At 43.8% G+C, this 72,089-nt stretch overlaps 2 protein-coding genes across 2 annotated transcripts; one reads left to right on the plus strand and one right to left on the minus strand.

The window, feature by feature from the left end:
* The first annotated feature begins 11,916 nt into the window (after positions 1–11,916).
* LOC116982443 (sulfotransferase 2B1-like) lies at positions 11,917–26,390 on the plus strand. Its single transcript, XM_033035665.1, has 6 exons — positions 11,917–12,087; positions 15,075–15,283; positions 19,862–19,988; positions 21,099–21,193; positions 24,309–24,489; positions 24,579–26,390. Exons 1-6 carry the CDS (start codon positions 11,949–11,951, stop codon positions 24,689–24,691), a joined length of 864 nt encoding a protein of 287 aa, XP_032891556.1. The 5' UTR covers positions 11,917–11,948; the 3' UTR covers positions 24,692–26,390.
* Positions 26,391–29,931: 3,541 nt separating this feature from the next.
* LOC116982969 (melatonin receptor type 1A-like) lies at positions 29,932–42,633 on the minus strand. The gene is made up of 4 exons (XM_033036502.1): positions 42,628–42,633; positions 40,774–41,602; positions 32,342–32,495; positions 29,932–29,944 (listed from the first exon to the last, which is right to left on the minus strand). Exons 1-4 carry the CDS (start codon positions 42,631–42,633, stop codon positions 29,932–29,934), a joined length of 1,002 nt encoding a protein of 333 aa, XP_032892393.1.
* Between the last annotated feature and the right edge of the window lie 29,456 nt (positions 42,634–72,089).

Below are 72,089 nucleotides of genomic sequence, written 5' to 3' on the forward strand. Positions count from 1 at the left end.
GGGTCCTTGGAATATGTGAATTTTGTGGAGGTATTCCGCAGACTAATGTTTGAAACATATGGATTTACAAATCAACATCACTGGATTATGAAGCAATGAAAGCTGCTCGATACCGATGCGCTATAGAGTTATACAGTGTGGAAACAGGCCTTTCGGCCTGTTTCCACACTGTATTACTCTATACCGCATCAGTATCGAGTAACAGTTAGACAGCTGTATCTTCAGTGTGCGACAGGCTCGGCAGCAATTCACACCCGTCTCACTTGGAAAGACTGGTGCCTGACTGGTAACAACTACTTGCTTCAAGAAATCCCCCCAAAATCTAATCAAGGTGCATCAGTTCAGTTCAGTTCAGTTTCATTTATTGTCACGTGTACCGAGGTATAATTAAAAGCTTATCCAGTCAGCAGATGTGGATTTGTACAATGTGGACTTGTACATGTTAATAAAACAACTGATAATACTTACATAGAAACATCGAAAATAGGTTTCGGCTCTTTAAACCAGCACCGCCATTCAATATGACCATGACTGATCATCCAAAATCAGTACCCTGTTCCTGCTTTCTCCCCATATCCCTTGATTTTGTTAGCCCTAAGAGCTATATCTAACTCTCTCTTGAAATGAGAGTTCCTTCTAGTGTAGGAAGTAACTGCAGAAGCTGGTTTAAACTGAAGATAGACACAAAATGCTAGAGTAATTCAGGGGGACAGGCAACATCTCTGGAGAGAATGAATGGGTGATGTTTTGCATCGAGACCATTCTTAAGACGTACTACTTCTTGCTTTTAAAACTTTATAACAAACATATTAAATCCATGTCCAACTGCAGTCTGCATCTTGTATGAATACCAAATGGTTCATGTAATTCTGGGTATAATGAAGGGTGGTGAAGAAATTGTCGGTGGGGAGTGCAGATCAGATTGAGATTAATTGCACAGTGTCTCTTGCCCAGAGTAGGTGAATCGAGGACTGGAGGACATAGGTTTATGGTGAAGGGGAAAAGATTTAATAGGAATCTGAGGGGTAACTTTTTCACACAAATGGTGGTGGGTGTATGGAACAAGCTGCCAGAGGAGGTAGTTGAGGCTGGGACTATCCCAACGTTTAAGAAACAGTTAGACAGGTACCTGGATAGGACAGACTTGGAGGAATATGAGCCAAATGCGGTGGAACTAATGTAGCTGGGACATGTTGGCCAGTGTGGGCAAGTTGGGCCGAAGGACCTATTTCCACACTGTATCACTCTATGACTTCTATTAATTAGCAAGTCATAATCTGCATTGAATGGAGATTCAGGTTCAGAAAGTTAGCTTGGCATGGAATATATAGTCTGGTTTAACTTGATAATAGCCCCCCCCCCCCCACCCACGTCAGTCTGAAGAAGGGTCCTGACCCCAAATGTCACCATTTCCTTCGCTCCATAGATACTGCATCACCCGCTGAGTTTCTCCAGCATTTTTGTCTACCTTCGATTTTTCCAGCATCTGCAATTCTTTTATTAAAATTAAACGTCTAATTTAACTTGAAACACTGGTCGGCAAAAGGATGAAATTAGTTGCATTGGATGGAGATGACTGAAAGTAAAGATTCATTGAAGAAGATTACAGTTGAGAAGTGATGAGTGCCATTGACGTACATGTGCAATTTGTGAGCATTAGTAGCAGCCAAATATAATGCAGCTGGGCTATTCCCAACTGATGGTGGCACTGCCTGCAACAGTTCTACCCACCTCTCCACCAACCAAATAAATAACTAAACCCCCTCTCCCACCAAAACACCTCAACATCCTCAGGGACTGAGCGTCTCCTGTAAACATATTGTTCTCACACCCTCAGCCTTGATCAGGGGCAGAGAGAACGGCAAGGGAACGGGCAGCAGGGCGAAAGCCGCGGATGCCAACAGATGCAACAAGCTCATCAGGAAGGCTGGCTCCGTCCTGGGGGTGGAGTTGGATTCACGAGAGGTGGTCTTGGAGGGGAGGGCGCTCCTCAAACTGTGGAGCATCCTGGACAATACAGCTCAACCCCTCCGTGACCCACTGGTCAACATGAGGAGCACCTTCAGCAACAGACTGGTTCCACCAAGATGCGGGACAGGACGCCACAGGTACTTTTTTCCCCTGTGGCTATCAAACTGTACAACTCCTCCCACTTCTGTCGGGGGGGTAGACTGACTCCCCTCCCCTTCCCCCACCTTTGCATACCCCACATCCTGGACATTTCCACTCAATAAATTAATTTCATGTTTGTGCAATATTACATATAATAATAATAATGGATGGGATTTATATAGCGCCTTTCTAGAATACTCAAGGCGCTTTACATCGCATTATTCATACATTCCTCAGTCACACTCGGTGGTGGTGAGCTACTTCTGTAGCCACAGCTGCCCTGGGGCAGACTGACGGAAGCGTGGCTGCTAATCTGCGCCTACGGCCCCTCCGACCACCACCAATCACTCACACACATTCACACACAGGCAAAGGTGGGTGAAGTGTCTTGCCCAAGGACACAACGACAGTATGCACTCCAAGCGGGATTTGAACCGGCTACCTTCCGGTCGCCAGCCGAACACTTAGCCCATTGTGCCATCTGTCGTCCCTATGCACTATGCACTGGTCGCTTGAATTTCATTATTATTATAATGCACACGGCACTTTCAACTGTACCTTTCGACTGGTGGCAGACCAATTTTCCTCTGAGATAAATAAAGTAGTATCGTATCAAATTGAATAGAGGGCAATACAAAGTGCCCAGCAGTGAGGAGGGTGGGCACTCCTTCCTGACACGTATGTGTGGGGTGGGGCAGCTTCAGCATGCCTCATCTACCAGCTGCAAGTCAGGCTCAACTTTCCTCTGCAGAATCTCAAACATCTCTCCTGCAGGTGAGTGTGTCATGGTTTCATCCAAACTTAGCAGAATGCTTTTGCAAATTTATACTAACAGGATAGTACACCTTGCCAGGATGTGGCATCGGGGAAGAGGCCGAGTTCGGCAGTAACCACACCAACATTAGCGGTAGGGTGAACTCACATGAGATATTTTATTTACAGTGGTAAACAAGCCCAGAACTACATAGGGGGTGCTGTCCCTCACCATCAGGGTTCATGTGCAGTGGAGCTGGTGATCTTGGGCTTGTCCCAGCAGCTTAGTCCTGGTCTTTGAATGATGAGCCTCAGGATCAAATTCAGCCTTCTTCCTGCAGTTTCCCCTTGCCTAGAGAGTCTTGCCTGCCCGAGCCGGCTGCCTGCCCCTTTTCCGGGGTTACGTCCATGCCTGGGTGGTGTTCGAGAGGGACAACGCTCTGTCCACTGGCACCCAGGGGGATTTCCGTGACTGCTGGGTGGTTGAATGCATCCTTGACAAGGAGTGTAAGATAGTTGTATAGTAGTTTATCATTTGTCGTGTATTATGGTGGTGGGTTCTGTCTTGTGTTTTACTGTACTGTATATATCATTTTAATGTTCGAATAAATATTTTTGATTTTAAAAAAATGAATTAAAAAGTCTTGCCTTGCTGGCGGTCTCAGGTTTCTCCCTGGCGGCTCAGCTTTGGGCTTGAAGAGGCAACACTGGCAGTCTTTGTATTATCCTGGCATCTCAGTCTTTGCCTCTGTGCGTGTTGGCACAGTCCCTTGTTGTCTGTGGACAGGAAGAGGTTCTGGCATATCGCCCAACACCTCAGCTCGGTTCGCAATAACCAACCTGATCTCCCGGTGGCTCAGCACTTCAACTCCCCATCCCATTCCGTATCCGACCTTTCTGTCCTGGGCCTCCTCCATGGCCAGAGTGAGTCCCACCGTAAATTAGAGGAGCAGCACCCCACATCAGTCTGAAGAAGGGTCTCGACCCGAAACGCCACCTATTCCTTCGCTCCATAGATGCCGCCTCACCCGTTGAGTTTCTCCAGCATTTTTGTCTACCTTCGGGCTTGTCCCAGCTATTCACTCTTAGCTCAACAGTTTCTCTCACAATACGGAGATCTCATCGACGACAAGCTCGGCAAGCTTCCCATCAAGTGCACAATCATGACTGACCCAGAGGTCATGCCAGTTGTCCGTCCTGCCCACCGGATTCCCCATGCCATGCGGGATCGCATACAAAAAGAACAACAGGATGGAGACTCTAGGTGTGATTGCTCCTGTTGCTGATCCATCGGACTGGGTCTCAACCAGGGTCGTATCAACCAAACAGAACAAGGAAGAAATACGGATTTGTATCAATCCTAAAGATTAAAACACTGCCATTAAACGCCAACACTATCCCACTTCTGACACCATGTTGTGTAATGAGACCCATACACAGGAGTAACAACTCAAAGAGTCTTTATTGTAACACAAGCGGAGGAAACATTACATGCGCTCGTCTCCGTAGTCAGTATCAAGTCCGACCATGAAATGCTGAAGTTCTGTTATCAATAGGGATGAAGATCCAGACTGGACTACATAAGGAATGTGCAGCATGCATAATATGTGTGGTGAAAGATATAGTTAAGGCAGGCTAATGTGGTTAATATACAGGCAGCCACTTTTTTTCTTTTTTTTCCCTTTGTTCCTCCTATTCCCTCCTTTCCTCTCCCTTATCCCCTCCGGCCAGAATGCTTGGGTTTTATAGGGAGTAGGCTGACAAGTGGCCAACCAGTATCAGCTATTTGGTCCAAGCTGTTCCCAGTGACACTGGGGGTTGTCCTCTCAGCCAGTGATAGGGATCAGAGCGGCATACAAGGGAGGGGCACTGTCCCAGAACATTCAGATCCAATAAGTACGACAATTAATTAATATTGAGGCTGCAATGGCTTTCTGCAAATAGGATAACAAAACAGAAACAGGAGTGACTGCACTTACTGGAACTTGAGACATAAAATAAACTGCTGGAGGAACTCAGTGAGTCAGGCAGCATCTGAGGATGGAAATGAAGAAGAGACGTTTTGGGTTCAGACCAAAAGTGAGTGTTAATTTAACCCCACAGATGCTGACTGACCCACTAGGTTCCTCCAGCAATCTGTTTTTGCTGCTGGATATCAATGCATCTTGCCAAAAAAAATGTAATGCGATTCATGGTTATATCAAAGGAGAACATTAGAAAACATGTTTGAACTTACAATTAAAAATTGAGCATGAACTGGCACTTTCTATGAGGAAAATTCTCACATTATTTCCAATGTTGGGCAAGAAGGGTGATCTTTGTTGCATAATCTCTCATCATGATGAGAGCTGGCACTTTTGTTTGTCATTAAGGGTCTAGGCAAGGCAACTTTGCCAACTGCTCCAAGTTGGCAAAGTTTTTCCACATGCCACTTATTGTTTTTAGTTTTTAGTGTTAGAGATACAGCGTGGAAACAGGCCGTTCAACCCACTGCTTCGGCACACGACCAGCGACCCCCGCACATTAACACAAGCCTACACACACTGTTTTACACTTATACCAAGTATACAAACCCAAGCCAATTAACCTACGAACCTGTGCGTCTTTGGAATGTGGGAGGAAACCGAAGATCTTGGAGAAAACCCACGCGGTCAGTCAGAACGTATAAACAGCAGACAGCACTGTAGTCGGGATCGAACCTGGGTCTCCGACGCTGCAAGCACTTTAAGGCAGCAACTCTACCGCTTCACCTCCGTGCCGCCCTTTTGTGGTTCATGAAGTGGAGGACTATGTTTTTATATTTGATTCACAGACCTTTACAGCAACTATGCATATTCAATAATACAATGCTACCATGTGAAGTGGGTGGGATGTGGGGTGTAGACAGAGGAGACTGGTTTAAATGATGAACTGCAAAATAAGTCAGCCCGCATCTCTGGAAGCAAAGGGATGGTCTACATTTCAGGTTGAGACTCGGGTCAGTATTGAGAGCGAAGTTAGGCTGTACAAAGAGGCGAGAGGAAGGGTGTGAGAGGGGTTGATAGCAATAAGTGGAACAAGGGCAGTGGGAGATTATGAGCAAATGCAGTCAGATAGGGGATTAGTTTAGTTTATTAGTTTAGGGATGCAGCTCGGATACAGGCTCTTCGGCCCACCAAGTCCGCACTGACCAGCGATCCCTGCAAACTAACTCCACCCTACACACTAGGGACAATTTACACAAACACCAAGCCAATTAACCTACAAAGCTGTACATTTTTGGAGTGTGGAGGAAACCGAAGATCTCGGAGAAAACCCAAGCAGTTCTCGGGGAGAACATACAAACTCCGTACAGACAGCACCCCTTGTCGGGATTGAACTGGGTCTCTGGTGCTGTAAGGCAGTAGCTCTACCGCTGTGCCGCCATGCCACCCATCGGTTGATTGGTAGGTGATAGGTGGAAACAGATCGGAGGATGGAGTCAGGTGGGGGGAATAGGACTAACTGGGTGATGATAAGTGGACGAAATGTAACAGCGAGAGAGGGTGTTTTGTTCTGTCCTTTTCACCCCTTACCCTTCCATATCTTTAGTTTCCCTCTCCCCTGACCCTCAGTCTGAAGAAGGGTCACGACCCGAAACGTCACCCATTCCTTCTCTCCAGAGATGCTGCCTGTCCCGCTGGGTTACTCCAGCATTTTGTGTCGATCTTTGATGATAAATGGACTCAGAAGAGGGAGGAATTATCGAGGAAAGGTAAGGCATCTGTTGAACGTTGTGGAAGTGGCCGCACAGAGTGAAACGTTATTCAGCTAGAAGTGACTATTTGTGTGAGACCTGCTGCTTTAGAAGGTTCCCACAGAGTAACCACAAAGAAAGTCCAGACATGGCAACATTTCCACACATGATGATTTTAAGATTACACAGGCACAGAAAATGCCCCCCCCCCCCACCCACAATCCTGAAGGAAACTACCAAAGTCCATATTTCTACCTGATGTAAATTTGAAAATCTTAGCACAAAGTATGTTTTGCACCTGAACTCCAATCCTTGCATCTTTATACTGAACATCGGTCTTTGATGAAACAAAGGAGGTATTTTATTGTGAGGCATGTGGTCAGTAAAAGGGGATGTTTTGCCTGCGAGCTTCTTAGTGCTAGTTCCTGGTCACAGTTATAGCGTGGGGCGTGCTGCCCACACTCGCTGCCCATGTTCCCTATTTCCAGGATCTCACCTGCGCTGATTCACCATGTCCCATCGCAGTGGGCCCCACGATGTTGCAATGTTCCGATGCCGTCGGACGACCACGACTCGTCCAGTCCACACACACGACCCACCAAAGTCCCGTCCCCCAGTAGTGACATTGGGAAACATAAAATGTTGAAAATTAAAATAAAAACTTAAAAATTATAAAAGAAAACATCTACCATTTGCCTCACCCACTGAGTTTCCCCAGCATTTTTGTCTACCTTTAATAAAATACAAGACTTTATTTTACATTTTCTTTAAATATTCCTTTTTCCCCAATTCCCCACCATGACCCTTGGAATGAATGAGGCTCACGATCCTGTTAAAGACTTTGTGCAGGATCTGAGAGCAGATAGTTCAGCATCAACACTGGTAGGGGGTTAGGTTCTTAATGAGCTTCTATTTCATGGCTAGACTCAATCTGGAGGCAATATGGGGAACCATAGGTGGAATGTAGCCAGGAAGTTCAAGACTTTCATATTCATGTCATAGTTTGGAAAGTTACCTATGCTCACATGGTTGCCACTTCCATAGTTTTGACAGCCCCTTGGTTGTACAGTATAATCGGGGGGGGTTCCCAGGCAACATCTTCCCAACACAACAAGAGTCCCCAACTTTGCCCCCTTTTTTTGGGATGTTTCTGAAAATGTTGGTGTTGATCATTAGTTGCTTTTTGAAGTGTAGTAGTGAGCTACCTTCTTGAACTGCGGCAATCTTTCTGGTGAACGTATTCTCACTTGCTCTTGGGTTGCAAGTTCCAGCATTTTGTAACAATAATGATAAATTGAAAAACATACATTTCCATGCTGGGCAAATGACTTCAACGGGAACATGTCGGTGGTGGTGCCCTTCTTGATGGGAGAGGTTGCTAGCAGGAGGTGCTGTTAAGAGTAGCCCAGGGAGTAATTACACTGCATTTTGTACATAGTACAAACTGCATCTAGTGTGAGCCGGTGGGAAAGCAAGTGAATGTCACGGGTGGGGGATGGTGTTGGTGTTTAGGTGACGGCAACATCACTGCATATCAAATATAAATAGTTACGTTCTCACACCAGAAATGGTCATTGCCTGTTTCCTTTGTGGGGCAATGGTTATTTACAAGTCAGCCCATGTTTCAATACTGTTTATATCTTGTCGCACGTAGACATGGGCTGCTACATTTGCTGGAGCCGTAAATGGAATTGAAAATTGGGAATCATTAGTGAACATCCCCATCCTTGGCCTTCTGATGGGAGAAACATAGAAACATAGAAAATAGGTGCAGGAGTAGGCCATTCAGCCCTTCGAGCCTGCACCGCCATTCAATATGATCATGGCTGATCATCCAACTCAGTATCCTGTACCTGCTTTCTCTCCATACCCCCTGATCCATTTAGCCACAAGGGCCACATCTAACTCCCTCTTAAATATAGCCAATGAACTGGCCTCAACTACCTTCTGTGGCAGAGAATTCCACAGATTCACCACTCTCTGTGTAAAAAATGTTTTTCTCAACTCAGTCCTAAAAGATTTCCCCTTTATCTTTAAACTGTGACCCCTTGTTCTGGACTTCCCCAACATCGGGAACAATCTCTCTGCATCTAGCCTGTCCAACCCCTTAAGAATTTTGTAAGTTTCTATAAGATCCCCCCTCAATCTTCTAAATTCTAGCGAGTACAAGCCGAGTCTATCCAGTCTTTCTTCATATGAAAGTCCTGACATCCCAGGAATCAGTCTGGTGAACCTTCTCTGTACTCCCTCTATGGCAAGAATGTCCTTCCTCAGATTAGGAGACCAAAACTGTACGCAATACTCCAGGTGTGGTATCACCAAGACCCTGTACAACTGCAGTAGAACCTCCCTGCTCCTATACTCAAATCCTTTTGCTATGAATGCTAACATACCATTCGCTTTCTTCACTGCCTGCTGCACCTGCATGCCTACTTTCAATGACTGATGTACCATGACATCCAGGTCTCGTTGCATCTCCCCTTTTCCTAATCGGCCACCATTCAGGTAATAATCTACTTTCTTGTTTTTGCCACCAAAGTGGATAACCTCACATTTATCCACATTATACTGCATCTGCCATGCATTTGCCCACTCCCCCAGCCTATCCAAGTCATCTTGCAGCCTCCTAGCATCCTCCTCACAGCTAACACTGGCCCCCCAGCTTTGTGTCATCCGCAAACTTGCAGATGCTGCATTCAATTCCCTCGTCTAAATCATTAATATATATTGTAAATAGCTGGGGTCCCAGCACTGAGCCTTGCGGTACCCCACTAGTCACTGCCTGCCATTCTGAAAAGGACCCATTAACTCCTACTCTTTTCTTCCTGTCTGCCAGCCAGTTCTCTATCCACATCAATACTGAACCCCCAATACTGTGTGCTTTAAGTTTGTATACTAATCTCTTATGTGGGACCTTGTCGAAAGCCTTCTGAAAGTCCAGATATAACACATCCACTGGTTCTCCCTTATCCACTCTACTAGTTACATCCTCGAAAAATTATATAAGATTCGTCAGACATGATTTACCTTTCATAAATCCATGCTGACTTTGTCCAATGATTTCACCACTTTCCAAATGAGCTTCTATCCCATCTTTAATAACTGGCTCTAGCAGTTTCTCCACTACCGATGTTAGACTAACTGGTCTGTAATTCCCCGTTTTCTCTCTCCCTCCCTTTACAAAAAGTGGTGTTACATTAGCTACCCTCCAATCCTCAGGAACTACTCCAGAATCTAAAGAGTTTTGAAAAATTATCACTAATGCATCCACTATTTCTGGGGCTACTTCCTTAAGTACTCTGGGATGCAGCCTATCTGGCCCTGGGGATTTATCGGCCTTTAATCCATTCAATTTACCTAACACCACTTCCCGGCTAACCTGGATTTCACTCAGTTCCTCCATCTCATTTGACCCCCGGTCCCCTGCTATTTCCGGCAGATTATTTAAGTCTTCCTTAGTGAAGACAGAACCAAAGTAATTATTCAATTGGTCTGCCATGTCCTTGTACATCATGATCAATTCACCTGTTTCTGACTGCAAGGGACCTACGTTTGTTTTAACTAATCTTTTTCTCTTCACATACCTATAAAAACTTTTGCAGTCAGTTTTTATGTTCCCTGCCAGTTTTCTTTCATAATCTATTTTCCCTTTCCTAATTAAGCCATTTGTCCTCCTTTGCTGGACTCTGAATTTCTCCCAGTCCTCTGGTAGGCTGCTTTTTCTGGCTAATTTGTATGCTTCATCTTTTGTTTTGATACTATCCCTGATTTCCCTTGTTATCCACGGATGCACTACCTTCCCTGATTTATTCTTTTGCCAAACTGGGAGATAGGTCATTGATGAAGCAGCTGGGACGTGACCTTGAGGAGCTCTTGCCCTAATGTCCTGGGGATGGGATAATCAACCTTGGCGGTGACTCCAGCCACTGGAATGTTTTGGTCTTGATGCTCAACAGTTTTACCCGTGTTACCTGACCCCACACTCAGTCAAATATTGTCTTGATATCAAGCGCAGTCACTCCCACCTCATCTCTGGAATTCAGAATTAGGCCATTCAGCCCATCGAGTCTTCTCCGCTATTCAATCATGGCTGATCAATTTTTCCCACTCAACCCCATTCTCCTGCCTTCTCCTCATAATCTTTGATGTCATTGGTTGAACCTCCATCACACATGCTGCATGATGCGGTACAGATTGGAATAAGGGATGTCTTTTTAATAATTTCAATAGGAAGAATGATGGCAATGTTCTTTTGTGCAGCATTTTTAGGACACTAAAGATTGAACTTAAAATTTAAATCAATTGTGATTCAGTTTCCCAATTTTGTTAAGTCATTTCTGTATTTCTAGATGAGTAACTCATAAACAAACAATGGCTGCTCGAAGCGTTTCATTACATCAAATGGAGAATCTGGGTTTGAAAAGGCAAGCAAAAGCAGACCTTACCTGGCGAGCACCAAGTTGCACTTCCTCACAAGTCATGGTGACAACAGCCACAGAGTCTCCAAGCACCAATATATTTGTGCAAAAAAATATCCCAAATGAAAATGAAAACATTTTTCAAAACAGTTCGTTTCAGCTTTAAGGTAATATATTTGAAATAGTCTACTGGGATTCAAAGTGCTGGAGTAACTCAGCAGGTCAAGTAGTATCTCTGGAGAACATGGATAGGTGACGTTATAAGGTCATAAATGATGGCAGCAGAATTAGGCCATTCGGCCCATCAAGTCTACTCCGCCATTCAATTATGGCTGATCTACCTCTCCCTCCTAATCCCATTCTCCTGCCTTCTCCCCATAACTCCTGACATTGTACTGATCAAGAATCTATCTATCTCTGCCTTAAAAATATCTATTGACTTGACAAAATTTCTGTTGATGTTGTGGGTCGAGATCCTTCTTCAGACTGGGGTTGCCTAATTGCCTATGATTGAGTATTACTCCAGGTCAAGATGGCATTCCATTGACTACAATGAAATGCAATTGACTGCGCATTGACTGAAATTACCCACGACCACAAACTACTGCGAGCATAGGCTGAAATAGCTGGGGAAATGCGTTTTTTAATATCTGCTGCGGAACTCAATGGGTTAAGGCTGCACTGCTGTTATAGGTTCCATGTCGTACACCAGCTTGCAACTACTGAAGGCTTCACCAAAATATTTGGGGAAAACTGTAGTTAATTTTCAGAGAGGAACTCATTGTGTGGGGGATTTGACCAAAAAATGCAAGAGCCAAAAAAAACCACAACTTCCTCCTGGAGGGAGGGGCCGGTGCAGGGAATGGCAACTGGTTTCCTGTTACTGGGGCATAAAAAACCTGCTCTCTGAGCCGTCGGAAGAAGTTCACTCACTGCAAGCTGCACCAGCCATGGCGAACCTTGATGTAACAGTTCGGTATTCAGGCATTGACTTTCCGGGGCACCTGCACACGCTGAAATCTTTAGAATCCGCCCAGAAGTTCAAGTTTCATGACACCGACGCACTGATCGTTACTTATCCCAAATCAGGTAAGAGCACCTGTGCGTCAGATACCTCTCCTAAACACTATTCATGATTTGTCAAAGGTAGAAACATCGCTGACAAATGTCAAGAGGGAGTTGGGCAAGACATGCAACTTGTGAACAAGGGAATTTCAGATATTGTTACCTACGTTTTCATACTAGTTTCATCTTTTGTAGTTCCTTTCCAGTATTTACTATGTTAGTGTCAATGCATGTTCTTGACAATTTCTCATTGTTTGAGTACAAGTATTTGAAAAGGCTCTGAATGCAGTTTTCTGACAGGAATAGAATGGGTTACGTGTAGACGCTTATAGATTGCGGTTTAACCTGGCTATGAGCTGTGGAACAATTCATTAGGTCATTGACTAAACGCATAATTGACACCACAGCCACGATCTAAAATAATTGGAACTGTAGATCTCATGAGATTGTGTCAAAACATGTTGAGTCTCAGGGGGTGTACAATACCTAGATGACAAATGAGTTCTGAATCATGTCAGACTTATTGGACCAATAAATACAGGAGTCAAAATAGGATAGAAATGAAAGAATCTGAAGAAGGGTCTCGACCCGAAACGTTTGGCAGTGGAGGCCAAATCGAGGGCAGTGGAGGCCAAATCACTAGATGGATTTAAGAGAGAGTTAGATAGAGCTCTAGGGGCTAGTGGAATCAAGGGATACTGGGAGAAGGCAGGCACGGGTTATTGATTGGGGACGATCAGCCATGATCACAATGAATGGCGGTGCTGGTTCGAAGGGCCGAATGGCCTCCTGTGCACCTGTTTTCTATGTTTCTATGTTTCTATGTCACCCATTCCTTCTCTCCAGAGATGCTGGCAGTCCCGCTGAGTTACTCCAACATTTTGTGTCTACCTTCGATTTAAACCAGCATCTGCAGTTCCTTCCTGCACATAGAAAATTTAAAGCGAGACAAGCAGAAGCTCACAATCGAGCTTGCAGTAAGCAGAAGTGTCGACAAATAGTTCCTGATTTAGAGTTCATTTTCCCTATGAACATTTGCACCATGGGTGTGAATGCAATATAACAAAATGAAATGTCTGCAGGAAAATCAAGTTTCCACTGGAAGAAGTGGTTGAGGACCTGCATGGGATAAAGGGAGCAGGTAAAATGACAGGCAGTACAGCCCCTGCTGCTACACTGGAAGATGTTACGGAGGGTGTGATGGAAGTATGGAGTGAGATGGAATTGAGGGAATGCTCCGTTAGGGCCGAAGAGGGGAAGAGGTGCTGGTTCTTATAGGGCTGAATATCCACAATATAAACATTGCACGGGCGATACTTCTGTGCATCATGAATGAATGAAAAAGTTTATTGGCCAGGTATATTCACATACAAGGAATTTGCCTTGGTGCTCCGCCCGCAAGTGTCAACATGACAGTTAGGAATGACACATTAAACATGAAACAATTTGTCCTGACCTCGAATTAAAAATCTAATTACAAAGCAGCAAGTTCTAAGTATTCCACTGTGTCAAATGTAACTTTTAAGCAGGGCTCCCGACATGTCCCAAGCACCTTAAATTGGATAGTACCTCCGCCTCTGCAACATTACATTGTGGGTTATGTATCAAATAATGACTAGGCACAGGAAGGAGAATGAGAATCTTGTAATCTGGTGCCAAGATAACAACCTCTACCTCAATGTTCGCAAGACAAAGGAGATTGTGATTGACTTCAGGAAGCAAAGCTGCACACACGTTAATTGCATTAAATAGAGATACTCTATAGACAATAGGTGCAGGAGTAGGCCATTCGGCCATTCGAGCCAGCACCGCCATTCAATGTGATCATGGCTGATCATCCCCAATCAGTACCCCGTTCCTGCCTTCTCCCCATATCCCCTGACCCCGCTATTTTTAAGAGCCCTATCTAGCTCTCTCTTGAAAGCATCCAGAGAACCCGCCTCCACCGCCCTCTGTGGCAGAGAATTTCACAGATGCACAACTCTCTGTGAGAAAAAGTGTTTCCTCATCTCCGTTCTAAATGGCTTAATAAGGAGTAAGCCATTTAGAACGGAGATGAGGAAACACTTTTTCCATAAACTGTGGCCCCTGGACTCCCCCAACATTGGGAACATGTTTCCTGCCTCTAGCGTGTACAAACCCTTAACAATCCTATATGTTTCAATGAGATATCCTCTCATCCTTCTAAACTCCAGAGTGTACAAGCCCAGCTGGTCCATTCTCTCAGCATATGACAGTCCCGCCATCCCGAGAATTAACCTTGTAAACCTACGCTGCACTCCCTCAATAGCAAGAATGTCCTTCCTCAAATTAGGGAACCAAAACTGCACACAATACTCCAGGTGTGATCTCATTAGGGCTCCGTACAACTGCAGAAGGACCTCTTTGCTCCTATAGTCGAAAGCTAAAAGTTCTTTGGAATAAATATCACCATCAATTTGTCCTGGACCAGCTGCATCGAACCTGTGACCATGAAAGCACATCAATGCCTATACTTAGGAAGTTTGGCATGTCCCCAGCAACCCTCCACAACTTCTACAGATGCGCCGTAAAAAGTATTTTATTGGGATGCATCACAGCAAGGTTTGGGAACAGCTCCATCCAAAACTGCAAGAAATTGCAGAAAAATTGTTGATACATCCCAGACCATTGCCAAAACCAACCTCCCTTCCATTGACTCCATCTACACTACATGCTGCCATAGCAAGGCCAGCAGCATAATCAAGGACTTGGTCACTCCCTCTTCTCGCCTCTTGCATCAGGAAAACGCACACCTCCAGATTCGGGGACAGTTTCTTCCCAGCTGTTATCAGGCAACTGAACAGTCCTCTCCCATCTACCTCATTGGAGACCTTTGAATTATCATTAGTCGAACACAGTGGGCGGTGTGATTGTAATTATGTCTCGTCTATTCATTGACTGGTTAGCATGCAACAAACGCTTTACCTGTACCTCAGTACACGTGACAATAAAGGAAACTACAATGATTAACACAAATTACTTTTCCGCAGGCACCACATGGATGCAGGAGATTCTCACGATTATTTACAATGATGGGAACCCACAGCTTGCTAACACAACCCCAAACTGGCTTCGGACGCCCTGGATTGAACATTATTACTGTGAGAATGTTGTGACGAACATGCTGCATCAACGAATCCTCACCACGCACCTTCCCTATCACTTCCTCGCCAAGTCTCTCAAACAGACCAATGCAAAGGTAGGCAAACTCAGTAACTAGCGTGATGATGTGGACACAAGAGGCTGCAGACGCTAGTATTGAGATTGGCTTAATTATTATTATTTTGCCAGGTGCAACAGGATAGGGTAATAAATTGTTGGAGGAACTCAGCAGGTCAGGCAGTGGATAGACACAAAGTGCTGGAGTAACTCAGCGGGACAGGCAGCAACTCTTGAGTGACGTTTTGGAGTCAGGCAGTGGAGACGGTAAAGGAATGGGCAACATTTGGGCTTGAGACCCAGCTTGCATCAGAACTGAGAGTATTGAGAGGAGGTAACCAGTATGAAGAGTTTACAGAAATAAAGGACGTTCTTTTGGGAAGGAGATGAGGAGAAATGTATTTAGTCAGTGGGTGGTGAATCTGTGGAATTCTGTGCCACGGAAGGCTGTGGAGGTCAAGTCAGTGGATATTTTTAAGGCAGAAATAGATAGATTCTTGATTAGTACGGGTGTCAGGGGTTATGGAGAGAAGGCAGGAGAATGGGGTTAGGAGGGAGAGATAGATCAGCCATGATTGAATGGAGGAGTAGACTTGATGGGCCGAATGGCCTAATTCTACTACTATTCCTTATGACCTTAAGTTCGGAGGCTGGCAAGCGATAGGTTGATGCAGGTGAGGGGGGATGAGGAGATGAAGGGGCCAGGTAAGAGGAGGGGAGGGTGGAGGCAGAGACAGAGGCGGGAAGGTGATGGGTGAAAGAAGGGTTGCAGATACTAGAATCTGATGGGGACGGTGAGATGTGGGGCTGGATAAGGGAGGATGGCTGGGCAGATGGAACTTGGTGGAAGAGGAAAGCAAAAGGGTTATTGGGGGCTGGGGAGCGTGTTTACCTGTTCCCCAGTTTCTTATTCCACCCCCCCCCCCCCCCCCACCCGATTCCATCTCCCCATCACCCCTCCCTTATCTGGTTCCACTTGTCACCTTCATTCATCTGATTCTGGAATCTACAGCTCCTCTTATCCATCCTCTCTCTACATGCACCATCCTGTCTCCACCCAAAACGTCACCCATTCCTTCTCTCCAGAGATGCGGCCTGTCCGGCTGAGTTACTCCAGCTTTTGATGTCTATCTGCTTTCTCCTTACCTGGTCGCCCAGCATTCCCCTCCTATTAATTCCATCCATTGTTGCCAGCCCCTGCCCCATCCCTTTCCCCTTTCACCTCTTTAACGGCCTGTCCCATTTTCACAACCTAATTCACAACCTTTTTACTCGTGGACATTTTTCATCAGGCTGGAAAAAACGCCCCGACCTACTTGATGCCACGAGTACCTACAACTAGTATCACGGCCTGCTACGATCTACCTATGACCTCCAACGACCTCGTGACGACCATGCTGCGAGTATGAGTCAAGGGCAAACTCGGCAGAGTGGGAAAACTCGGCAGAGGTCCTGAATTAGGTCATGAAAGTGGGACAGGCCCATTATACTGGCTATCTTCCCTCAACACAGTCCTAATACGGCGTCCCGACCTGAAATGTCAACTATCACTCTACCCCCACAGATGCTGCCTGGCCCACTGAGTCCCTCCAGCAGTTTGTTTTTGTTTTGTGTGCTTGAATGAGCCCAATATTCCTGCATTACAGCCCAAAAGACAAGAATTATTCAGAAATTGTCAACTTAAAAATGACTGCCCTGAAAGTGACCTTCCAGTCTTGGACTGTCACAACCAAGCCAGTAGTTTGCTGAACTTCTGCTGAAAGGGTCACACATGATCACACTGGGACCAACATTTTGCCTTGTGGTTCTGCATTTTAATTCCTTCAATTACAAGTTTCAAAACCAATAATTTTGTAACTCCTTCCAACCTCTGTCAGCCCTACAATCTCCTGACAATTAATTCTGCTCTTTAATTCTGGCCTCTAGAACATTCCCAAATCTAAAGCTCACTACCACTGTCAGCTATGCTTTCAGACGACAAGGTCTGGCCCCTCTCCTAATGCCACTGTGGAAGCTGCAGTATGGCAAAGGTTATGGTAGCTGTAGAGCAGCACATTGTTGAAGCTGCAGTATGGCAAAGGTTATGGTAGCTGTAGAGCAGCACATTGTTGAAGCTGCAGTATGGCAAAGGTTATGGTAGCTGTAGAGCAACACATTGTTGAAGCTGCAGTATGGCAAAGGTTATGGTAGCTGTAGAGCAGCACATTGTGGAAGCTGCAGTATGGCAAAGGTTAGGAATAGGAATAGAAAAACTATATTGTCACATGTGACTAGGCACAGTGAGATTCTTTGCTTGCATACACAATGTATACAAACAGCAGCCACCTACGGCGCTGACAAAGTTACAAAGCACGCCGGCTCCCCCTTTTGTCCCCCCCCCCCCCCCACCACAGCAGTTCCCCCACACTGGGTGCAGTAACTGGGACTTGCTGCTCTCATTGAGACGCACGAGTAAATAGTGTGTGTGGAAAATGAATGGAAGTTGTCAGAGGGCTGTTGATCGGCGGCGAGATCATTTCCTTTCTCTGTTGCACCCCCTCCTGTCAAATTGCTCTCCAAAACCTGCCCTCTCAATCAAGTTCTAGGTCATTTGCCTACATCTCTCCTTGTGGTTAGGTATCAATATTCTGTTTGATAAAGCTCCTTACAGCATCTTTGAACATTCTTATTTCAGTTAAAGGTGCTTTACAAAATGAAGTTGTGAGTTGAAGTTATATCATGTTGAGGTAAACTTGGTGTAAAATGCTGCTTTGCCACTCTAACACAATTATTAATTAGTGTTTGAAAATTAATTTCGATGAACTCGGCATGAAACATTCCAAGGCACATCATCTTGCCTCATTATCACTTTACTGGCTTTACTGCGGAAATAGTGCACGCTGTTTCCAACACACACTGGTTCCAAGAGAAACCATTTCATGGAGAACCAGACAGGCTTGATTGAGAACAAAACCAGGCTTTAAACATCACTCCCCACAGTGTTGTTGACCTTTACTGAATTTTCTTTACAACGAAAGGCCCTGTCCCACTTTCCTGAGTTACTCACGAACTCTCCCGGGTTTTCCCCTTGATTCGAACTCGGGGAATGTCGGTAGCGAGTTCGTAGGAGCCCATAGGAGTCCGTAGATGTTTCGTAGTGGTTCGTAATGCCAGCCGTAGGAACTCGGGCATTCAGGTAAGTCGGGAAGTTTTTTCAATATGTTGAAAAATGTCCATGAGTAAATAAAATAGCCCTGAGTACCTACGAACGGCTATTACCGTAATTCTCCGAGTTCGGATCAAGGGGAAAACTCGGGAGAGTTCATGAGTAACTCGGGAAAGTGGGACAGGGGCTTAAGTTATACAGTTAACCTCTCAGCTACTGTGCAGATAATGAATCCTCCAACCACAAAATACAATCGCTCCTCACACTTCTATTCTTACAGCAACATTTCTTACTTTAACTATGATATCAGACATTGTTGGCTTTACCTTGCACTAAACGTTATTCCTTTGTTCACTGCTAACGTTCACTTTCTAATATTAGAACTACTAAACTTCCTGGACAATCTGTATTTTCCCCCGAACTTCTACCGCAACCTCCCAAGTAATTTAGTGCTAGCTTATACTGTGATCTATTTACAAAAGTAGCTACAGTGGAACTTTACAAACAATCCAGTTAAACAAAGAGAGATATTCTACACGTCAGGTTGGGCTGTACTTGATTGGGTCAATAAGTGATCCATCCATTTTGGATGTGATTCATGTTTTCCATATGTAGAAAATACAGTGTTTATTTACCCCAACCATTTCTTATAGAGTCATCACGTCATACAGTGCAGAAACAGGCTCTTCGGCCCAATGTGCCCACTCCAACTGACATGCCCCATCTACACTAGTCCCACCTGCCTGCACTTGACCCATATTCCTCTCTAAAACTATCCTATCCATGTACCTGTCTAAATGCTTCTTAACGTTTGCGATAATACCTGCCTCAACTACCTCCTCTGGCAGCTGGTTCCATACACCCATCACCCATTGTGAAAAAAAATTATCCCACAGGTTCCTCCAAATCTTTCCCCCTTCACCTTAAACCTCTGGTTCTCGATTCACCTACTCGGGCAAAAGACTGTGCGTCTACCCAATCTATTCCTCTCATGATTTTGTACAGCTCTATAAGACCACTTCTCATCCTCCTGCACGCCAAGGAATGAAGTCCTATTCTGCACAACCTTTCCCTATAGCTCAGACCCTCGAGTCCTGGCAACATCCTCGTAAATCTTCTCTGCTTTCTTTCCAGCTTAACAACATCTTTCCTCCGCGCCGGTCCAATCTACTCCTTCAAGTAATCTATAAATGGAGACCATATTCTAATAAATAATTCTGGTTTGTCAATTAAAACATATCTAATTTTTTCCAAATGTAAGGTCTCCGACATCTCCATAATCCACATCTTGATTGTGGGGGTTGTTGGGTTTTCCAAAATTTTAATATCAATTTTTTCCCAATTATTATACTGTAGTCAAGGAAATATCTTTGGTTTATTGTACCAATGTCTTAACTTTTGTCAATGTTTTTGTCTGTTGTATCAAATAAATATCATTGTTTGGTGAAGACTTAACATTGCCCATTTACGCAGGTTATTTATGTCGCAAGAAATCCAAAGGACATCATTGTTTCATTTTATCATTTTCACAAAATGGCAAACTTCCTACCCGAGCCGGGAACCTTTGGGGAATTTCTGGAGAAATTTGTAACTGGAGAAGGTATGCACTTTGATCCTATTTATTTGCAAAATATCAGGTATGATTTCAAAAGTAGGCACTTCAAACTTTGATCCATGCTGGAAAATTGTTTCGGTCTAGAAAAAAAAATCCCATTCATTGCAAATGTCATTCATTCTTGCCCAATAATGATGAACTTTACATTTCCTGATGTCCGTGGAAATAATACTCACTTCAATATTTTTGCACAATTATAAATTTGAATAATCTCAAAGCATTTGATATGTATTTTTTTTTGCCCAATGGGGTTGTGCAGCTACAATAGTTTCATTTACTGATGTGAATGAGCATTCACAAGTCAAATTACGTAATTTAAATATTTAGTGAGAGATACTCAAAAGAAGTGCGTAGTCACCTAAATAATGAGAAGAGAATCTGTGGTTTATGTATCTTAATGCTGCAATCCAGAATCCACAGCTAAATTCCAAACACTCTCCAACAATATAAACAATTGGGAGGAAGGATAGAAGGGAAATTATAAGAACATTTATCCGTTGAGTAGCTGTTATATTTTCTTGAGAACAAGTTGGACTTGCTTTATCCAAGTCACATTCTTGCCTCGACTTGAAAAGCTACCAAAGTTCCAAGCCCAAATGCAGGCACAAGGGACTCTCCCAGCATGTGAATTTAGTACACCAAACTATAGCTGTGCAGAACTGCAATACTAACAGTGCTGCTTATCTAATGAAGGATTAAACATGTTTGTTTAGGTAACCAGAGGGCATGGGCTTAAGGCAAGAGGGGAGAGATTTAAGAGGCACATTAGGGGGAACTTATTCCACTCAGAGGGTAGTTCGTATCTTGAAACAGCTGCCAGAAGAAGCTAAAGAAGTGAATGGAATTACAACTTAAGACGTTAGGAAAGGTATGCATGTAGAAGGGTTTCGAGGGCTATGAGCCAAATGTCAATATCAAGGCAATGGACTAAGCCATATGCCATCTTGATGTCGGTCCAAGGTAGGGCAAGGGGCCTGTTTCTGTGCTGTACAGCTCTGCGACTCTTATAGATACAATAAAGTTCTGCTTCATACGCTTCATAAGCTTCAAGAAGGTTCAAAATATTAAATCCAAACCTGCTACTATTATTTTCAGTGAATTATGGATCATGGTTCGAACATATCAAAGAATGGATGAATCACGGGGATGAACTCAACTTCCTATTTATCACTTATGAGGAGCTCATAAAGGTAGTAATTGAACATTAACGTTTTGCTTTTATTACACAATTTGATTATTTGAAAAGATATTTTTACAGCATTTGAACAGTTTCCAACCTTAATTAGAAATATTCAACTTAAAGATGAAAACGGCAGAGTTCTGTACTTTTTAAACAAACTCTCCCTCTCAATAGTCTGACAGCAGTCTACCATAATCCAGCCCTTCAACCTAGTTTTACTGTGGTCAGTTTTTATAGGAAATCATAACAAACCTCTTGATCTTGCATTGCTCCAACAGGGCTTTTCAAATGAGAAATATTGCCACTCAAACAAGACCACAGGGTTGGTATTTGGGCACACATGACATAATAGGAGAGTGAGAGGTGGATGTTGAGATCCAAAAAGCAGTCATTTACTTACGTGGTTGGCATCCTAACCTGGGGTTATGCTGGGAATATCATGTCCCAGGTGTGACAAATGTGGTCCAAGTACCTCCAAGACACAGACCGATACGCCGGCACAGACTGGCAGGCCCGCACACACGCACCCGCAGACACCCGCAGACACGCACACACCCGCAGACAAGCACATACCCGCACACACACACACACACACCCGCACACACACACACACACCCGCACACACACACACACACCCGCACACACACACACACACCCGCACACACACACACACCCGCAGACACACACACACACACCCGCACACACACACACACACACCCGCACACACACACACACACACCCGCACACACACACGCACCCGCAGACACCCGCAGACAAGCACACACCCGCACACACACACACACCCACACCCGCAGACACACACACACCCGCAGACACACACACACCCGCACACACACACACCCGCACACACACACACCCGCACACACACACACACCCACACCCGCAGACACACACACACCCGCAGACACACACACACCCGCACACACACACACACCCACACCCGCAGACACACACACCCGCAGACACCCGCAGACACCCTCAGACAAGCACACACCCGCAGACACACACACACCCTCACACACACACACACCCGCACACACACACACACCCGCAGACACACACACACCCGCACACACACACACACCCCACACACACACACCCTCCGCCTCAGACACACACACACCCGCAGACGCAGACACACACACACCCGCACACACACACCCACACCCGCAGACACACACACACCCGCAGACACACACACACCCGCAGACACACACACACCCGCACACACACACACACCCACACCCGCAGACACACACACACCCGCAGACAAGCACACACCCGCAGACAAGCACACACCCGCACACACACACACACCCGCACCCGCACACACACACCCGCACACACACACACACCCGCACACACACACACACCCGCACACACACACACACCCGCACCCGCACACACACACCCGCACACACCCGCACACACACACCCCACACACACCCCCACACACACACACACGCACACACCCGCACACACACACACACCACACACCCCACACACACACACACACACCCACACACCCACACACACACCCGCACACACACACACACACCCACACACCCACACCCACACACCCGCACACACACACACACACCCGCACACACACACACACCCGCACACACACACACACCCGCACACACACCCACACCCGCACACACACCCACACCCCACACACACCCACACCCGCACACACACCCACACACACACCCACACCCGCACACACCCGCACACACACACACCCGCACACACCACACTCAACCGCTATACAATCACACACCCTCATTACAATCACACACCCTCACAACACACATCACACCACCCTCACACAACCCTCTCACACACCCACACCCTCATCACACACACCACAACATCGACACTCACTACACACCCACACCCACGACACACCGCCACACACACACTCACCCTCATACAATCAGCACACTACCTCATACGAATCACACACCCTGCACACACACACACAAACCCTCCACCACACACACACTCCTCACCCTCACAACACACATCACAACCCCTCACCCTCACACACACACTACCCTCACCCTCACACCACACACAATAGCCCACACACCCTGTACCTCACTCCACACACACACAAGATCCACCCTCACCTCACACACACACTCCTCACACACCCTCACACACACACAATCACCCTCACCCTCACACACAAGCCCTCACACACACACACACAGCCCTCACACACACACACACCCTCATACAATCACACCCCGCACACTACACACACACCCCTCACACACACACCCGCACCACAACCCCTCACACCCGCCTCACACTACCCTCACACACACACACCACCCCTCATACAATCACACACCCTGCACACACACTCACACAACTCCTCATACACTCATCACACCTCAAGACAATTCACACACCCGCACACACACACACACCCGCACCCGCACACACACACCCGCACATACACACACACCCGCACACACACACGCACCCACACCCGCACACACACACCCGCACACATACACACACACCCGCACACAAACACCCGCACACACGCACACCCCCGCACACAGCCACCCACACCCGCACAAACACACACACCCGCACACACCCGCACACACCCGCACACAGCCACCCGCACCCGCACAAACACACACACCCGCACAAACACCCGCACACAGACATGCACCCGCACAGACACACACGCTGACACCCCCTCGCAGACACACTCCTGCACAACCCCCCCCCCCGCAGACACACACACACACCCGCAGGAGGTTTGAATGACGTCACCAAATGACACGAACCAAGTTTGTGCTCAGGGAAATCATTTGAGCATTAAGTGCAGGGGAGTGATCATGTAGTGGTCATTACCAGGTGCAACTTCAGAAAAAGAACAATTTTCAATTGCACCTTAACAAAGCGCTAGTCACTGTGCTGTAGCTCAGACCAATAGGGTCTTGAAAACGTTACATTGCACCTGCAACCTAATCCAAACATTTGAGAAAGAAGTTAGAGAAATTCACAAAAATATGAAAATGCATTTTAAAAGTTGATACAAATATTGGTGGTTTACTCTCATCTATTACTTCCAACAGGATCTGAGAAATTCTGTCATAAAATTATGCAATTTCCTGGAGCATCCTCTATCACCTGAAGCTACAGACACAATTGTACGGCACTGCACTTTTGCAAATATGAAAGAAAACAAGATGATCAACTACACACTCGTTCCCAATGAAATTATGGATCAAGAAAGAGGAAAATTCATGAGGAAAGGTTAGTGGAAATACAAGGACTCAAACCAGAAAGCTCCAATTCCCCTTGGCCTCATCATGATTATGTTTTCATCATTTTGTGTTATTTAGGAGTGGTCGGAGACTGGAAGGAACATTTCACAGAAGAACAGAAGCAAGCATTTGAAAAAATATACCAGGAGAAATTGAGTGATTCCAACATTATGCATGCCTGGACTTTATAGTGCTTGCCTTCAAGAACGCACAAAGACACCACGAATATGTTCCAGAGTAAACTACTTAGCCCCTCAAGCATGCCGTAACATTCTATGTGATTACGGCTGATCCACCCAGCCCCATGCCAATCTTACCCTCCGGTGCAGTCTATGTGGTGTATTTAACCTTCTCCCCGTGACTGTGGGGATAACCTCCAAGTCTTCAGTGTCCTCTCAAATCAGACATGCATGCTGGAAAGTTAATTGGTCATTGCAAATTGCAACTAATATGTAGGTGGGTGTCAGAGACAAGGGGTGTTGAAAGGAAGGTGGGGATAATGAAAAAGGATTGATATAGATGGATAATGTAATGTAAAAGGGAAGTTGATGCCCAAAGACTCAGTGGGCCAAAGGACCTCTCTTTGACCAAGATGTGAGCCACATTCAATCATGCCTTAATAAATCAAGTAGCATTCATGTACAAGATTCAAGAATAATGGCAATGAATACATGTTGCAGCTAAACAAAGTGTTGGTTAGGACACACTTGGTGCATCGTGTGCAGTTCTAGTCACCACAACATAGGAAGGATATGATTAAACTAGAGAGAGAAAAGATTAGCAAGAATATTGCCTGGATTGGAGAGCTCGAGTTATCCAAAGAGATTAGATTAGCCAGCTCTGTTTCCCTGGAGCAAAGACAGAGAGGTGACATATTAGAAGTACATAACATTATGAAGCATGAATAGGGTGAATGGACAGTATGATAGGAAAAGTCCAAAACTAGAGGGCAGAGAGAGAAGATGTTTAAAGAGGTCTGAGCGATGTATCTTTCATGAAAAGAGTAATTGGTATCTAGAATTGGTAGCCAGAAGTGGTGATGGAGGCAGTAAGATTAACATTTAAGAGACACCTTACCGGGTATTTGAATGAGCAGGCTGTGGAGGGATATTAAATATGAATGCAAGCAAATGGAGTTAATATAGATAGTTAGATACAGCACCAGAGCCCCTGGTTCGATCCTGACTACAGGTGCTTGTCTGTACAGAGCTTGAACGTTCTCTCCGTGACCTGCGTAGGTTTTTCCGAAATCTTCGGTTTACTCCCACACTCCGAAGACAGTAGGCTAATTGGCTTGGTATAAATGTAAATGTAAAATTATCCCTAGCATGTGTATGGTCATGTAAGTGTGTGGGGATTGCTGGTCGGTGCGGACTCAATGGGCCGAAGGGCCTACCGCCCTGTACCTCTAAACTAAATTAAACTTGCAAAATGCCCCTCTAAACTGCATGCAGTCTGATATGAAAATCTACCAGCTTATGTCCGTCATCACCAAGTCAAAACCTTGGAAATTCCAAACTAATAGCACTCTGGGAGTTCCTTCTCCACTAATGATGGCAACAGAACGGAGTTCAACATTCCACTGGAAATTTTGATATGGGTATTGAATCCAGGAATTGAAGTTAATTAAGCTATTCTATCTACTATCTAAAAAAACTTTGTATTTTTTTTACCAAGATTGTGAAAAAAATGTTTAATCCAAGTTACAAAGTTATCAAGACCATGTATATGGATAACCACTGACATTGTAGAATATTGCAAATCAGAATCAATTCAAGAGCAAGCAGCAACCTACTGTATAATTCTATAGATTTGATAATCATCTACATCAGCAAAAAAATATTGCTTAACTAATTTTAAAATGATTGCAATAAAGTGATTTTGCAGGACCTTGCAATGTTTGTGAATGATATCATATTTTTAGTGAGAGACAAACATGTTTCAATGATCCTCCCATGTTAATTGCACCCAATACAAGGAGAAATGTGGGCTTTAGTATCTGACTAGACTAAGTGGGAACCGTTGGGTCCCATGTTCACACGGTAGGGCTGGTCCCCCAACGCAATATTCCACCTCTTCATCAATTCCAATATTGGTGGCCAGTGTGGGGTGTGGGGGGGGGAGCTTTCTGGAGGCTAGTATGGGTGTTGTGGGCCGAAGCGACTGGTTTCCAGAGGGCTAGTATGGACATTGTGGGGCGAATGGATTCTTGGGCTGGCAGCTCAGTCACTTAGGCCTGGTGGGCTGGCAGCTCCGTCACTCAGGCCTGGTGGTCTGGCAGCTCAGTCACTCAGACCTGGTGGGCTGGCAGCTCAGTCACTCAGGCCTGGTGGGCAGGCAACTCACTCAGGCCTGGTGGGCTGGCAGCTCAGTCACTCTGGGCTGGCAGCTCCATCACTCAGGCCTGGTGGGCTGGCAGTTCAGTCACTCAGACCTGGTGGGCTGGCAGCTCAGTCACTCAGGCCTGGTGGGCTGGCAACTCACTCATGCCTGGTGGGCTGGCAGCTCAGAAACTGCCAGAAATTCTGCACAAACCAGATGAGAGATTCTGTGAGAGAAGTGGGAGAGGGTGGAGAATCAATTTTAGACATTTTTCATCTTTTTCTGCAGATCACAGCAATGAAGGAGGAAAGTCTATCATGGCCTGTATCTCACAGGGAGCCAATGAAGGGAGGGAGAAAAATACTGGGATGAGGTTTAATACTTGCAGGGGGAATACTTACTGATGGGCCGAAGAGACTCCTCCTGATGGGCCGAAGGGGCACTTAAAAAAAAAAAAAAATCAGAGTGAAATCTCAGTGAAAGGCACTTTTTCTTGACTTTTCCTGGCCTGGCACGGGCCTTTTGGGCCAAAATGCTCCTCCTGGGCTAATACGGGTATTTTGAGCAAAAGAGACTGGTTTCTTGGCTAATAGGGGCCTTGTGGGCCGAAATTAGTGGTTTCAGGCAGGCCAAACAACTCCATTTCCATTTCCAGCACAGGGCAGGCCGAACAGCTGATTGCATTTTCATTTTGCTCCCATTGCCATTGTAGTTTCAAGCACAGGGCAGAGCGAACAGCTGATTGCATTTTCATTTTGCTTCCATTGCCATTGCAGTTTCAAGCACAGGGCAGGCCGAACAGCTGATTGCATTTTCATTTCATTACCATTTCAGTTTCAAACACAGGGCAGTCCAAACAACTCATTTCATTTTCATTAAGGGCTATCAAATCATTTACTGCAAGTACATTGCAGACTCACAGTTCAGTCCATTCACAGCTTAGAATGAGAGTCGTGGCCTCTCCCTCGCAATCTTGCTGAGTGACTGAGTCATGGCCAAGCATCCGGGGATTTAAAGTCCTGCCCCCCCCCCCTCCTCCCCGAATGGGCGTTACCTACATACGGTGATTGACAGGCGAGAGGATCTCAAGGATTTTTTATTTTTCATCGATGGGAAAAATCCTCAGAGCCTGCTCAGTGGTGGAGGACTGTATGATGGCCCAAAATCATAGCGATATTGGGTAGCGTTTTTTCTAAAATCAATATACAGCGCAGACAGGAAGTGGTCAAGATGAGACTTAATTATATAGATGTTATCAGATACTTTGAATCAATTAGAGGCACCTCATCCTCAAATTTTAAATAACTGATGCACGTTGACATAATGGCAGCTTAATAGTTAGAATCAGGAAAAGTGGGGAAAGATTACTAAAAATTGGAGGGAGAAAAATTCATTTTCCATTAACAACCATACATTGAGATATCGAAGTCAGGATGCATGGATGAAAAAAGTTCAAGATGGACAAAAGCTGGAGAAATTCAGCAGGTCAGACAGCATCGCAGAAGGAGAGGGTGATGTTTCTGGTCGAGACCCTTCTTCCGACCCAATATGTTCAAGTTACATATTAAAATGGAACAATACAGGAGGCATGCCAGAAGACCGGAGGGTGGCTAATGTTGTGCCTCTTTTCAAGAAGGGCTGCAGGGAAAATGCTGTGAACTATAGGTTGGTGAGCTTAACATCTGTAGTTGGTAAGTTACTGGAGAGTATTCAGAGGGATAAGATATACAGGCATTTGGAAGGGCAAGGGCTGATTAGGGACAGTCAGCATGGTTTTGTACGTGGAAGGTCGTGTCTCACATATCTGATTGATTTTTTTGAAGACGTGTCCAAAAAGGTTGATGAGGGCAGAGCTGTAGATGTTGTGTACATGGACTCGAGTAAGGCATTCGACAAGGTTCCACATGGTAGGCTGCTCTGAAAGGTTAGATCGTATGGGATCCAAGGAGAGATAGCTGAGTGGATAGCAAATTGGCACCATGGAAGGAAGCAGAGGGTAATGGTGGAAGGTTGCTTCTCGGACTGGATGCCTGTGACTAGTGGTGTGCCTCAGGGTTTAGTGCTGGGCCCGTTACTGTTTGTCATCTACATCAATGATTTGGTCATCTACATCAATGAGAACATACAGGGCAAGGTTAGCAAGTTTGCTGATGATACAAAAGTTAGTGGTTTTGCAGATAGTGAAGGAACTGGATCGATTGGCCAGGTGGGCAGAGGAATGGTTGATGGAATTTAATACAGAGAAGTATGAGGTGTTCTATTTTGGGACGTCGAACAAGGGCAGGACCCACACAGTGAATGGTAAACCTCTAGGTAGAGTTGTTGAGCAGTGGAATTTAGGAGTACAGGTGCATAGTTCCTTGAAGATAGAGTCACAGGTAGATAAGGTGGTCAAAAAGGCTTTTGGCACTTTGTCCATCATCAGTCAGAGTATTGAGCATAGAAGTTGGGAGGTCATGTTGCAGTTGTATAAGACATTGGTGAGACCGCATTTAAAATAATGTTCAGTTTTGGGGACCATGTTATAGGAAAGATATTGTCAAGCTTGAAAGGGTTCAGAAAAGATTTACGATGATGTTACCTGGACTAGGTGTGAGCTATAGGGAGAAGTTGAGTAGGCTGGGTCTTTATTCCATGGAGCACAGGAGGATGAGGGGAGATCTTAGAGGTATACAAAATCATGAGAGCAATAGATCGGGTAGATACACAGAGTCTTTTGCCCAGATTAGGAGACCGAGGACCAGAGGACATAGGTTCATGGTGAAGGCGAAAATATTTAATAGGAAACCGAGGGGTAACTTTTTCACACAAAGGGTGGTGGGAGTATGGAACACCCTGCCAGAGGAGGTAGTTGAGGCTTCGACTATCCCATCGTTTAGGAAACAGTTAGACAGGTACATGGATAGGACAGATTTGGAGGGATATGGACCAGGCAAGTGGGACTAGTGTAGCTGGGACATTGTTGGTCAGTGTGGGTGAGTTGTGCCAAAGGGCCCGTTTCATGACTATGACAACTAAGCTTCTAGAAGACAAGATTATTACAAGGGAAATTTAAGTTCTTCTCTATACACTGCTTTGATCCTGTGAAAGAATACAGATGTACTTTCTGCTACAACTGAGATCTGGAGAAAGGGATTAACATAAATAGTTGGCATGAGCATGGTGGGCTGCAGGGCCAGTTTCTGTGCTCTATGTCTCTGCACCAAGGAATATTTTTGTAGGAGGCAAGGGATTAGTAGAGAAAATGATTCAATAACTTTATGGACAAGCATAGTTTGAGGCATCATAGCTTTATTTTCAGATATATTCATTCAGGTTTATTACCACAATTTTAACAGCATCTAAGTTGACATTGTTTACAGTTTTATTGATATTAGCAAACAAATCCTAAATAATGCAGACACAGGAATAAAACTACTGAACAAAACAAATAGCAGAATCAAGTAGCAACACTGTCCCAAAGTGCTAAAAATCAATTTTATCTCTTGCCCCACAAAAACATTTAAGAGTATTGAAATATTTATTCCCCAGATTTTCTACTGATAAATGATCAGTTTGTGTAACAGTTGCATCTTTGTTTCAATTGATAGTGTACTTGCTTCGATCAAGACCTCATCATTAAATATCTTAAACATAATATAGCATGCTCGCCTTGTCAGGAATCTGCAGGATGTGTTCCAATAGCCAACTATAAGTTTATTAACTGATGTTAATTTGATCTTGAATGTCAAAGGCCAATTCAAAATATTAGTCAAAGGTACAGGAGCTGAGAAAGAAATTAATCTTGAATTTACAATTGTCACCAAAGTTTCTTTTTAATAAAAGGAAACTCAGTTTCAGGCAAGCATACATACACTTATTTCCAAAACTATTACATTAAAAAAATTTTAAAAGGTGACATTTTCCTACTAAAATCTTTTAAAGATCGTTTTTGTTCAATCAAACCCATCTTGAGGAAAATCAGTTCTTCAAAACTAATTAAATCGACCAAAACTTAACTAAATCAACCTGCTCCAAAGAAAAACAAACATAGATTTTGGATTTGTAAGCCACCTTTCCCTTGCTATACTGGATGTTCTGATGCAAATGGGCTTAAGCCATGATGATAGCATGTTTAGTTTGGAGATCAAAAATTCCACACTTACCCAATTTACATGATTGAAGTTGGTGATCAGTTCAACTACACCATTCTAATACTGGTCAAGTTTTATCAAATAAAAGCAAACTGCAAAGGTTCTACAATGTGAAATCAAATCAAAGCATACTTAAGGTAGATCATCTTTGAACTTGATTCAATAGATCACCCTTGGACAGTTCTGACCAGCCATCCTAAATCATAAGCATTTAATGTATTCAGTTGGAGTAATTGCAGTTGGACTGTTTCTAGCACAAATCAGAATAGAAAATAAAATAGCTTGTAATAAAGAGCCGGTGGTTTAGTAATTGAAAACATCAATTATTGAAATTTAAAATAAGTTTTGGAATTGCCTTCCTCGTTTTTCATTATTTAATGCAAACTGTAAATTAGTATTATTAACATTCATAATCAGAATTTGTATGCTTTTACTGGGTTTTAGGTTCTCACTGCAGATCTGGTGCCAATTCCTTCTGCATATAACTTGCACTTTAATTCAATTTGGAATGGTACTGGTTCGTTTAACAAAAGCAATGCCATTACTGTAGGCAGCCATTTTGGTTTGGTCAATTTAATGTCTCGGCTAAAGCATAGTTAATTACATACTTGGAAATGTTCAATTGCAGCCGAATCTTCTATTAAGACTTCTTTGCCTTCTCCCTCTTTCTAATTCAATACCCAGTCCCCCAACACTAGGTATTTAATTATGATTATTGCCCTTTGAGGAAGGCAATTTTTCTTCATTAAGCTATCCTAATATGAAACCTTAAATATGCAAATATGACATTTCCTTTTATAAACTTGTAACCAGTTTTTATTAAACAATAAAAAGTAATCAAAACAAACTATCAAGTACAAATTTATTAAATCAGCCAATTAGAAGATCAAAATATTGAAAAACAATCAACATTACTCAAACAAATTATTGTACCACACTAATTATTCGCAATCCATACAGAAATTATATCCACATAAAAAAAATGCAAGCCAAAATAATTTTCCATTAGCCCAAATGCACATCCTTTCATTTCAGCTTCAATTGATTAGGTAACAATTTACATATACACTGCTCCTACATTTTTTTCCCACTCCAGCTAATTTCTCTACAGAATGTTTTTGCTATATCGAGCATGATAAATATTATGCTGCTGTTAATAGTTTTATTTCGCATCCATAGACTTTTTAATATTCCAATTCCATATTTTCATTCGTCACTCTTCAGTATGCATTTAATAAAATGATTTCATTGCCAGAAGATACCAAGTCACAAGTAGATGAGATGCTGCAAACTCTTGCAGTGTTTTCACCTTGGCATTTCCAAATTCTGGTGACATATTTTCCTTTAGAAACATTTGAAATTGGAGCATGTTGGGCAACAAAATACTTGGACCAGCAAAGCTTTTGTCCCATTTCTTGGAACTTTTTTCTGAAACTCTTGTTTAACCAGAAGTATACGATGCAGTTGAAGAAGCCATTTCCACATGGCAACCATAAGGCAACAAATTCCAACCATTCTGGTACCCTCTGGTGCGTTAGAGCTGAATTGTAAACACAGATAGTTAACAATAGATTAGAGAAACAATAGAGAATCATTGAAGATAGACACAAAAAGCAGAGTAACTCAGCAGGACAGGCAGCATCTCTGGGGAGAAGGGATGTGTGACCTTTTGGGTCGAGACCCTTCTCCAGACTGATGTCAGGGGAGTGGGTGGTACAGAGATAAAATGTAGTTGGAGACAGTAAGACTGGTCAGAAAAACTGGAAAGGGGAAGGGGCTTGAGAGAGAAGGAAAACAAGGCTACTTGGAGTTAGACAACATTGGGAGTCTCTTGAAAGATTATTAACAGGCATTTCCCCCTCTTTTATATCAGAATAAAACAGTGAATTACTCGGTCTGTATACAACATTTAAATCAGCTTTAAACAAAAACTTGTTTTGTGAAAAGTAATAGATAATTTGATGCTGTGAGCCCATATCATAGGGGAGGCTAATTTTCCCAAATATATTTTTGGTAAATATGCCATATTTCTTCTTATTCACATATAGGGTGTGAGCATTTCCAGCAATGCCAGTCATAACTATCTTTTGGTAAGTGAGAGCAAGCTACTTTCTTGCATGGTTAAAAGATCTGAATTTTGATCCTTACTCTAAAGGAATGACAATGTGCAGCATTGGGCAAGTCTTGAAAGCCAACATTTGGATGGTGATGCTACCAGATACTAGCTGACATTGCCCTTTGAAATGGCAAAGGTTGTAGCCAAGGCAGATTTAGCAAGCTGTTGTGGTGCATTTTCTGGATGGCAAGCACTACAATCATCATAGTACATCAGCAATGACTGTTGTGATGTGTGGGATGCTTTACCCGACATGAGAGGTTCAATTGGGCTGAAATTAAACCACAACCTTGCAGTTGAAAAGCTGGTAATTGCACAATCATCCAATTAGGATGCTTTTCTAAAATGTTGCATCCCTCAGGCTTCATATCAGGACCACTGCTCTTCTCATTGCAAACACAATCAGCTGGACTTGCACACAACCAGTATCATTCTTAGCTATTACGAGAACATTTGTCAAGCCAGTAATCTATGAACAGAACTAGCAGATGCGATTTAAAGCAATTGTGTGAAGTGATGCCATCGGGGAGAACAATATTACAAATATACTATTTTGAGTTTGGGGGGGGGGTGTTGGGGTTAAGAGGCACTTCTTAAAATTTGTTAATGTAGTGGAGATGTCTGCAGGAAAGAGACAGGCCATTTAGCCCACAATCTCTGCACAGACCATGATGCCAATGTGAGCTAACATGGTCCATATCCGTCTATACCTGCCTGCCCATAAGTCTGTCTAAATGCTTATTGCAATCATATCTACCACCTCCTGGCAACCCACCCCAGACCTCTACCATCCCTGCTTACATCTATGCCATCCAGCATTTGATACAGTATGCTATCCTTAGAAAACAATGTTCACCTGTTCTTCCTCAAAGCAACACAGCAAGAGTCTCCCCTCACCCTCCACCCCACCCAAGAGAACTGATAGGGGCAAGATTTGATAACATCTCAAAAAGCATCTCTGGCAATGCACTCAGCTCTCAAGAGAATCTTGATCATTCAGCCTTTTGACTAGAGACCTGCTGAACCAAAGCTAAAATAAAAATAATCATCGAGGCAATGGAACATAGGGTGTTAAATAGGAGTATTGATTAATAAAGCAAAAACCTATTTCAGAGGATTTTAGTTTTCATATAATCAGCATATATTGTTACCTGGAATTGCTTCTGCTTGGCTATTTTTGCCCCCGCCTGTGAATTAGTATCTTTAAGTACTTCCGCTTCCTTCGTCTCTTTAATTACTTCCGCTTCCGAGCCCCCACTCCCTCATTTTAACTATGGACGTTCAGTCACCACACTTCCATCCCCCACCAGGAAGGCCTTAAAGCCCTCAGTTTCTTCCTCAACTGCAGAATCATCCAATTTCCCTCGACTAACACTCTACTCCACTCAGCAGAGCTGGTACTCACCCTTACCATCTTCTCCTTTGACTCCTCCCACTTCCCTCAAGTCCAAGGCGTAGCTATGGGCACCCCCAGCTATGCATGCCTCTTTGTAGGGTACGTTGAACAATCCCTGATCCAGGCGTACACGGGCCCTATCCCCGAACTCTATCTATGTCACATTGGAGACTTCATGGGTGCTACCTCCTGCAGCCATGCAGAACTCATGGACTTTAACTTTACAACCAATTTCCATTCTGTTTAAATTTACTACCTGCTCAAATTTACTTGGACCCTCAGACACATCCCTCCCCTTTCTTGATTTCAGTCTCCTTCACAGGAAATAGACCATCGACTAACGACTATTACAAACCCTCAGACTCCCACAACTATCTCAGCTATGCTGTTTCCCACCCTGCTTCCTGCAAAGACTCTAGCCCCTACTCACCAATTCCTCTGACTACGCCAAACCTGCACCCAAGATGGGGTGTTCGATAGCAGGACATCCGAGATGTCCTCATTCTTTAGGGAATGGGGGTTCCCCTCTCCTATCATCTATGACTGAGGCCCTCCTTGGTACCCTACAGCTCCGCCCTTGCGTCCCTTTCCCCTAGTCGCAACAGACAGAGTCCCCCTGGTCCATACCTTTCACCCTATAAGCCATCGCATACAACAAAATCCTCTGAAATTTTCGCCACCTCCAACAGAATCCAAACAATACTCACATTTTCCCACCTCCAACCCTTTCCGCCTTCCACAGAGGCTGTTCCCTCCGCAACTCCCTGGTTAACTCATCCCTTCCCACCCAAACCAACCCCTCCCCAGGTACCTTCCCCTGCAACAGCAGAGGATGCAACACCTGTCCCTATACCTCCTCCCTTGACTCTGTCTGGGGACCCCAACAGTCCTTTCAGGTTAGGCAGAGGTTCGCTTGCACCTCCTCCAACCTCATCTACTGTATCCGTTGTTCAAGATGTGGACTCTTATACATCGGTGAGACCAAACGTAGACTGGGCGATCGTTACACTGAACACCTTCACTCAGTCCGCCAGAACCAACCTGATCTCCTGGTTGCTAAACACTTTAATTCCCCTTCCCATTCCCACACAGACCTTTCTGTCCTAGGTCTCCTCCTTTGTCAGAGTGAGGCTAAACGCAAAGTGGAGAAACAGCATCTCATATTTCGCTTGTGCAGCTTATGGCCCAGTGGTACAAGTATTGATTTCTCCAACTTCAAGTAACCCCAGCATTTCCTCCCTCTCTATCCTTCCCCCACCCAAGTCACACTAGCTTCTCATTTTCACCAAACAAACAACGGCCCGTTTCCTTTATCATCGTTACTTTTTTGTATATCTTTCATTCATTGTTCTCTATCTCTCTCTCTCTCTCTCTACATCATTGATTTGATGAGGTCAGAGCTGTAGACAATGCATACATTTTCACACAAAGGGTGGTGGGTGTATGGAATGAGCTGCCAGAGGAGGTAGTTGATGCAGGGACTATTTAAGAAAGTCCACCATGGAAAGAAAGTTAGACAGGTACATGGATAGGACAACTTTAGAGGGCCAAACGCTGGCAGGTGGGACTAGTGTAGCTGGGATATATTGGCCGATGTGGGCAAGTTGGGCTGAAGGGCAGGTTTCCACACTGACTGACTATATGTATTTCAGCAGGCAGTTGACAAAGTGCCACATGATAAGCTGCTCTGGAAGGTTAGATCGCACGAGCAGGAATCCAAGGAGAGAGCTGAATGATAGAAATGTGACCATGGAAGGAAGCCGAGGGTGATGGCAGAAGGCTGCTTTTCAGACTGAAGGCCTGTGACTAGTGGTGTGCCTCAGGGATCGGTGCTGGGCTCTTTGCTGTTTGACATCTATATCAATGATTTGGATGAGAACATACATGGCATGATTAGCCAGTTTACAGATGACACTAAAGTGGGTGGTATTGTGCATAGTGACTATGGTTGTCAAAAATTGCAGCAGGATCTTGATCGGTTGGGTAGGTGGGCTGAAGAATGGTTGATATAATTTAATACAAAGAAATACGAGGTATTGCATTTTTGGCAATCTAACAAGGGCCAGACCTACACAGTGAATGCCGGGGTTCTGGGGAGCATTGTAGAGCAGAGGGATCTACGAGTGCAAGTGCATAGTTCCTTGAACAAGGCATCACAGGTAGATATGGTGGTCAGGATGTCCTTCAGCACCATGGCCTGCATTGGTTCAGAATTCATAGGAACAAAATTCGGCCATTCAGCCCATCATGTCTACTCTACGACTCAGTAATAGTTGATATATCTTTCCCTCTCAACCCCATTCTCTAACCTTCTCCTGTAATAACCCTTGACATCCTTACTTATCAAGAACCTGGCAATCTCCACCATAAAAATACCAAATCACGGCTTCCACAGCCATCTGTGGCAATGAATGCCATAGATTCACCACCCTGTAGCTAAATAAATTCAGCGTCTCCTTTCTGAAAGTATGTCCTTTTATTCTAAGGCTCTGGCCCTAGACTCTCCCACTAGATAGAGCTGTAGGGGCTAGTGGAGTCAAGGGATATGGGGAGAAGGCAGGCACGGGTTATTGATAGGGGATGATCAGCTATTATCACATTGAATGGCGGTGCTGGCTCGAAGGGCCGAAGGGCCGAATGGCCTCCTCCTGCGCCTATTTACTATGTTACATCAGTCAGAGTATTGAGTATAGAAGGAGGTCAAGACAAAGGAGGTCAAGACAGTTGTACAAGACAATGTTGAGGCCATGTTTAGAGTATTGTGTTCAGTTCTGGTCACCACAAAGGTGACTAGGAAAGATGATGTCAAGCCGGAAAGGGTACAGAGATGATTTATGAAGATAGTGCCAGGACTCAAGGGTCTTAGCTATAGGGAAAGGTTGAGCAAGCTAGGACTATATTCCTTGGAGTGCAGGAGGATGAGGGGTGATCTTAGAGAAGTGTACAACATCATGAGGGGAATAGATTGGGTAAATGCAGAGCCTTTTGGCCAGAGTTGTGGAAATCAGGAACAAGAGGACATTGGTTTAAGTTGAGGGGGAAAGATTTAATAGCAATCTGAGGGGTAACTTGTTTTTTGGGGTTTTTTTACACAAAGGGTGGTGGGTCCATGGAACAGGCTCCTAAAGGAGTAGTTGAGGCAGGTACTATCATAACGATTAAGAGACATATAAGTTTCGAACAAGGGTTCCCAACCTTTTTTGTCCAGTTTACCGACTGCCAATGGTAATAGCACATAACAATGTTATTTCACTTATTTATGAACAAATACCAAAACCAAACAGTCAGCCAATGAGAAAAAATATGTACAAATCCAGAATCAAATTTACCCTCTGGGTTGGTGAAATTTATCCCCTGGGGGTAAATTTACCCCAGGTTGGGAACCCTTGGTTTAGAGAGCTATCAGCCAAACGCAGGCAGGTGGGACTAGTGTAGATTGGGCATGCTGGTCAGAGAGGGCAAGTTGGGCTGAAAGATGTGTTTCCACATTGTATGACTCTACCTATGACAATCTACCATCTCTCCCTCATGGCTCCATAGTCCCCTTTGTTCAACTGTAACACTGACACCTCTGAATTACCCTTCTCCCTCTCCAATTGTAGATTAAACCTGACCATATTATGGACACTGCCTCCTAATGGCTCCTTAACCTCAAGTTCCTTTATCAAATCCAGTTCATTACACAACACTAAATCCAGAATTGCCTTCTCCCTGGTAGGCTCCAGTACAAGCTGCTCTAAGAATCCATCACGGAGGCACTCCACAAACTTCCTTTCTTGAGGTCCAGTACCAACTTGATTTTCCCAGTCTACCTACGTTGAAATTTCCCATAACAACTGTAGCATTACCTTTAGGACATGCCAATTTTAACTCTTGATTCAACTTGCACCCAGGAGGCTACTGTTTGGGGGACTGTAGATAAGTCGTTAGGATCTTTTTACCCTTACAATTCCTTAATTCTATCCATACTGACTCCACATCTCCTGTTTCAATCTCACCCTTGCAAGGAACTGAATTTAATTCCTCACCAACAAAGCTACCCCACCCCCTCTGTCTGTCTTTTCGATAGGAGGTATACCCTTGAATATTCAGTTCCCAGCCCTGTCCCTCTTGCAGCCATGTCTCTGTAATTCCCACAACATCATACTTGCCAATTTCTAACTGAGCCTCAAGCTCGTCCACTTTATTTCTTATACTTTGCGCATTCATACACAACACTTTGACCAGCATTCACCTCCCCTCTCCCAATTGCCCCTGACCTTACTCTCTTATCCCTTCTTGAACTTTCCTTCACATTAATTTGAGAGTTTTTTGTAACTTTTCCTGTACTCACTTCCCCTTTAACTCCATCTTTATACTCCCAATTTGTCAATCCCTCCCCCCACTATTTAGTTTAAACCCACACTTGTAGCCCTAGCAAAACTGCCTGCTGGAACGTCAGCCCCCCTCCAGTTAAGGTGTAACCTGTCCCTTTTGTACAGGTGACCCCTACCCCAGAGGAGATCCCAGTGGTCTATAAATCTAAATCCTTGCTCCCTTCACTAGCCCCTCAGCCACACATTAAGACCCCCTATCACCCTGTTCCTGTCCTCATTAGCACGAGGTACGGGAAGCAATCCAGAGATAACCACCCTAGAAGTCCTGCTTTTCAGTCTTCTTCCTACTGACTTCTTCAGACCGAGTTAGGGAAAGGAAAACGAGAGATACAGTTGATGGGATAGAGAGATATAGAACAAACAAATTTAAGATATGCAAAAGAGTAACAATGATAAAGGGAACAGGCCATGGTTAGCTGGAGGCTAGGTGAAATCTGAGTTACTTCAGCTTTTTGTGGCCAAGGTGAAAACAAGTTACAGACAATGAGACTCAACAAGGCAGCTTTGAAGCTAGTACTACGATTTGGGTGGGGAAGAGACAGAGAGAGAGAGAGAGAGAGGGAATGCAAGTGTTACTTGAAGTTAGAGAAACCAATATCATACATTAGAAATATATAAAATTATAAAAGGACTGGACAAGCTAGATGCAGAAAAAAATTTCCCAATGTTGGGCGAGTCCAGAACCAGGGGCCACAGTCTTAGAATAAAGGGGAGTCATTTAAGACTGCGGTGAGAAAAAACTTTTTCACCCAGAGAGTTGTGAATTTATGTAATTCCCTGCCACAGAGGGCAGTGGAGGCCAAGTCACTGGATGGATTTAAGAGAGAGTTAGATAGCGCTCTAAGGGCTAGTGGAGTCATTGGATATGGGGAGAAGGCAGGCACGGGTTATTGATAGGGGACGATCAGCCATGATCACAATGAATGGCAGTGCTGGCTCGAAGGGCCGAATGGCCTCCTGCACCTATTTTCTATGTTTTTATTTCTATACCATTGGGTTGTAAGCTGCCCAAGTGAAATACGAGGTGGTGTTCCTCCAGTTTGCGCTTGGCTTCACTCTGACCTCTGGAAGAGGCCTGGGACAGTGTGGAAATGGGAAGGGGAACTAAAGTATTTGGCAACCAGAAGATTGTCAAACTGAACCTTTTATAATCGTCTACCGATAATTTCCTCCAACTCGAGTGGTTAATATTAGCAAAATCGGTATACAAATTTTTTGCTTCACTACCCCAAATGTTAACACTTGTATCCCCAAGTTATTAAAATGCTTAACAAAAAATTGTTTCTCAAAAGCTAGGATAGGTTGGGTGAATGTATACATTTCTTTCCCAGGGGAGAGGAATCAAGAACCAGACAGCATAGGTTTAAGATTAGAGGGATATTTTAATACAGACTTGAGGCACAACCCTTTCCACATAGAGGGTAGAAGATCATGGGCCAAACACAGGCAAATGGGACTACCTTAGATGGGGCACCTTGGTCAGCATGGACAAGTTAGGCCAAGGGGCCTATTCACACTATGATTCTACGCATTTAATTTGATTATTCTCCCCAAATCTGCATAAAAAACATGGCATAAAACAGAAATAGCTATTATTAGTTTAGACACAAAGCTGGAGTAACTCAGGACAGGCAGCAGTTCACATTCTAATAAAAAAATTATGGATTAATTGGAAAATGCTTCTTAATTGCTCCACCTCTGATCTGGGTTGTGAACAACAGCAAAGGGGACAGAGACAGGATTATTTAATGAATTTAAACGAGGCTGAGCAGGCATGAACTCTATACAGCCACAGGTAAATTGTATGAAATATTCCAAAATATTTTTTTCCCTGGGCTCAATGACTGCAGTGGGAATAGAAAGAGGGGAGAAAATATTACCAACTCAGAAAGAGGTAGTTGCCAAGAGAAGATTTGCGCTTTTTGCTCACCCTGGTAGATCATGTTGCAGACACAAGGACTCCAGCAGATGTAATAGACAATAACCACGGGCAGCAGGATTCTGGAAGCAGCATCGTGCCTCCTGCTCACCTTTGACAGCTTAAACCGTTTCCTCTGACTCCTGGCTGCAAACCAGAGACGGCAATTAGCGAATGTCATGATGAGCGAGCAGGGAAAGAAGATGAAGGCCGTCAGCGTCAGCGTGTAAGGCACATTGCTGGAAAAATCCAGATTGCAGATCAAGGACGCGTTGGAGAAGTAAACTTTGACAATCCCGCCTGGGATGGATATGGGGAATAAAAGGACTGGAGGCAAGAGCCAGACAAGAGCAATGAGGGCTTTGATTCTGCAGTTGGTCATCAGTCTGGTGTAGCGGAGGGGGAAGAAGACGGCGATGTAACGCTCGATGCTGATGGTGGCCAGGGAGTAGATGGAAGAGGTGAGGATGCTGGCGTCCAGAAACACCACGATGTGGCAGAAGGGAGAGTCGGTTTGGTTACGGAGCTGTGGCACACTGTTCGCATAAAGGTTCAGGGGGATGACTATCAGCGCCAGGGCGGCGTCAGCTCCAGTCAGTGAGATGAGGACATGGCGGCTGTTTCCAGACCACCCTGACACCGAGGAGGAGATGACCAGAAACACAGCGGTGTTCCCCAGGATGATCAGGCCACACATTACTGCAATGATGCACGTTTTCAAGGTGGCGCCTGACTCTTCCATACACCTGCTGGGCCCAAGGCCGGTCATGTTGTCGTCTACCATGAGCTCGGCCACAGAGAGACCGGCCTCTGCTGTCTGGTTGCCAGCACTAAACATCTTCTGCCAGGGGATTAAGAACAGATTAAACCAAAACCATAGTAGGGCCCACTTCCCTTTTCTGCCTTTTAAACTAAACTGCAATCCAATTATGGGAAAATGACCTAATGTCGGCATTTAGCGAATAATCAGCATGCCCACATGTCCTCGTGTTAATCGGTCAAATCCTCGTTAAAGTGCTTTTGGATTATTAAGTTTAATTAGAGACAGATAGATAGATAAATAACTGCAGTTTGTTTCACTTTCTCGACGACTGCAGTTTGGCTGACAAGTTGGAGACGGTAAGTTGTTCCTATAAGATCTTGGTTTAAACGGTTTTACTTAATTCCCTGGCAAAAGATATTTAGTGATAGCATCTACTATATATATATATATATATATATATATATATATATATATACGCCCCCTGCGATGATTTAAACTGCGATAGCACCAACAGACGAGTTTTATGGCCGTGTTTGAGGGCTTCAAATGGCATTTCCCGGCGGGAAAGTTTTCCCTCCGGGAAGATTTGTCTTCATTATTATTCCAGTCTGGATCTCTGCATCCCTCACTTCTCCTCGCAACTAACTCTTCAACGGCCTCCCTCATTTTATTTTAATTTCCCGCTGCCCACAATCATTACTCCCCATCTCGCAAGTTACTCGGAGGGGGCGAGGCCTTTTTAAATAAGAAAGGAAGAAAGGATAACCGTTGATGCCTGTTCCTTTTCACTACTAAAAAATCCGGTTTGACAGATTTTTGTTTAACGGAACCTTCCAGACGCATGTGTTGGGATTTAGCGTGGATCCGCGGGATATCCCGGTGTGTTTGGGGGGGGGGGGTCCGTGGAAGGCGTCGGCCATTAACGGCGTCCCGCCTTTTCTTGTACCTTGTAAATGTTCTGCCAGCGGTCCAATCTCTGGTAAATTCCTCATCATTCCGCCAAATAACAGGCTGCGACGCGCCGGTGGGAACGACGCCTGCATTGGCGGGAGATGGGTGCACTTTTAACTTTCCCAGGACCATTTACCTCCCACTTGTCTCACTTCCATCTTTAGTTCTTCTGCTAACCTTGTGGGTTTACACAGCTTACAGCCCAGTGGTATGAATTGATTTATCTAACTTCAAGTATACCTTGCTTTCCCTCTCTCTGCCCCCCCCCCCCCCCCCCCCCCCCCAGACCTCTGACTTGTTTTACTGTCCTTATTAAATGTTACCGATTGTATGCCTCCTCGTCTCCTTCCCCTCAACTAACAATGAACCATTCTACATTTTCCTTGATCATCGTCCTTCTGCAACAAACTTGTGGGTTTGTTTTGGAAACACGCCTGCTTTCTCATTCTCCTAACATCCGCCAATATCAGAGGTAATTCACTGTAACTAATTAACTTCCAATCGACAGACATGACTTTGGGATCTTGGTGGAAACTGGAGGACATACAGACTCTGCACTGACAATACTGGAGGTCAGGATGGAGCCTAGTTAACAGACATGTGAAGCAGAGGCTCTACCTACTGTGGCACCCTGACAGCCTGGTAAGTCATTCAACACAATGTGGGAAAAATCATTGTAGATACCATCACACCTTGCCCTTCGATATCTCTGTCTCCCTCTCTCCTGACTCTTAGTCTGGAAAAGGGTCTTGACCCAAAACGTCACCTATTACTTTTCTCCAGAGATGCTACCTGTCCCGCTGAGTTACTCCAGCATTTTGTGTCAATCTTCGGTGTAAACCAGCATCTGCAGTTCATTTCTACATATTGTAGATACAGTAAGTACCCATTTTTTTTCTGTTGAATGTATTTCGTTAGACTTCTGATTCCTCTAGCATTGCTTAACTTGATCAGGATTTTAATCAGAAAATTGAATCGCATATGGGATAGAATAGTGATGTAGAAAGGGTACCCTTGGCTATCTCCATTGTGCCTGAGCTATTTTCCTAAACTCTCTGCTTTCTGTAATTTAAATGTTCCTCCTAAATAACATTGTTTGCAGTCTCTAATATAAGGTGAGCCCATCTGCCAGAAGCTGGTCTACCTGGCCCAGTGCAGCATTGTTTCTCATCCTCAATAAACAAATCAATCGGAGAAGTATTACTAGAGTTTTTTTAAGACATTCCAAATCCTGGAGCAATACTGAAGAAAGACACAAAAAGCTGGAGTTGCTCAGCAGGTCATACACCATCTCTGGAGAAAAGGAATAGGTGACATTTCGGGACGAGACCCCTCTTCAGACTTCATAGGGAAGGTGGAGAAGATAGAATGTGTAACATTTGCCCCTAAACCAACAACCTATAATGCTTTTAGAAGCTTGTGTACTGTTTTGGAGAGACCATGAACTGCAGAGGCTGGAATCTGGAGCAATACTCGAAGTGTTGGAACAACTCAGTGGGTCAGACAGAATCCTCGGAGGGAATGGATAGGTGACGTTTTAGGTCAGGATCCTTCTTCAGATGGGTCCTGACTGTTGGTCTGAAGAAGGGTCCCAACCCAAAGCATCACGTATCCCATTCCTTCCACGGAGGCTGCCTGACCCACTGAGTTAATCCAACACTGTGTTTTATGTCATTGTTTTGTTCTTTGGTAGACGCTATTCTACTTGATCTCTGGGTTGTGTTTGCAGATGTGAAATTGGGAAGAAAATAGACTTTCTAAAGAATAAATCTCAGCCTCCACATTTTTTGTACGTTAAGATATAACAAACTCCTGCATCATAAAATAAACCCTAAATAATGGCTTGCCATATTTTTATATCTCTACTTGACCTTGATATTCCATAAATGAATCGGTGATCATTATCTGTGCTTAATCTGTATAGACTTGTCCTGAATCAAAGATTCATCAATTGTTCTGTTGCTGGGAAACCATCTTCAAGCGAGCTACATGTTTGATGCTCTTGGTGTCACGTAGGAACTTTGGAGGTATTAATGCAGCAACTGTGAAGGTACCATGCTATTTTTCAAAGTCAAGGTGATATTTAACTTGGACAGGAACTGCAAATTGCTGACATCCGCCACAAGGGTTCACACTATTGTTTGGATTCAAATTATCTCTTCTGTATTTGCAATGATAGCATAGTTCTTTTAATCTTATCCATCTTAATGAAACTGATCCCTTTTCATTACTCTTGTACCTTTCTTAGCATAGAACCGAAGGACATGTTACAGCCTCCTTATGAAGCTGCAACCTCAGGACCTTTGCCAACTCATTCTACTCACCACTTATAACATAAGGGGCTGTCCCACTTAGGCGATTTTTCAGGCGACTAGGCTGTCGCAACATGGTTGCTGGGGTGTCGCCCATATGGTCATGAGTAGTCTCCATCGCCCAAAGAGTTGTGTTTCTGGTCGTCGCTGGATTTTCAAAATGTTCAAAAACATTTCAAAATGTTCAAAAAGTCAGTTTGATGCCAATAAGTGTAGTTTGACTTCTCCTGATGTAGGTACTGTTGTAGGTTGTCACCAGGTGATGTAGGATGTCGCCAGTGCTGACTTCGGTGAATTCCATTGGCGACTACCTACGTCAACCGGCGACAGGTACCGGCGTCATAGATTGACCGATTGTCGTAGGTTGTCGTCTGTGTGGTCGTAGGTGTGGTCGTACGTGGTTGTCCTAAGTCGCGACGATTGGGTCGCCGGTTGTTGGTAGCTTGACGTCGACTAGGTGGTAGGTTGTTGTAGCTTGTCGTAAAGGGGGGTCCAGTCGCCGGGTTTTCAGCGACCTGCTACGATTATTATAGTCGCCGGCAGTAGCCTAAAAATTTGTCTAAGTGGGACAGGCCCTATAGAAACATAGAAACAGAAAAATAGGTGCACGAGTAGGCCATTCGGCCCTTTGAGCCACATTCAGTAAGATCATGGCTGCTCATCTAAAATTTCTGCTTTTTCCCCATATCCCTTGATTCCTTTAGCTCTAAGAGCTAAATCTAACTCCTTTGAAAACATCCAGTGAATTGGCCTCCACTGCCTTCTGTGGCAGAGAATTCCAGACTCGCAACTCTCTGGGTGAATTTTTTTTTTCCTCTTCTCAGTCCTAACTGTGACCCCTGGTTCTGGACTTCCCCCAACATCGGGAACATTTTTCCTGCATCTAGCCTGTCCAATCCCTTAAGAATTTTATATGTTTCTATCACCCGTCACTCTGCTAATATAGGGTACTGATTTACACAAAAGGTAATTTGTAGATTTTACAAAAGGCAATGTGCTCAGAATTAAGTGGATTGGAGATTAGCTTGGTGGTAAAATAAATTGGCAGAGTTGTGGACTGTAGGGGGCAGTACAGCACCATACACTGATGACAGAGTTGAATGCTGCTGCTCATATATTTGAAAGCAGGTTAGACCATAGCTGCTGTCTTTCCCCATGACCTGATGCCATCTATGGTGCTCAAAGATTTACTCCACTTGGTCCTGTCACCTTTTTGAGAAAACAGGTCTAGGCAGAATAAAATCAGTCACCCAAACAAAAGATAAAGTTAATGTTTTCTTGTATCAGTGACAGTCACCAGGCTGCATTTTCTCGTGTTCAATATTAAAATATCAATGATGATGGAAGAGTTTAATCAGGATGAATTGTGAATAATAGTTTGCTTTCAGGCACAGAAACTGTAGGATTTTTAATATTCTACATTGCAGGCTTATTTTGTAATTCTACAGTGCATGTCATAGAGTTTCCAGCTGGGAAGTGACTACAAGGATGAAAGTTAGTTAAGGTCATAAATTAATTAAACTCTGTAATAATAGTTTTTGAGAGGGCAACACGGTAGCCCAGAACCTAGCATTGCTTCTTCACAGTTCCAGAGATACTAGTTCACTCCTGACCTTGGATGCTGTGAATAGAATTTGCACATTTGCTTTGTATTCTCTGGATTTCCCAGTTTCCTCATATGTGCCAAAAGAATGCTGATGAGTAGATTAATTGGTTATCAGTGTGGGTGGGTTGCAGGGGAATAGACAAGTGGGGGAGAATTGATGGGCATGTGATATGGGGAAAAAATTGAATTACCGTACATGGGTGTTTCAGGGTCGGAATCAACATATTGGGTCAAAGGACTGTGGCGCTAAGATCGACAAAGACGCTTTGCAATGCTGTGTCCATGCTGACCTTCAAGCACCCTTTTACCTTAATCTCTCTTTTGCTCCATGGATCCCCAACATGTTAGGTTTTTGCAAAGCTCATTTCCAGAAAGGAATCCTGTCAGTTTTGCCTAGTCTGGTCCATGTGGCTTCAGCTATATGTCATCATGGTGAACTCTAACTGCTGGTTTTTCTTACCCACATGTCAAACGGGATGGTGAGTGGATGGACTCGGCTAGGGAGAATCCAATTCGTGGCTCTCCACTCATTAATCAACAAGCGCAGAGTTGCAGAAGTGGTGGAATATTTGACTGTCAAACATAATTTTCACTAAACCAAGCACGAGTTATGCTACATGCAATCATGTGTTGGTCAGAAACACCAGTGCAGTACAGCACCATGCTGTAATGCTAAAAATCCCACCGTAGAAATCAGGCACATGCCGTGAGTAATTACTCAGGGTAGGCAGTCTGTCGGCTTTTTAAAAATCTTGAAAACCGTGCATGCGCAGATTGTTCTCCTCTCCGTAAGCTGTCAGTCGGCTTGTAAAAATCTTAAAAACCGCGCATGCGCAGATTATACTCCTCTCCGGTAGGTAGTCAGTCGACTTTTATAAAGTAATTTGACTTCAAAAGCCTTATCTATTATTAAAGTTTTTAAAAACATATAGCTCGAAGTAATGTACTTACCACATTATTTGTACACTTATTTTACACATTCTTCTCTCTTTGTTTCTTAAGATACTCTTAAGATAATGACAATCCATGTTTGAAAAACCCACCAAGAAACTTGCGCTGCGCATGCGCAGTATGCTGCGCAGCACATGCACGCAGTCCACGGTGTAAAGGCAGAATTAAAGCTGCCTTTATAGACCGTTGTCATTGAAGGCTTGAAGCAGCGTCGATGGCACGCGAGTTGCACATACTTTCGTGTGTTACATGTACTGCGGATGAAAGGCACGGGAGAATTATGCCTACCTAAGAGATCGATCTTGGTAATCCTTTATCCAGAAATTATGTAATTTTATATTTAATACACAAAATTGCTTATTTGTCTGCTTCTAGTCCAATAAAAACTTGAATTGCCCATTACTCAAAACGTCTGATTAAAGGGCTTTGTTAGGAAGTATATTGAAATTAGCAATTAGAATAATTCAAATAATTTCATGCCAATATTAAGTTACCCAAAGCTGTCAGATAAGATTATAGAATATTCAATTGAGATTTCAAAGAGTTTGTTCTGTTATTACTCAGTTGCTGTGCTCCTTGCTAACAAACTAGGAGAAAACATATTGTAATGTGTACAAAAGGACACAGTGCTGTAGTAATTCAGTAGGTCAGGCAGCATCTCTGGAGAACATGGATAGGTGATATTTTGGGTCGGGACTCAAAGTCACCTATCCATGTTCTCTAGAGATGCTACCTGGACTCAGAAATAGTGTAAATCACCATTGGTAGTTCTTTGTCTCTGTCTTTTGATGAGCCTTCTGTAGCATTCAGAAGAGCAAGAAGGATTTGAGGAGCCAACAAATGAACATTTTAAGACCGTCCAGATGGGGTGTCCTGACCTGAAACGTTGACTGTTGATTTCCATCCATGGATGATGCCTCACTCATCGAATTCTGGCATCAGCTCTTTTTTTTTTTTGCTCCAGTTTCCAGTATCTGTTGTCTATTGTCTTAATCTTTTAAGATTGTATTGGTGCCTGGCAGGATGAATGGCATGGGAACATTGTCACCTCTGAAATGCCCTACACGTTTCTGCACCATCCTGACTTGCCATTTACTGATTCAAATCCTGGAATTGTCTATTCAGATGTGCAGTGAAAGTAGTCCACCACAAGAATTGTATGCATTCACATAGTTCTTTGTCACATTTTTTAGGGCAAATTATCATTATAAACTAACCATGTCGGTGATGCCAATTCCTTTCAGTCGAAATGCACACCAACCCACCTTCAGGAAAAATCTTGCAACCAAATACTGGCTTCATGCTGGTGGAGAGTTTAACCGCTTTTACGACCATTGGCATTGGTCTATTCTCACAAATTAACCATGACTGAAGCAGTCAATAATCCATGAAGACATTCAAATAATGGAGGAATTTTGGATAGTGTCAAATAAAAATATCATGAGTGCTTCCTGATGATTGTTAATTTGTAATATAATTTTCCATGATGAAACAGCACCGAGATATCACTTAAATATGAATTGAAAGTTTTTTCTTTTCGAATAAATTTCATGTGGGTGGTCCTGATGTCGACATGGGTACTGTTGTCCAATTGGAGACAATTAGGCTGTGGGCCGAGCATCAAAAATGTGTCTAGAAATAGGATTTCGTGACCCAAGTCACCATACTACATGAAATTTTCACATATTGTGTAAATTTTTTAATATAAATCACCCCCTGAAACTCGATAAGAAGAAGACTTGGACATTTTTTATTAAATTAGAGAAAACCCGGAAAAATGTCGGGAATTTTTTAGTCCAATCAAAACACATTTAACATTGAGTAGTCTGCCAGTTAGCCAATCACGCGCTTTGTTTCAGGCTAGCACACAAAATGGCTGAGGGGGCTTCACAGATGCCTGTTATACTGGAGATTCCGATTTGTTGTTCTGTGGAATAAATGTTGTGGAAACTTGCAGCATGTTAATTGTATTTAGTGGGAAAAGCATTAAAAAGGCTGTAGAAAGTACTTCTTCTTCTTGCGTATGGCGTGCACAGCCTAAAGTTGTACGACAACTTGTTCTATTTGATCTTATTTGACTGTGCACACCGGGTTGATTGCATTTGTCGAAACAGGGCGGACCACGTGAAGGTTGCAATCTCCCACCCCGTAGAAAGTACTGCGAAGTGGATTAAAGTGCAAGAAAGCCTTCAAAGTCCCTGCTGATGTGCTGGAACACAAAGAAGGCCCCCATGAATCAACTAACTGAAAGGTAAGACTAAAGTCTGAACTTATGAAAATCTATCTGTATGGAGTTTAATTGCACCCTTTTATAATGTGAATAAATTCATTCATTCCTTATTCATTCACTCACTCACTCACTTATAATAATAATAATATATCTTTTATTGTCATTGCACGTCAGTGCAACGAGATTTAGTGTGCAGCTCCACTGATGTCCAGGAAAGGTAAATAAATACAATACATAAATAAACAAGCTGAATTGATTGACGTGACCATCTGAGGGAGACTGTCCAAAGGGGGTGGGTGGGGGGGCACTCATTAGGGCCGGTTCAGAGCCGCTATAGCTATTGGGATGAAACTGTTCCTGAGTCTGGCGGTTTGGGCGTAGAAGGCCTTGTAACGTCTGCCGGAGAGAAGTAGTTGAAACAGACCGTGGCAGGGGTGTGATGAGTCCTTATGGATGCTGAGGGCCTTCCTGAGGCACCGCGTGTGGTAGATGCCCTCCAAGGCTGGTAGCTCTGTCCCGATGATCCTCTGCGCTCTGTTGACGACTTCGCAGTACTTTATTCATTCATTCATGAAATTGAGGGCCTAAACTATAACACAGTCAATTAAACATTGTCACTAATGCCAGCTTGTAGTAGAGTAATAAGTCTTTAACAGCTAATCTCGGAGCTGCCTGCGAAAACTTACCGGGAAAAAGTGCTCCGATCGCGGGGCCTAGGTACTCGCGGTAAAGTGAAGCCGTGGTCTCAATTAATAAGCGGCCAATTCGCGGTCGCGGATCATCTCCGCGGGCGGGGGGCGGGGAGGCTGTACATAGTGCCGTCTGTAGAGGTAGTTTTCAGACCCCGATAATGGGGAAAAAACGGAGGGATATCGATCACTATTTACCGCGAGTAATTTGCTGTTAAAGACTTATTACTCTACTACAAGCTGGCATTAGTGACAATGTTTAATTGACTGTGTTATAGTTTAGGCCCTCAATTTCATGAATGAATGAGTAAGGAATGAATGAATTTATTCACATTATAAAAGGGTGCAATTAAATTAATTAAACTCCATACAGATAGATTTTCATAAATTCAGACTTTAGTCTTACCTTTCAGTTAGAGTTGGTTCATGGCGGCCTTTGTGTTCCAGCACATCAGCAGGGACTTTGAAGGCTTTCTTGCACTTTAATCCACTTCGCAGTACTTTCTTCAGCCTTTTTAATGCTTTTCTTACTAAATACAATTAACATGCTGCAAGTTTCCACGACATTTATTCCACAGAACAACAAATCGGAATCTCCTGTAAAACAGGCATCTGTGAAGCCCCCTCAGCCATTTTGTGTGCTAGCCTGAAACAAAGTGCGTGATTGGCCAACTGGCAGACAACTCAATGTTAAACGTGCTTTGATTGGACTAAAAAATTCCTGACATTTTTCCGGTTTTTCTCTAATTTAATAAAAATGTGCAAGCCTTCTTCATATCGAGTTTCAGGGGTGATTTATATTTAAAAAAATTACACAATATGTGAAAATTTCATGTAGTTTGGTGACTTGGGTCACAAAACTGCAGAATAAAGCTCCTCGGCCCACAGCCTAAATCCATTATCTGAACAAAGGCCCGTTGGAAAAATGTGCTGTACATTGATAGGTTCAGTGATGGAGATTCTCCTGGTGGAGAAAGACAGGAGTGGAGGATAACTTCAACCATGAACATGTGGCATAAATCCTATGTAAGCCAATGTCATGCTGAAGAACAGTATACCTGCAAGTATTTGTGAATTGCAGATTGGTTAACATGCAATACTCTGGAAGAATCATTTTCACTACTATGGTAGAGGTTACTTGTGGTAACAAAGGCAGTATAGAGGGAATTCCTTAGATGTTTCTGTTGAAGGTTATGGAGGGCTTCATATTTGGTTTGCAGAGTACCAGAGAAAACGGGCATATGATGGCTGATGTCGCATTGGCTTATTCTCATCCCTCCTTGAGATCCCATAATACGAACACCACAAGACCGATATAGCCAGCCTTCCTTTCTCTTTTATCGAAATCAAAAACCCTGTGTGATTTCTATACCTATGCCCCCAATGGAATATGCACAATACTGGCTGTTATCTCATGATTTTTGCAGTAATATATAAAGTTAAGTTGCTATCATTCAGTGAAGAGCTACTTCAATCTAAATTGCTATTGCTGCTCATTTACTTATTACCTATAGAGAAAATCTAACTGGAGAGGATAAAAATCAAGCTGTTTTAGACCTTATTGCAGGAGTTCCTCAGGACAGCATCGTAGACCTGTCCACCTACAGGTGTTTGAGCTCTTCACTTTAAGGTCAGAGCTAATGATAAATGATCAATGTTGAGGTCTGTTCACAACTCTTCAGTCAATGGTACAGACTATGCCAGCATTCAGGTGATAAGTGACAAAAGCACTCAGTGCTACATAAGTAGCAAATAATGGCCAACTCTGCCAAGAAAAAAAATAAACAAACATCCATCTTGATATATAACAGTAGTACATATGGACACATTTTCTGAACGATGACTCCCAGAGATGGGACGGGGAGGTGTGATAATCATTGACCAGAGCTAAAGTGCAACAGTTGTGTAAATATTACTTCTACAAGAGCAGGGCAGATGCTGAACAGTCCAGCAAATGATTCACCTCCAAAGCTGGGCATTCTATAGCACCTGCTATTATAGCAGTTGACTTGTCTTCTGAGTGCCTCATGCCTTTCCAAATATTTAAAGACGCACATTTTGTAATGCTAGGCAGTTCATTAATCCGCAAATACAGATCCAACAATACTCAAGAAGCTGAGCACCATCAAGGAAAATGGAATCTGGTGGACCGGCACCGGGCTTTACCGCAAGGGATGTAGCAGGCAACATGGCAGCTTACTATCACGTTGCATGGGCAATTCGGGATTGATATTAATTTCTGGCCTTGAGAGTGTCACATCCACTGCACTGATGAGCACCAAAGATTTCTAATACAATGAGAATTAGTAGTTGGAATGCATAAAAGTTAGTGTGCAGTCTTGAATCAAAAAGGCTGGCGGTTCATATGCTAATAATAAAATCTGACAAACTGACTGAAAAAAGGTCCCGAACCAAAGTATTACGTGCCCTTTTCCCTTCATTCATGCTGCCTGGCCCACTGGGTTCCTCCAGCAGTGTTTCCAATGTCTACTCTTGTCTCCAATGATAAAATATGGATTATCTATTTAATTTTTAATTTCAGCTTTAATTAATCCCATTTTGTTCAGAAATGGCTTTGAATTTCCTTGCACCTTTGCTTGCCTATCCACTAATCCTGCTTTGAACTTGTGTGGGGCCCCAGTGAACCTCCCAAACGGACACCTCCCACCTGATCACCAAGGCTATGTGTAGCATGAGCTTCCTATTGTAAATCTCACAGAAAACCTTTAACAGTCAGTTAAGCTGTGCCCCCAAACTGAAGCATGCTGTCAATGTTTGAATGTTTAATTCTAAAATGAGAATTATTAAAAGATAAAATGATAATCCATCCAAAATTTCGAGGCAGGTTTTGGCTAGCAGCTCACCAGTCGGAATAACAGCAATACAGGCCATAGAGGTGGTACTGCTGCCTCACAGCTGCAGTCCTGAGTGAGATCCTGGTCTTGGTATCTACCTATTTGGAGTTTGCACATTTTTCTTGTGGCTGCTTGAGTTTTCCCCAGGTACTTTGATTTCCTACCACATGCTAAAGACGTTCTCGTTGTTTGTCACAGTTGTTGGTGTGAGATCCATTTATTTATTTAATTGATTGAATTTAAATTCCCCAGCTGCTTCGGAAGGTGTTGAGCCTTTGTCATTGGATTACTGCCCCAGGTCTCTCTGCTATTAGCTTTCTGTGGTACAGTTTATGAATCAAAAATATGATTTGAAAAATTATACTTTTTAATATATAGATTAGTTATGTTGACAATCAGTTGTACAATTTAGAAAGTTTCATCACATGTTGATTATAAATTGGCTAACGTTGAATTGCCAGGAAGAAGTTGTGATTGTAACCAACTGATCTGTTCAACTCTGGGTGCTCGGATGCAATCAGATGAAGAAACTACGACCTGTGTTCATTTTATGATCAACTTTCCTACTGCATACCACCCACTTAGCTGGGTTCAACAATAGATATGACAACTGCGCCAGTTTAGATCTTTGCGCATTGAGCTGCTCATAGATTCAACATGAATGGAATACAAATAAATAGAAAATATTAACAGTTGCATCAGTGGGAGACAAATTAAAATGTGTTGGATATAAAAGGAATGTGGTAAATACACTCTAGACAGTCAGATTCAATGTTTGCTTCAAACCCCATTTAAGTGAACCATAGTATATCTTTTGCCACTTGCCCAATGAAAAACAAAAGTATTGGTCTGGTTTCTCGGAAAATAATATTGACGTCTTGCTGAAGGATTCAAATTGATAATGGTTGTGAACAATTGTAGAACTATTTTAGCGCAGTGAGAGTTGCTGCCTGACAGTGCTAGAGACCCTGGTTCGATGCTGACTATGGGTATTGCCTGTATGGAGTTTGTACGTTCTCCCTGTGACAGCGGGGTTTTCTCCAGGTGCTCCGGTTTCCCCTCCAACATACCAAAGACATGCAGGTTTGTATGTGAATTGGCCTGTAAAATTTGGCCCTAGTATGTAGGATAGAGCTAGTGTATGGGTGATCGCTGGTCGGGGCAAACTTGGTGGGTTGATGGGCCTGTTTCCACGCAATAGCTCTAAACTAAACTATTTAAAGCAGTCTAGTACGCAAAATAATGCATTGCTGCCACACTAGTATCTTGAGTGGAGACGATGGGGGAAAAAACCCACTAATTTGGTTGCATATTGTTGGCATTGACTGAAAGTAACACCAGTATGCTAAAGTGAAACAGGTCTGGAGAATAATGCACAAGGAACTGCCGATGCTGGAGCCTTGAGCAAAACACAAAATACTGGAAGAAATCAGCGGGTCAGGCAGCATCTGTGGAGGGAATTGACAGAAAAAGGTGTGAAGAAAAATCCCAAACTGAAAGGTCATCTGTCTATTCGCTCCACAGTGTGTGTTGGCGTCCTGGTCATTTTTGAAGTTCCACCAACTCCGAGAATTGAAAAGCGGAAGTAAACAATGTAAAATATTTTTGAGCTCCACACCTGAAGTCTTCTGGGTGAGATGCAGCAAAGCTGAGCAAGCCGTGTGGATTTTCAAGGAAATAAATAAAACATTGTTCTGGGTACAATGCTGGAGTAAGTCCCAATAATCACCAAGATCTTGGAATCATTGATAGATTCAAAGCTTTTCACTGTACGTCAGTACTCGTGACAATAAACTCAACTCAAACTCAAGACAGGCAAGGTAAAAGGGCAGCTGTTAATAGTTTTCCAACTATGGGACTAAGAACAATTTTCCTCTTTTCAATTAAACGCTCAATCTTTCTGTGAAACGACTTTAAGATTAAGTAGAAAACACAAGAGACTGCTGATGGTGGAATCTAGAGCAACAAAACAATCGACAGGAAGAACTCAGCAGGTTAAGAGGCTTCTGTGCGTGGAAAGGAATTGTTGATGTTTCGGGTCAAATCATGTGGTAGGATTTCAAAATGTCAGTCATTCCTTTCTCCCCACTTGATTGATCCGCTGAGTTCCTTCAGCAGATTGTTTATTGCTTTAATACAAGTACACTTTTTTGTAATAAATGTCTTCAGAAATTACTAAATAGAAAATTAAAAAATTAATTTTGTTGGCGATCTTTGCATACATGAGAGGTGGCTTTTCCTGCTCACTAGTCCCATAACAATCCCTATTCATTTCAGGGCCGACACCAGTGTACAACCTATGGGATCAGAAACTAACCTGTGATCCCAAATCAAGAGGATCAAAATAAAACTCTTAAAATAATTATCTCACTAGTAATGTTAGAATAAATAATTGTCTCAATTCTTTCTTCTGTTAAATAGGTAATTGACCTGAAAAGTTAACGTTTTTGCTTTCTTCAGAAGTGTCAGATCTGCTATGTATTTCAAACATTCTGCTTTTATTGTAGTTTTTCTGCATATGTTGTTGCTATTGTCTATTGTGCTTCTTGTGCTGGATTTTTTAAAGTTTGTATCAAGGCAAATGCTCAAGAGTCTGGTGAAGATGTGCGATGAAGAGTGTATAGGAAGTAGAAAATATCTATTACGAAATGTGAGGACCATTTTGGTGAAATACTCCTAACCATGGTGGCACAGCGGTAGAGTTGCTGGCTTACAGCACTTACAAGGAGGTGGGGGGGGGGGGGGGGGTTGATCCCGACTACCTACGGTTGCTGTCTGTATGGATTTTGCAAAGTAAGATAATAATTGAACATTCAGACTAAGGAGAATGTAAAGTAAGAAAAAGTTTTTTTTCAGGAAATACAAGTGCAACAGATGTGTTCTGTTAATTCAGAAAAGCGAAAAGATTATCGACTATTGTCTATTAACCAAACGTTTGGGACATGAACCTTGGCCAGTAGGGGGAACATGGAATGTTGAGACTATTAAACAAGCAGAATGTAATTTGCATGATAAACACCAAGAAAAGGCCGAAAAAGAAAGAGGCCTGATTGAGTCGCAAAGTAAGCGACAATTGGTAACAAAAAAAACAGGCGTCAAACGAGAAAACCCCGGGGACCACTTATCTGGCATAGCGACCCTGTTCATAGATGAAGAAGAGGAGGAACGCGAGTTAGAATGGAGCGTTCCTCCACCCCCTTATGCCCCCATACCCCAAGCCCAGAGCAGCTAAGCAGCAGGAGGGCTTCTGGAAAATGTGACTGATTCCCATCGCTACAATGACTGTGCAGGGAGCAAAGGAGGATTTTGACAAATGCTCAGTCTTGGATGAAAATGATCCAGGAACGTTTGCAAGTTACTGACAATGTTGAAGGATTAAAGGAAGCTCTGGAAGCCATGCTGAAGGTGACTGAGAAAATCTTGGCTGAGGAACCTGAAGGAAGAATGTGGATGATCGGTGGGGGCGCTGCGAGACGGCTGCCCTGCCAGCTGTGTGTTTGTTATTTCTACTTTTTTGTTTTGTTAGTGTCCAAATGTTTGTTTTAGTGACTCTAGGTGTGTCTTGTGTGGGGGTGGTGAGGGGGGGTAAGAGAGGAACTGCTTTCGGACGCCTCCTCCACGGAGAGACGACTTTTTCCATGTCGCCTCCCTCGCAGCCTAACAGCATGGATTGGAGCGGCCTTACCTGGAGTCACCACGGAGCGGTCGAGCCCTTGCTGGGGTTACCAGAAGGGAGTGCTCCGATCGTTGGCCCGCGGACTGTTACATCCTGAAGCCGAGGTCTGCGGATCTTTTAGCCGTGGGCGCGGCGTTCGGAGCCTGGGTTCCCTCGTTGGGGATCGAAGTCAAGTCAAGAGAGTTTATTGTCATGTGTCCCAGATAGGACAATGAAATCCCTGGAGAAGAGCTCCGACCGACGGCTCGCGGCCTATAACATCCTGAAGCCGTGCGGTCTGCGGAGCTTCTAGCCGCGGGCAAGGCGTGGACTTACCATCCGGAGCCTGGGTTCCCACGCCGGGGACAGCCAGAGAAGAGCTCCGACCGCCGGCCTGCGGTCTACAACATCCTGAAGCCATGGTCTCTGGTAGGAACGCGGCGATTCGGGACCTCCAAGCCGCGGAGTGAGTTCGACCGTCCCGACGAGAGGGCCTGTACATCCGGCCGGCCACCCGTAGCGGTGACTGCGGAGGTTTATGGCCCCGACCACGGGTGAACAATGGAGGAGGACTGACTGTACTTTGTGCCTTCCACCACAGTGAAGAATGCTGTGGTGGATGTTTGTGTTAAATCTTATTGTGTATGGTGTGTTCTTTTTTTTAATTGTACCGCTGCTGGCAAATTCATTTCACTGCACTTGCATGTGTATGTGACAAATAAAACTGATTGATTGATACAGTTGGTACAGGTAAAGGCAGATTCGCTCCTGGAGGACAACAGTGATGACAAGAAGCATGAGATCCACAGGGCATTGAAACAGATTAAAACAGCGTGGGAAGATACACAGATGAACATGGTGCATTGTCATAGTCGCAATGAATTGGTGTTGCTGCACTGGACGAAATACATGAAAGCGAGGGAGGACTATTTTGCATGGCTGGTAAATATAAACATAAGCTGAGTCTGATCTTGAATCACAACTGACCTGAAAGGACAAGAAGCATCAGCTAAACCATCACAAAATTCTGCCGTGCAGCATCTTTATTCAGACAGCTTTGCTTGAGCGCCTTCTCCAGGAATCGGGGTCCTTGTTCACCAAAACCGCAGATGAGACTCAATAAGGAAGCTCAACGGGATCACAAGGAACTTGAGATGAAAGCCAAGCAAAAAGTTGACGAATTTGGAAGGAATTGTCCAGCAGCATCAGGTTTATCTGGACAACTGGGAGAAATTCCAAAACTGGCTGCAGTTAATGGCAAAAAAATGACCGTTGCATGACACACAAGAGCAGCAAGCATCACCTGGATGGATCACTCCGGGAACTGTGGGAGTTGTGCAACACTCAGCAGCAAGGAAGGAGAGCTGGACAATCTGCAGAACCAAGCTGAAGCTGTGATACGGAACACATCCCCCAAAGCGGAGCAGAGAACGTCATCGGAGCCCCGGAGAAACTGAGGACGGACTGGGAGAAGCTGGAAAATTGCACTACTACTGCTACTGTATGTACGCATATATATTTATTGCTCATTATTCTATGTTCGCTCTTCACCTACATGAGAATGCTGTTCATCGATTATAGCTCAGCATTTAACACCATTATCCCCTCAAAACTGATCACCAAACTCAGCGACCTGAGCATCGACCCCTCCCTCTGCAACTGCATACTGGACTTTCTAACCAACAGACCCCAGTCTGTTAGTTTAGACAAGCACACCTCTTCAACCCTCACCCTGAACACCAGCGTTCCACAGGGCTGTGTGCTGAGCCCCCTCCTCTACTCCCTCTTCACCGACGACTGCACACCTGTATATGGTACTAACACCATCATCAGATATGCAGATGATACAACGGTGATTGGCCTCATCAGCAACAACAATGATTCGGCCTATAGGGAGGAGGTCCAGCTCCTAGCAGCAAGGTGCGCTGACAACAACCTGGCCCTTAACTACAAGAAGACCAAGGAGCTCATTGTGGACTTCAGAAGGTCTGGGGCGGCACACACACCCCCATCCATATTACCAGGACGGAGGTGGAACGTGTTTCCAACTTCAGGTTTCTGGGGGTCAACATCTCTGATGACATCTCTGGGACCCACAATACCTCAACTCTAGTCAAGAAGGCTCACCAGCGTCTTCTTCCTGAGGAGACTAAAGAAGGCCCATCTGTCTCCTCAGATTCTGGTGAACTTCTACCGCTGCACCATCGAGAGCATCCTTACCAACTGTATCACAGTATGGTATGGCAACTGCTCTGTCTCCGACCGGAAAGCACTGCAGAAGGTGGTGAAAACTGCTCAACGCATCACCGGTTCCTCACTCCCCTCCATTGAGTCTGTCCAAAGCAAGCGATATCTGCAAAGGGTGTGCAGCATCGTCAAGGACTGCTCTCACCCCAGCCACAGTCTGTTTACCCTCCTCCCATCCAGCAGGTCCAGGAACAGCTTCTTCCCTGCTGCTGTTACATTACTTAACTCCGCACCTTGGTGATTGCCAGTCAACCCCCCCCCCTCCGGACACTTCTTCCCCCAGAAAAATTGCACTACTACTGCTGTATGTACGTATATATATTTATTGCTCATTATTCTATGTTCGCTCTTCTGGGGAGATGCTAACTGCATTTCGTTGCCTCTGTACTGTACACTCCACAATGACAATAAAGATTGAATCTGAATCTGAATCTTACTTACTTAGAAGTTCTAGCTAATGAATAACGTGATTTTGCAGAACTGCAAAGGGTGTTGTGACTAAAAAGGGAAGAGGCCTGATACCAAGTAGTACTGCAGAGAAAAACAAGTCTGTTCTAGACAATAAGAAACGGTGCAGAATTGTGATGATTGTGTGATTAGCTGGGCCCATGACTAATGTATAAATATACTGCCTGTGCACAATATAATTGAGTAGGACTGCAAAGAGCTGGCAAGTATGTGACCATACTTGCAGTAACTCTCCCACTTCCACTAGCGTAATAAAGTTGTGTCTTTACTATGAGCATCAGTGTCTGACAGTGTTAGTTATTCTAGAGCGTGGGCGAGCTTTAAAAACACTCCAAAGACGTACAGGTTTGTAGGTTAATTGGCTTGGTATAAATGTAAAATTGTCCCTCGTGTGTGCAGGATAATGTGCGGGGATCGCTGGTCAGTGCAGACTCGGTGGGCGGAAGAGCCTGTTTCTGTGCTGTATCTCTAAACTAAACTGTGGTTCAGTGTGCAACTCTTTTGCCTTTCAGTTAGAATATTGTACGTCAAAGACTTAGTCCAGAGATATGAGCACAAAATCTAGGCTTACCATTTAGTGCGAGACCGAGGGAACGTTGTACTGTCAGTTGTGTCTCTTCGGGAAAAAAACCTCTTTAGGCGGGCATATGTGATCTAACTCAGAAGGCTAGTCCCAGTTACTAATTCGATTGTTATTCTTCAATCAACATCTGGTCATTCACACTTTGTTGTCTGTGTAGCTTGCCTGTAATAATTGCCACCACTTTTCCTACATCATATCAATGACAATGTTCATTGACTGTAAAACACTGTGAGGTATTTTGAGACACAATAGACTGCCGATGCTCGAATCTGGAGCAAAAACAATCTGCTGGAGAAACTCAGCAGGTCAGGTAGCATCTGTGGAGGCAAAAGCATATTCATATTTTGGGTTGGATTAGTGTCCTGATGCAGTGTCTTGACCAGTTCTGAGGTTCTCCAGTTTGCATTTTTCTAAAGCATCCAGAGCTATCCATTCAGGTTCTGTAGCTACAGTACTTGAAGAGATTATGGGCTTCACTTGCAATAACTGCATCCACATAACCTCTCCCAGCATCTACATGGCACAATCAAGGGTTTGGCAGAATATTTTGCCCTGTCCTGCATGAGTACAATTACACCAGTGCATCTACAGATCACTTCACCTGTGACAAAGAAATACACTTGAATGCTATGTCCATTAGTCTAAAGTTCAAAACCCTCAACTAGCAGTATACCATGTCAGCAGTGTATTATATCTACTGGAGTTCCTACAAAACTTTAAGTGACAGCTTGTCCCAGAACCATAACCTTCACTGCTTAGAAGGATAAAAGCACAAGATTCTTGTGAAAACCATCAGCTCTAAGCTGCCCTCCTAATTTTACACTACCCCTACATTTGCTGTCATCCCTTCATGTAATTAATTCAGAGACTAGAACTTTCCTCTCAAGCAGCGCAGCAGATTCATCACTGATAATAATGGTTCAAAATTTGAGTCTCAAGAAGGACCCGAAACGTCACCCATTCCTTCTCTCCAGAGATGCTGTCGTCCTGCTGAGTTACTCCAGCATTTTGTGTCTCTGTTCAAAATTTAACGATGGATAATGGCATCCTGTCATACAGCTCAACAACTGATGGAAGCACCAAAAAGATTGTACGGCTTCAATGGGATCATGCAAGCTGTTACCAGGAAGTCAGAATCCCTTGCAGCCATTGAAACTCCATTGTATTAATTCTGCAGCTTAAGGTTAAGACTATTATTAAAACCAATTTTGCTTAACTGCATCTAGTTCAGCACTATCAACCTTCGGAACAATTAATGAGTTGGATAAATCGGGACTACCTTTGCATTCCTGGGTCATTTTGAACGCTGCTGTGTTTTAATGAGAAGAACCCAGATATGTTTAATATTGGCCTGAATGCTAAATTTTGCAATGTGATAGTTAAACTGGAGTGGTTCCAACAGATACAGATTGTGGTTGCATGTCAGATTGTATAAAATAATAGAAATACCATATGCTGGGAGCTGTTATGAACCAAGCAGAGTGATGGGGGCAGAAGGGGGCAGGGCGGTGCAGAGAAAAGACCAGAAACACTCTGGGGGTCAGGTTACATCTGCAGAGGGAGAAACAGTTGATGTTTCGGGTCAATGACTTTGCATCAGAACTCGAAACAGTTGGAGAAAAACACAATTTAAATTGCAGGGAAAGGCTGAAGAGGAGAAAACTAATGGGAATATCTATGGAGATTTAATGACCAAAGGGGCCATAGTGCAAACAAAAAATGGTGGTAACACAGAATAAAAGTTTGCAGGTGGTACAGTGCAGAATAATTATCTGAAGTTACCAGATGCATATTCAGCGCAGGCTTCTTGGTTTCCTGGTTCCAGTAAAATGATCTTTAAAACTGCCTTTTATCTTGTTTCATGCTGGGCTCTTTTTTAGATGTTTGTTTGTTGATATTCATGTCAGGTACCTTATCATAATCATACTTTATTAGCCAAGTATGATTTGCAACATATGAGGAATTTGATTTGCCCTACAGTCATACCAATATAAAGCAACAGAACACAGAAAATACATTTCAACACAAACATCCACCACAGAGACTCCTTCACATTCCTCACTGTGATGGAAGGCGAAAAAAAAATTCAATCTCTTGCCTTCTTTGTTCTCCCGCGGTCGAGGGGCTCGAGCCTTCCGTTGACGGGACGATCTTGCCTCCCGTAGCTGGCGGTCGGGCACTCCGCGTCGGGACGATCAAGTTCCTGCATCGGGGGGGGGATGTCAGCTCCCCGTGCCGGGCGATCTGACTGCGGGTTGGAGCTTCCCGACATCGGTCTCTACCCGAGGCTGCAAGCTCCTTGATGTTGAAATCCACAGGCGATCGATCCCAGGCAATGAATCAGCTCCGATGGTAAGTCTACGGCCCCGCAGTGGGGCTCAAAGTCAGTCCCGAGCAAGGCCACCAGCTCCATGATGTTAGGTTACAGAGCGACCGGAGATACGATCCGGGAAACAATCGCATCTCCGGCAAGGTAAGAGAAATTTAACACAAACTTTTAAAACACACTAAAAATAACAAAAAGGACTAAAAGACAGACAGACCGTTGGCGAGGTTGCAATCGCTGAGGGCGCCACCCGGTTGAATTAGGAGGTTTCTTTACCTTGGGGGCACTTTGAAAGGCTGGAAATAGCTAGTGAATGTAGTAGATTGTGGACAGAAGAAGATCTATTGGACTTGTGTATCTCATGTCCAAAAGCGTGACTCAGAAAATTCTTAAATTTAATACTCAGCAAATATAAAAGTTACAACATCGATCCAATAGAGGCATTGAGAAAACCTAAAAGCAGAAGGCAGTCATAAAGGGCTGAATTTTTGAAGCAAGGACTTTTGATCCACTTAATGTTTTCTCCGAAATCAAGAAACACCTCATCCACCCGACTGATACCTGCACCTTGTCCACCTCTCCTAATTATCACAGGATGCCCATCCGAGACCCACAGTAATCAGAGTCCCCTCCCCCCCCTCCTTTCCAATATCCAGCCCCACATTTAGAATCCCTCCAAACTATTCTTCTTGAACTTCCACTTGCACCTAGCCTCATGAAATAAATTCTGCCACTCCACCCCTCACCACGATGTTTTATGTAAAAGCAGAAAATGCAGGAAGCAATGAAGTGAGGCAGCATCTCTGGGAAGAAAAAGTGTCAAAGGTCAGGTCCTTCATCTGAACTCCAAAGATGTACAGCCAGTTGTAGGTTAATTGGCTTTGTATAAATGTAAGTTGTCCCTAGTGTGTAGAATAGTGTTAATATGCGGGGATTGCACGAAGGGCCTGTTTCCGCTCCTCATCTCTAAAACTAAAATGAAAACTAGCCAATCAGTCAGGCTGGGGTAATATCTCATGGAGCCCCCCAGTTAATTTATGGAGCACGTTTGGGAAAGCAGCTTACAGGTTTTTCCAATCACAAACATCAGACATGCATTCACAGTACTGTAGGTTAATTGACTCGTGTAATTATCAATGATAATTAATTAAAGGAGGACTTAATTAAAAGAGCTGCAGGAAAGTTTGGAGGGGGGAATGGGACTATTGGGATAACTCTGTTGGAAGCCAGCGCGGGCTCAATGAGCTGAATGCCCTTTTGTTTTGTTCAAACTAAATAAGTGTTGGCCAAGCCACTGAAAACTCAAGGTCAGATATTATGTAAAAATAATAAAATTCATTTAATAGACATCTGCTGAAAAGGGGCAAAGATTGCTCATAATCACAGCTGTGTTTTCGAATACATACCATGTAAAGTGAAAGTAATTGCTTGGTGATGATTATTTTCATTTTCTATAAATGTCACAGAAATACATAGAGGGAAATATTGATTGAATGCAAATTTGCATTATTAGCCTCTCACCTTTCTTTCATTAACGAAATGCAAATGATGATTTGAAGGGATTAGAAGCAAAAGCCACTTTTAAAACTCTTTGTCTTGTGTTTTGCAGCACAGTGGCTGTGTTTTTCCTTTCTTTTAATGCCTAATTAAAACCAGGGATGCAAAAGCTAATTAAGACCAATAGACTTTATCCTCTGTTTGGTATTATGCATTTTCAACAGTCTCCTGAGAATGTCTCTGTTTTCCAGAATTCATTAATACTGTGCCCTGTTTCCTCACATCCATTTTATTTTTACACACTCTTATTTTCTCAGCGAGTTCCCATTTTGAAGGAATTTTCTGTATCTTGGCCTGGCTTTCATCTAACATTATTCTTTGGTGGCTGGACGTGAATTTAGATTCCAAAGCTTTCAGAACTCACTTGCTACAAAGATATTTAGTAGTTAACTCTTCATTATTTTAGTTTAGATTAGAGATATGGCGCAGAAACAGGCTCTTCGGCCCTCCGTATCTGCACTGACCAGCAATCCCCACACACTTACACAGACTAGGGACAAATTGCATTTATACCAAGCCAAATAACCTATAAATAAATGTATTTGGAGTGTGGGAGGATACCGAAGATCTTGGAGGAAACCGACGCAGGTCACGGGGAGAACGTACAAACTCTGTACAGACAGCACCCGTAGTTAGGATCGAACCCGGGTCTCTGGCGCTGTGAGGCAGTTGCCCTACCGCTGCGCCCCCGTGCTCTCTCTTGTTATTATCTATTGCAGCTTCTTCATATCAATTTTCCAACGACATCATTGCCCCAGAATTCCCTGGTAGCACCAAGACATGCAGGCTTGTTGCTCAACTACCATTTAAATGTACACTTACCTCAAGCTGACTTTCAAATGGTAATTTCTTCACAAGTCTGGCTCCAACCTATTCGGTGAACCCCTGTGCAGTGTATGACCCTCGATGTGAATAGCATCATGCAAGCAAGCCCACTATACAGAAATGTACATGGACAATGTGCCAAGCTATGCCACCTGGCTGACTAACCAGTCAAGCAACTGTAAATTTGTAGATGTCTTTGACATTTGGCGGAAACCTTTAGAAGTTCTGAGCAAGTTCAGGACTTCCATGTTCATGCTTCCATGCATGGGACATCCAAGCTTCTTGACATATGCAAATGTCAGTAGTTGTCAGGAAAATGCAGCAAAATATGTTATTAAAAGCCAATTTTTAAAATTTGAAGTATATTTTCCATTGTTATATTTTATGAATACAAAAACAGAGATATAATGCTGAGGCTCTATAAGCACTGGTCAGGCTGCATTTGGAGATTTGTGAGCAAATTTGGGCCCCATATCTGAGGAAGGATGTGCTGGCTCTGGAGAGGGTTCAGAGGAGGTTTACAAGAATGATTCCAGAAATGAGTGGGTTAGCATATGATGAGCGTTTGACAGCAGTGGGCCTCTTATTTGCTGGAGTTTAGAAAGGTTGAGGGGGGACATAATTGAAACTTACAGAATAATGAAAGGCAGAGATTGAGTAGATGTGGAAAGGATGTTTCCACTGGTGGGAGAGTCTAGGAAAGTCACAACCTCAGAATTAAAGGGCGCTCTTGTAGAAAAGAGACGAGGAGGAACTTCTTTAGTCAGAGGGTAGTTAATCTGTGGAACATTGCCACAGAGAGCTGAGGAGGCCAAGTCAGTGGATATTTTTAAGGCAGAGATATACAAATTCATGATTAGAATGGGTGTCAAGGGTTATGGGGAGATGGCAGGAAAATGGGATTGGGAGGCTGAGGTCAGCCATGATTGAATGGTGGAGTGGACACGTTGGGCCTAACGGCCTAATTCTACTCTTATAACATGGGTGTGTTACATTTTATTTATTGTCTGCAATATCTAACTAGGTGAATTTAGAACATTCCAGGCTTGTTTATATTTTTATTCGATCAGACAGTTGTATTTTCAGCCTGAAGAAGGGCCTCGACCCGAAACGTCACCCATTCCTTCTCTCCAGAGGTGCTGCCTGTCCCGCTGAGTTACTCTAGCATTTTGTGCCTACCTTATATTTTCAGCAATATCCATTGTGAATGAGAATGTTTCATTGGTTCATGTTGCTTCAGCAATGCTGTAAAGGGAGAAAAATGTGAGCTATCCATTTTACCTCGGGATTAATAGGCCATTTAGCATCTTTTTACTGCTGATGATCCAGTGTGTTGGGCAGAACGAAAACCCAAATTCTACACTATAAAGGCATCCCTCCCATTCCTGCACATAGACATTTAGAAATATGCAAAACAATATTTTGTGTTATGCTGGTTTCACAAATCATATGGGAGGCTATGGGTTGGCAATGGTTTTTCATCTTGGAAACCATGGATGCTCGGTCTTGGTGTTGATAGATTTTGGATTGTAGTGAATTTCTAGAGCATTTGGGAATCCAGCAGAAAAGTGGTTGAGGCACAGGATCAGCCACAAAGGCCCAAAATGATGCCGCCTCCCAATCCTAATGTTCTGATGAGACGCAGCAACTTGTGTAACTGGGAACAGAAAGTTTTTATGAGGGCAAAAACAGTAAGTGGGTGGACAAATCATTGTGAGTTAGAAGACGATCAAATTTCCATCCAAGAATGATATTGGATTGTTTTAGTAATTGGTAAGAGATGAACAGATCTTGGGATGTGATGGGATTAGGGGTCCCTGTGTACACATTGACTAAAATGAGAGGTCGGATTCGAAATGATTCCAAAAGAGGTTTGAAATGTTGTTAGTTCGGGGAACTGAAGTACAAAGTGGAGCTGGGTGTGCTTCAAATATGCACGGTCTAGGTCAGATCCCATCTGGAACACAACATTCCTTTCTGTACATCATAAGGTAGAGGAGGATCTAATGGCCGCGGAAGAGGTTCCATATTGAATTGCCTGAACATTATCGAGAATTATATGCTTAACTTATCAGGGTCTTTCATAAACCCAGCAGGCATTCATTGACATTAGAAGATGGGGAGATAATTGACATCTTTAAAATAATAGAGGGATTTACTTTGGTTTGATAATGGAGAAACAGTTCCCTCTGGTGGGCAGTATCGAGAGAAATGGTGAGAAGGCAGCTAAGTTACAAGATCTAACGGAATAGCAATGTGGATTTAAGGAGCAGGTTATATGCCCCGCTGAAGTGCTTGAATACATTTGGATCTTTCTTGCCAATTTTCTATATTGTGTGGTGGGCAGTGACCATTTTGTTTCCAGGCTGGGTTGACTGCCTGCATGGATTTGATATTCTTTGGGAGGGCTCAGTTAAATTTGCCTTTGGGTATAGATGAAGAGGAACTAAGAGTCAAGCAAATTGTATTAAGCAGCAGTAATAAGAAGAGAAAAGTTCTTGCAGTTGCCCACCCTCCTCAGTCTATCCCCAACTTGCAATCTGCCCATGTATCCTATCTTTCAGAAGAATTGTAGTAAGATAAAGTCTGTAACACAGCTGCTTCACTAGAAAACATTTTTCACACAGAGAGTGGGGAATCTCTGGAATTCTCTGCCACAGAAGGTAGTTGAGGCCAGTTCGTTGGCTATATTTAAGAGGGAGTTAGATGTGGCTAAAGAGACCAGGGGGTATGGAGAGAAGGCAGGTACAGGATACTGAGTTGGATGATCAGCCATGATCATATTGAATGGCGGTGCAGGCTCGAAGGGCCAAATGGCCTACTCCTGCACCTATTTTCTATGTTTCTAAATGTGTGAATACACATTCTAGTATTTCTGCTATTTCTTTCACAGAAGATCAAAAATTCATGTAATACACAAATATTCACTAGTATGGACTTGGGTGCTGGCAGCTGGGGATTTAAATTGAATTCATAATTATATAATACTTGGAAGTAAAAGTAATCACAGTGGCAGAAACTAAAATAGGAACACTGGACTGCTGTAAAAATCTTCTCTTGTTCACTGGTGTCCTTTAGCGATGAACAATAAACACCTTCATTGCCAGTGACATTTGCATTGCTGAGTCTGCTTTGTAGATGGTGAAAGGACTTCAGTATGACAATGCGAGTCAATTTTCCACAGGATATCCAATTTCTGGCGTATTCCTGTAGCCATTGTATTTATATAGTTGGTCCAGTTGAGTTTTTGGTCAAAGTTGATCTTCACGGTATTGAGGGTGGAACACTCGATGATGATAATCACATTTAGCCTCAGGCATAGGTGGTCAGACTTGCTGCTGAAGATGTAAATGCCTGGCATGTTTGAGGCACAAACATTACTTATTAGACCCTGAGTACATGTTGTTTAGGCCTTGCTGAATGTTGGCATGGGCTGCTTCATTAGTTGAAGAGTTGCATAACGAATTGAACACAGTGTGCAAACATCCCCACTTTTCACTTTTGGATGGAAGAAAAGTAATTAATTGATACAACATTGGAATAATCCTTTGTGAAGACTAAGAAGATTACACTGGAATATTGCAGTATTGTTAAATCACCATAAGGTAACTACTCCTAGCCCTCCTTTCTGGTAAATTATTTGCCTGAAATGGGAATAAACTAGTTAATTTCATCATTTAATGGTTACCCAATTTGAGTTAAAACGGTGACATAAACAAGTATTGGAACTCTTGAGCTTTCTTTGAAGAACAAATAAATACATAAAATCAGCAACAATTTTATACTGCCATCATACTGTCCTCACCTTCTCCATCATGGTCTTGTTTTGCTCGGTCACCAAGCATGACATCTGGAGTCTGCAGTGCATCGTTCGATCAGCCGAGAAGGTTGTTGGCTGCAACCTTCCCTCCATCGAGGAAATGTGCACTGCAAGGAACAGGAAACGAACGGGTAAGATCATCTCTGACCCCTCTCACCCTCACCACAAACTCTTTGAAGCACTTCCCTCTGGAAGGCGACTCCGGACTGTCAAAGCCAACACAGCCAGACGTAAAAAACAGCTTTTTTCTACTCAATAACCAAAAGTCTGTAGCCTCCTTGTGCTCTGGTATTTTATTTCATTCTTCACATGTTTAAATTATAATGTTTTATTCTTAATTGTTTACTGTATATCGTGTTGTTACTTGCGAGCAAAGCACCGAGGCAAATCCCTTGTATGTATACATACTTGGCGAATAAAATGTATTCAATTCAATTCAATCTAAATAATAGGTGAACCTGTGCCAAGGTACAAGCTGCAAACATTCATTAACACCTGCCTTAGGAGAATACTTAACATCTGATGGAGAAACAAAGTAAGCAATGTGGATTTGTGGAAAAGAACAAGCCAGATTCTATCTTCTATCTATACTATTGCTAAAGCTCTCATTTTCACCACTTCCAGTCTGCGTTGTTTTTAAGTTTGCGCAAAAACGACCCCCCATGCCACCTTACCATTCTCCTCTGCTGCAAGTCAAATAAGTTTTGTTCCGATCGGTGAAATAGTACAAAAGTTATGAAGGTTTAAAAATCGTAAAAACCGCCCCTTCCGGAACCCGCTGTCAATAATGGCGGCAATAAGAATAAAAAGCTGAAGGGGCGGAGTGTGTTGAGCAGCCCGCGGAGAGTGAGTAGCCTGCGGAGAGTGAGTAGCCTGCGGAGAGTGAGTAGCCTGCAGACTGCTTCTGCGGCGACCCGCACGACCAGCTCTTGAGTTGAATCGGAAGCCTCTGAGTGAAGCCAGAGTGGGACCGGGAACTGCTGCGTGAGGCCGAAGGTGCGGGGTGAGCAGAGTGCGAGCTGCGCGGCTGCAACCACCCTCCCCTACCCCCCCCCTCTTTCCCCATGACTCCCCTTCCCCCACCCCCCTTCCCCCTCCCCCACTGCCTCTCCCACCTTCCCCACACCATCTCCTTCCCCACACCATCTCCTTCCCCACACCCCTCTCCTTTCCCACACCCCTCTCCTTTCCCACACCCCTCTCCTTTCCCACACCCCTCTCCTTTCCCACACCCCTCTCCTTTCCCACACCCCTCTCCTTTCCCACACCCCTCTCCTTTCCCACACCCCTCTCCTTCCCCACACCTCCACACACCTCCTTCCCCACACCCCTCCTTCCCCACACCCCCCCCCCCTTCCCCACATCCCCCTCCCCCATCACCTTCCCCATCCCCCCTCAGAGAGGTGAGGGGTGATGTTATCAGCATTTGTGTACAGAGGGATCTTGGGGTTTAAGGCCCTAACTTCCTGAAAGTGTCAACATAAGTAGAGAGGGTGGTGAAGAAGGCATCTGGTATGTTTGCTTTCATAGGTTGTGGCGGGCATTGAGTATAAGAATCAGGAAGTCATGATGCACCTTGATAGGACTTTGGTTGGGCCACATTTGGAATGCTGCATGCAGTTCTGGTTGCCCCATTACAGGAAGGATATGGAAGCTTTGGAAAGGGTGCACAGGAGGTTTACCAGAATGTTGCTAGGGTGGCACTGCCTTTCAGCACCAGAGTCCTGGGTTTGATCCTGACTATGGGTCTGGTCTGTATGTAGTTTGCACGTTCTACCTGTGACCACGTGCGTTTTCTCTGGATGCTCCAGTTTCCCCCCATGTTCCAAAACTGCAGGTTTGTAGGTTAATTGGCTTCTGTAAATTGTCCCAAGTCTGTAGGATGGAACTAGTGTACAGGTTGGTTGGCATGGACTCGGTGGGCCGAAGGGCTTGTTTCCACGCTGTATCTCTAAAGTAAGTTAAACTGAACTAGATACAGGGAACAGTTGGAAAGATTTGGATTGTTTTCTCTGGAATGCCGGAGGTTGTGGGGAAACCTGATAGAATTATATAAAATTATGAAAGAAACATATAAAATTATATAAAATAGGATAGACTAGCAGAACTGTTTTGCCAGGATGCAAAGGTCAAATACTAGAGGCCATTACTTTAAGGTGGCGGGCAAGGTTTAAAGGAGTTGCACGGGGTTTTTAACACAAGGGGTGGTGAGTACCTGGTATGCACTACTAGAAGGCAAGTACCATAGTGGCATTTAAGATACTTTTTATAGGCATATGGATATGCAAGTAAGGGCAGGATATGGATTATGTGCAGGTAGATAACAGTTGGTCTTGGCATTGTGGGCCAAAGGGCCTGTTCTATTGCTAATTTATTTATTATTCCTCTAATTTATTTTCCACACCATTCTTAAAGAGTTGGGTTACATTTGCTACCTTCCAACCTGTGGGAACCATTCTAGAATTAATGGAATTATTTCTAAGTTGTTAACCATAGCTTCCACTTTCAAATCCCTAGGATGCAGCTCATTGGATCCTGGGGATTAATTGTTTTGTCCCACTAATTTTTCCAATAGGAAAACCAATAGGTTTTGTTACTTGCTCTAATTTCCATGAGTTTAAAATGATTGTAGAATTGTACTTCTGCCATTTCCAGATTTTCTGTGTTGTCTTACATTAAGACAGAAAAAATAATTGTTTTAATTTCCAAGCCATTTCTTTTCTTCCTGATACAATTTCTCCTGTCTTGATCTGTAAGGCATTCTCATTAACTTTTTTGTTTTTCACCAACCTATCAATATTTTTTAGTCTGTGTTTGCTTCTTGCTAGTTCGTATTCTACAATCCCTTTCCTTATCATAATCATACTTTATTAGCCAAGTATGTTTTGCAACATACGTGGAATTTGATTTGCCATACAGTCGTATCAATAAAAAGCAACAGAACACAAAATACATTTTAACATGAACATCCACCACACTGACTCCTCCACATTCCTCACTGTGATGGAAGGCGAAAAAAAGTTCAATCTCTCTCCCGGGCAGGGCTAGTCGAACGTTGTTTTGGAGCTGCCCCACATCGGTCTCAATCCGAGACTGCGAGCTCCTTGATGTTAAACGTCCGCAGGCCGCGATTGGAGCATCGATCCCAGGCAAGGGATTGGCTCCGATGGTATGTCCCCGGCGGTGGGGCTCAAAGTCAGTCCCGAGCAAGGCCTCCACCTCCACGATGTTAGGCCGCAGAGCGACCGGAGATACGATCCGGAAAACAATCACATCTCCGGCAAGGTAAGAGATTGAAAAAAAGTTTCTCCCCCCCCCTGCCTGCCCCCCACATAAAACAAACCAGAGAACATTCGCATACTTTTTAAACACACTAAAAATAAAAAATAAAAGACGAAAAGGACAGACATACTGTAGGCGAGGCTGCCATTGAAGTGCCACCCGGTGGATACATCAATCACCTGGTCCTCCATTGCTAAATTTTGAAGTC

The sequence above is a fragment of the Amblyraja radiata genome, chromosome 17, assembly GCF_010909765.2.
Source record: "Amblyraja radiata isolate CabotCenter1 chromosome 17, sAmbRad1.1.pri, whole genome shotgun sequence".
In the NCBI taxonomy this organism is placed as follows: Eukaryota; Metazoa; Chordata; class Chondrichthyes; order Rajiformes; family Rajidae; genus Amblyraja; species Amblyraja radiata.

Bases quoted from the DNA above. Each gene is read 5' to 3' on its own strand.
- LOC116982443 (XM_033035665.1), top strand. From the start codon at position 11,949: ATGGCGAACCTTGATGTAACAGTTCGGTATTCAGGCATTGACTTTCCG. The intron at 12,088-15,074 runs GTAAGAGCACCT...ACTTTTCCGCAG, and splicing joins CGTTACTTATCCCAAATCAG to GCACCACATGGATGCAGGAG. The intron at 15,284-19,861 runs GTAGGCAAACTC...CCATTTACGCAG, and splicing joins TCAAACAGACCAATGCAAAG to GTTATTTATGTCGCAAGAAA.
- LOC116982969 (XM_033036502.1), bottom strand. The intron at 32,496-40,773 runs GTGAGCAAAAAG...TTTACAATTCAG, and splicing joins CTGCAACATGATCTACCAGG to CTCTAACGCACCAGAGGGTA.